The following is a 72,089-nucleotide window of genomic DNA, read 5'->3' as shown; positions in this document are numbered from 1 at the left end:
CATCACGGTCCCTCTAGTGTATCGCATGATGGATTGACTTGACGGCACACAAAGTTCCAATAACAGGTATTGCAAATGATGGAAGGAGAACAGCTGAACCGCCCAGGACTGCAGGGTGAAATCACAGGAAGAAATAGTCCAGAAAAAGATCGCTCAGTGTTGTTAGGATGGGACTCATTCTTAAGTAAAGATTTTGGTGACCCTGGACCAGCTTAAGAGTCCATTTGACTTTGATTAAACATATAATTGTCAACTGGAACACACAATTTTCTGTTCCAGAAATTACATGTGACTCCAGATCAGGTGTTTTCTAAATCCCTAATTAGTATTTTTCAGATTTTCTTTTTCATCCAGATGTTCAAGCATCACTTCTGAGGAGCTGTCATGTCATCCGTCTTTATAACCAGTCTATGGTTAAATAGACAAAAGCCAGATATTTATGGATCTCGTCCAGTAAAATAGGATTCATTTTTCACAATAGTTTAATCAGAAACAGATTTCAGTCCTCAACCTATAGGTCATCTTTTACACTTGAAGTATTCTCCATCATTTAACTCATGATTATCATTTCCAGGAAATGAGATTGGAATTATTCAAGCAGTAAACCAGACTCCAGTGTGCAAGCAGTTAGCACATGACTTAGAAATGGCAGCCACTGTGAGCCACAAATCATGGTGGTTTAACTGGACGCCTGAGTGGATAAATGGACTTGTATTGTTGTGAATATAATCATTCTATTAAGACAACCCCCACCTTTTTTCAAGATATACCTGAGTGTCACATGACATATGTTCTCAATTCACTTCACAACAAAGTAAATTGTGCAGTTTTCTCTCCAGGTCAGGGCAGCTGGCCTGAAGACGTTGATCAGAGCTTGAGAAGATCCACAGCGACAACACATCAGTACCAGCCTCTTCTCTGACATCACCCCTCATTACCACGCTGCCACTTTCTAAATGTGCAGACATGCGTGCAAGTAAACATGCATGTGTGGCCGGAACACGCACGTATGCACACTTAGCGAGCAGTTCTTTATGGAGATTGACTATGTAGGGCAGCCTATTTCACTGCACACAGCGGTGACATTGACACATGGTAACGGAGGAGATTCATTTTCTCACAGGGTTGGTTCAGGGTTTATTTTAAGCCCAGGAGTTTCAGGGAGCAGACCGCCGAGCTACGCACTCCTGAGGTGTGAGTCCGGGGTTTTAGCCTATTGTGTATTTCCTTTTAACTCTAAGCTTGACAGCAAAGATGAAAAAACACGTTTATAACTACAAATAATAAAAGTATACATTAGTAAGAGTAAAGAAAATGTCTGTAATAGTGCTTTTAAGGTAAAATATGTCAGTTTGTTAGTTTTTAGAAATTAAAAACACACAAAACTAACCATGAAAATGATAAAATGAATAAGACAGTTGTAACATACTGTTTTTCAGACATACCAAAATTCTAACTAGTTAGCCACAGTGACATGATTGTCAATATAAAAATCATCTAACAAATAGCATGCTGTTATCTGCAAGACAAGCAATGCAATCTTGGCTTACTGTGGGGGGCCACATCCTCCATTATACTGGTGTAAGAGGAAGCAGAAACATGGAAAGACAAGGAGTCAGAGTGAGTCTAAAAACAAACATTCCGTCGATCCTGCTCTCCATTGTCTGCTCCCTGGATATTTACCTGAATGTCATCGGACTTCAGTAGAGAGTACAAAGATGCAACTTTGTTTTCAGTGACAGAGCAGTGACAGCCATTACTGAGCCTGCCTCACTTCATGCCAATAGAAGTGCAGCTCTGGGAATTGAGGCTCTTCTAGTTACTTTTTATTGCTGGTGAACTCCTGTATCAGCTCTGCACTTAATATTTCCCTTCTGTATCCATATGATGTTTTTATATTTAATAGTTTTTAATAGTGTGCCTGTACCTTGAATTTACCTGTACATCTGTGTTCACTGTTCAAAGAGCAACTGCAAGAATAAGAGTCTTTTTGTGATGCTTTTATGATGTAACTAAAAGTTGGTTAATAAATCATGTAAAACGTTCTGTTGTTTTTTATTATCTACACACAAACAGTCATACTTTTAACTCCCTAATATTTCCCTATCTATCCCATTTCTAAGCCTATTTTAGATACTAACATGAAATACAAGCAGGCAGGCAGTATATTTAAACATAAAAGTAATAAGAACCTGGAAGTTTTGGGGGGTTCAACCAATAAACCCTCTCACTGCATCCAGTCCTAGCAACATCAAAGTTTCAGGATATTCATTAAAGTTAAATTTATTGCTATCTTGGCCTTGCTAGTTTAATTAGCATCCGAGCATTACCGAGTAAACTGCACAAACACAGATGTTGTGTTCATGTGCATGCAAACTGCTGACTAAGGGAACCTTTAATTAAAAGTGGGGCACATTAGTGGGTGAGGTCGGTGAGCTGTTTTTAACAGCGCATCCACATCGGCCAGATTAAAAATATATTGATTAAATACAAAGTAAAACAATAACTAACCATTTAATTGTTAAATGGGCAATTTAAAGACATAAAAGATCAGCATTTGTCCTAAATGCTTTTTTTTGTTGTTGTTGTCGTTTTACTGTGGGAGCTTACTTTAGCTCTGTGTGGGTGGTGGGAAGTGAGTGTGTTCAGAGCAGTGCTTCCGGCAAACAGTAGGCATAAAAAGCCCTACAATGGAGTAGCACATACTAAAAACAGTCAATGCTCTGGATGACGAAAACACAGATAAACAGGGCCCATGGTGAAAATCTCCACAATTATCTTTGAAGACTACAAAACGTTGGATTGGACTGCTGATTACTATTCAAACCTTAGTTGTAGATTCAGTTGTTGGCTGCAATAGTCATAAAATATGTATTTTTTGCAGCTATGCACCTCTTAATAGCACCATGTTCAGCCATCCTCAGAGATTCTCCTGCTGTGCTTCATCAATAAAATTCCCATATAGGCCGAGCCATGAAAAAACAGCAACAAATTAGATTCTTACAAAGCACAGCATAGATCATTAAAGACTTGGCACAGTTAGTGCGGTGTGGCAAATCAATCGGAGGGCTGTTCTATAACCATTTGGCACAAAACAGTTACTTGTTTATATGTAGTTAAAGCTGTCATTTGTGTCTGATTTTAAATGAAAAACTGCTACTAAGATCAAGATGTTTCCAGCTGTTTGCAGTGTACATCGGAGGTGTGATGTGTGTAGAGCTATGGATGTGTGCTGGAAGAAAGAGAGGTGAGGCGGTTAAGGTGGAAGTCCCAGGGTGTTGTTGAGAGGGATATCGCACTCCAGCCTGAATAGCTTTTGCCAGTACTCTGATTGCAGCTGGGAAAAATACTATTAAGGAATCATGCTATCAGCTTATGTGCTCTGTGGCCAGTGGAGTCTGAGCTAGTGTCCAGAGCGTCTCCAGATTGCGTAGTCAGAGGTGTATAACCCAATGAGTGCTGATTTGCCCTTTAACCTGAAGCAGACTAAGTTACTGGGCTGCTCTCCAGCTTTGGCTGTGACATCTATTGGAGCAGCCAAAAACAGGGCATTCATAGGCATAGACTGGAATTATTAAAATGATTAATAAAAAAATGAGATTAACACAAGGGGCTGTCTTTTCCTGCTAGCATGTGCAGCACATAAAATGGTGATTTAAAATTAAGACGAATGAGGCACAAGCCGCACCTGCAACAGAGGGGAAGAGAAAAGACTGGCTGGTAAATAAATGCACCATGTAAAGCCCAACTACAACTAAAAACTCACTAAATCACACTTAGCTAAAATAACTCAGCGTGCAGTTATATGCCTTTAACATCCATATCCATCAAAATATGGGCTAAATCTGCCCATATTATCAGCCAAATGTGGCATTTTTGAAGGACATGTCAGTTATTGTGAGGTGTACATGTCACACTCTTGGTTGCTATAAATTTATTTGCAAAGATTTTGTCATCTGACACGATTACTGGTTCAGTGTTAAAAATGTGTTTTCTCATCACCACAGAGGCAGCTGGTTACACTGACATGGGATTAAAGCAGGAAAGGAAAAAATGGATTTAGAGCACGTAAATTGAAAAGGCAAGTTTTTATAATAGGTATCAAATTCTATTTTTTGTTTTTATGTTTTTTTTTAATTCCCAAAGATTGCATCAACAAGACAGGAGGAGACACAGTGACGTAACACTTCAAGTAACTTATATTATTTAATGGACTTTAGGGCAGAAAAAGGAGTGTTGCAAAAAGTAACAACTCGAGTAAAAGAGCATTCCCAGTTGGGTATAAGGGCACTGGACAGTCATCTTGAGATTTTTCTGCAACATTATAAATGTTTTATGACAAAAGCAGTTAATCCCCATTTTGGAGAAGAGCAGGAAAAAATACTGTTCTATTAAAAGTGTATGTACAGTTCTGAAAAACATGTCATATTTGGCCTAGATTTCATTTAAAGTGCTTGCAAGTAGAATGTTGAAAAGCTATACTGAGGGGAAAAAAGCACCTTAAAGACTGAGCCACAAGCGCTCAGCAGTGTATCAAAGTTTCCATTTACTATGGTAAATTAAACAACCCTCCCTTCTCTGTTGGTGGAATAAAGCCATCAAAACGAATTGGAGGTGGAGGTGGTATCAGACATTGTGTTCAATCTGTTATGGTATCACAAAAACATGTCCCATAAAAAGCTGTTTACTCATTCAAATGAGAAACAAAATTGCAGCAGGAGTAAAGCGGTGCAAAATCATTGTGCAATAAGTAGAACAATTGTCCTTCAATGAGAAAGTCTAAGACTTTCTCATTGAAGGACAATTGTTCTACTCACATAATCCCCAAGATGGCAAACATTCACCAAACTTAAGTGTCCTTGCAGGAAAAACACTGCATCCCAGTAGCCCTGTACTGTAGCAGAATTTGCCTTTGGGGTATTACCAAACTAAATGAATCTGAGCACATCAACAGGGCGGTCTGTTGTGTATTTATGGCCCAATACAAGAACTGTTTTGGTCTCCATTTTGACAGGCTGTACTCCCTGGTTTTGATCTGGACAGAAACAGCAGCATATTTAAATAGATTTCATAAAAATTATTTTAAGCGTAATGTTTAGCATTAAATATTTGAACGGTCGAAAATAATTATCATATCATCAATTATCATATTATTGCGATGACAGGTAAATATTCATCATATCTCTAACAACGTTTCCTTCTTAATTAAGGCTGAGTTTCTTGCATAAGAAAGCATCATATGATGCGTCAAATGTAGAAAGTGTGACTGGGGATGTTTCTTCAATAGTGAAAGGCAGATGAGGATACGGATTTAACATCCATCCATCATCTGAACCTGCTTTGTCCCGTTGTAGTGCAGTGCAGGGCCATGGGAGGCTAGTGCCTATCCCAAACAACCATTCAAATTTGCACCTACAGGCAATTTAGAGTCCCCAATTGACCTAACAAGCACATCTTTAGACTACAAGCACAGCTGTCCGGCTGTGGAAAATAAGTCCACACCAAGATTTCTTACTTGAGTCATGGCGAGAGCTGACATCATTTGTGTCCTAAAACTCAGTCATTCATTCTTGCCATTGTTTAGTTGGAAAAAAGGATCTCAAATAATTAGCTCAAAACAGTGATAGTAGGTGGTGTCATCAGCATAGCAGCGTATTCAGCAAAATAATGTTTTGTTCTATTTGTTGTCATGGAAGGATATAAAGACTGAACATAAGGGGATTCAAGATTAAGGAAGATTTGTCCATTCTAGTTCTCTACACATTAGATATATATAGTATCTGCAATCAAAACACCCATGCAGGAAACTGAGCCTTTGATATATAAAAGCAAAGCCGCAGCTTAGGCTGGTTTGACCCTGAAACACGCAATGAGCAAGGAACACCAGACAGCAGCAACATTCCAGTGAAGCCTTCCAGACAAATACATGGTGTAAATGTTCGAACTAATAACAATTCCCGGCAGTAAACCTGCTTGTCAAGTATAGCATGATGTTAAAACTGCAAATGTATTGTGTTGGGGTGCATATTTCTAATACTCATATTAGACATAGGAAGATCGATCCACATGACCAAAAGCAAGGGTTCAGTCCAATCCAGCTCAGTTTGGATCTATAACGGTGCAACAACTGTGCGGCAGAGTGTAAAGACACAAAAGAAAAGAACAACCTACTCTGCCAACTCTGCAAAAAAGCAATTTTTAAAAAAGTATAATTTCAGCTTATATATGGGCCTATTATTGATAGAGGCAAACCAACAATGAACAAAGTAAAAAAATTACAAAAGACAAAATTGCAAGTGGAGAAACATGCTCCCTGGTGGAAGCTGCAACATGTGCTAGAAAAGCTAAAAGGGGTCAGTGAATGAACAGGGAAAGTCTATTAGAGCAATGTTACAACATGTCAGCAGCACAGTCGTCCATAATACCAAAGTAAAACAACAGTGTCAGCAATGCTTAGAAATATCCAGGCAGGATAATGTCCATAGTGCAGTTCAGGAATTATTTTTAAGTGGGTATATTCTTCAGACCACCAGGGGAAGGGTTTTGGATTAAAAACAGTAACTAACTCCCCCACCAGCCTTATGATAAGTGACTTGATAGCGGGGATCATTATTCAGAGGTCTGTTTAGTACTGCATCATGGGAACATAACAGAAATAGACTTTTGCAGCGATACTCAGAAGCAGTGTGGAGGTACTGTACATCCAGGAGCTGCTGGAGCAGATTTGCAGCCGCATGCTGTGTCCACAAAGGTTTAGCTTAATAAATTACACTGAGCCACAAAGATAGCACCTGAGCGGATAAAAGAGAGAAGGCACTGGTTTCTGATAAGAAACCATAAAAATGAGTTAATATGCCATGAGGGAATGGCTATTGTAGCGTTAGCAAGTAGACATACATCAACTATAGACTCCTATAATAATCATTTGCACAGCTGGGTTTACATATGTGCCAATACAGGGTAGGGTCAATACTTTTAAAGATACTCTTTGCCTTAAATTTATAGTTTGTAAAAAGAAAGTTAGCATTCAGGCTAATTTCTGAACTGTTGATGTTAAAAATGTCAGCACGATGTGATATTTGGCTGTCACACTAAGGGGAAAGTCTCTTGGCCAGACACTAAACATCTGGAATGGACTGCTGGTGCCACACTGAGACTGTATATGGAGATAGATGACTTGACAGCTCTCCAAACGTGAGGCCAAAATATCGGGATTTCCCCCCTGGTGGCTGGCTGCAGTTATAGGTCAGAAACCCTGCCTTCCCCATGTTAGTGGTAATAATTTTGGCTTGCTAGTAGGCTTTTATCATGCTGATCTGCATTTAAATGCTGTGTTTTAAGATGCTTTTATTAAAGGGAACAATTTGCCTGAAAAGACGCCAACTGTAATGTTCTCATTTATAAAGTGGTCTGTGGATTACACTGTGTAAGTGAGATACTCTAAAAGCCATAAAGTAACTAATGGGAATATTGGAAAAGCTGGACAGGCGATGTGGGGTGCTGACCACAAAGCTTTAGTAAGGTTCAATTAAATTTTTAAGTCATATTATTTATCATACATGCTCGCTCACTCTCTCAATTTCCCGCTCTCCTAACCAGCTGATTAGAGGAACTCCTGTGTATCCTACCAGATCCTGCCACAGTCTCATTCAGCCAAGCACCTTCCTGCTGCCCAGCTTAAAATGCTCTTCTTCGACGTCTGCTGCTGCAAACTGTCATTTTAGTGTAACACTACTCCTCCCCACTCGCTCCAGCCTTGATTAGTCTCAGCATGTTATGTTTTTTTTCTTGTGTGTGTATCTGTCTTCTTTGCTTAATTGTTCATTCTGCACATCATAAAAACAATCAAAAATAACAATAATACCTCAAATCTAATCTTAAAAAAACTTAAAGCACAAATTATTAGACATATGGATTTAGAGAACAATTTGTTCCTTTTTAGAATTTTCTTATTTTGTCAAACTTGATTTGCAGGTGGTCTTGAAGATAAGATAAGAGATAAGATAAGATAAAACTTTATTAATCCCGAAGAAAATTCTTGTGCCAGAGGTATCAAGTTACATTAAATGCAGTTAAGTACAGAGTATAAGAGTATAAGTGTCACTATAATCCAAAATAAGTGTACAGTACGCAGTATGAGCACAATATATGATACATGGATACAAATATGGAGATGTAAGGTGCTAAGTAAACATAAATATAGACAAGTGGAGGGAATGACAGTGATGCCTGACATGATTATCTAGCGCTTCTCCCTACAGAAAGGGGAGGAGTTATACAGTGTGATGGCCACTGGCAGGAAGGACCTCCTGTGGCGTTCTGTGCTGCTCCTCGGTAGTCTCAGTCTACCGCTGAATGCGCTCCTGTAGGACAGCAGTGTGTCGTGCAGGGGGTGAGACGTGTTGTTACAAATACTGAGGAGTTTCCTCAGTATCCTCCTCTCTGTCACCTCCACCACAGACTCCAGCTCCACTCCCAGTACCGAGCCAGCCTTCCTAATGAGCTTGTTGAGTCTGTTGGTGTCGGCCGTCTTCATCCTGCTGCCCCAGCACACTACAGCGTAGAAGATGACGCTGGAGACCACCGAGTGGTAAAACATCTGCAGCATGGTCTGGCAGACGTTAAAGGACCTGAGTCTCCTCAGTAGATACAGGCGACTCTGTCCCTTCCTGTATATTGCCTCTGCATTTGTGGACCAGTCCAGTTTGTGGTCAATGTGGACACCCAGGTATTTGTAGCTGTCCACAATGTCCACGTTGGTACCCTTGATGCTGACCGGGTTTGGGAGTGTCTGGTGCTTCCTGAAGTCCACCACCAGCTCTTTTGTCTTTGTGACATTCAGCTGCAGGTGGTTCTGTCCGCACCACTCCACGAAGCTGTCCACCACACTCATATACTCCGCCTCCCGACCTCTGCTGGTACAGCCCACAATGGCAGAGTCATCCGAGAACTTCTGCAGGTGGCAGGACTGTGAGCAGTGTCTGAAGTCCGATGTATAGAGTGTGAACAGGAATGGAGACTGTACTGTGCCCTGGGGTGCCCCCGTGCTGCTCACTATTGTGTCCGAGACGGTGTTCCTCAGCCTCACAAATTGTGGTCGACCTGTAAGATAGTTAGTGATCCAGGTGACCAGTGGGGTCTCTACCTGCATGTCCAGGAGCTTCCTATTCAAAAGCCACTAAAGTAGGGGTATTCAACAACATTTTCTGTTTCTGCTATTTAAAACTGAATTTTAAACAGTCACTTTAACAAACCCTAACCCTAATATCTCATGTACGATGTCAAAAATTTTTTTCCCACCCGAGCGGTCACTCTGACCTTTGCTTTTAACTTTGTCTTACACCTGTGGGATGAGCTGGCACACACACTTTCAGCCAGGTCTTATCGCTCAGTGGCCAACCTCACTAATTCTCATGTGGCAGAGAAGGAAGCAAATCCCTGCTGCCAAAATCTCTCAGAAAGCCTTCTGAAAGCAGTGAAGGCTGAGCACTTGATGTCAGCAGGTTTGGAATAAAAAAAATAAAAGACTACAGATTTTCAACAGTCTACATACTTATTTCCTTGCTGCACTTTGACAGCTTAAAACTCATTGTATTGTTACATAAGAATGCTGGACAAGGGGATTTTGTGTGAGATTTCAGCCTACCGTGCCTCCTTTTTTAAAAACTTGTTCTTTGAGATTTTTCCTTCCTCCTCTCCTCACGTTTAGCCCTGCTATGGGTGCAGGTTCACCACCAACACCAGATTACTCCAATCTTTAGCTACATTAAGCCACGATCTCTACAAAAGCCAATTTCTCCCAATATGCACGCATTCAACCTTTATCACACTACAAAAAGATCAGACCGCAGCAGTAATAAATGTATGAACTCCATCTGCAGCTGTGCAGTGAGGGATAAGGTTAAAGCCTATAAGTGAGGTGTGGTATTTGAACAAAGTAGATTTGCTAAATTGGACGTGATTCTATGAAATTACTTATTCTGCAATGACACCCTCCTCCAGTCATAAACACTCCCAAATGACTTTCAAATCCAATTGGCAATGCGGCATATTATTACCATCTCCACATGAATTTTAATTTTCTTTCACCACTTAAGATATCACACACCAATGAAATGGGCATTACAAAATGATTCTTCTGCCCACACACACACATACACATTCCAGATTTTCAGCTTGTCTTACATAGATAGAAGTGTCTTTATTAATTTCACCTCCCCTGAAATCCAATTACTGACTGTACAGAAGTGTAGAAAACACTGTTGACTGATCGTGGCAGGTAAGAAACCTGCTGATTGCTTTTCATTTCACTGAACAATTTTATTGTCGTTTTTATTCTTGTAAAGCCACCCATTAAAAACGAAGCTGCTTTTCTTTGTGTCAGCTATTTAGACCGCAGAGCCGCAGCAAGGCTTCGGTAAAAATAAAAGCCAGCAAATGCCAGAGCAAACACAAACACAGTGCTGCTGCCAAGAAGCAAGCAAACAAGCGAAACTGGTGTAGTGGTTTTTGCACTGCTATAATCAGGTTGGATTTTTCAGCACTCTGTAAAAGGTGTTTTCAGTGCAGATCGTTTTGTCAAAGAGATAAGAACACTGAAAGCAGTAATAATGATGCAGGATGAAGTGCGTGCTTCATTATAGAGTGGAAAATGGTCATTCTGTGTTTTTTAGACTCAGTGGGTGACAGTTAAGGGTGGGAGCTGGAGATGAAAGTAAGAAATATAAACTTGTGTTAACATCTTTTCTGCCTTTATAAGATAAAGTGAATAGCTGATGCTGGATTTACTCAAAACTGTTGTTACAACCTTCAAAAATGAAAGTGGGAAGCAGCACAGGAGGCAACAGCCTCACAAACCAGCAGGTTTCAACAGTAGTGTTTCACCGGTGTTCTGTGTGCCAGGCAATTCAAAGGGAAATACAGGACATTGAAAATGTGTCCAGAATACTCACAGGATTCAGTATAAAGAATGGTCTAAATCACGTTTCCACAAGAACATCGTGTGATACTGGGTTAAGATGTAAAATGTGTAACGAGAAAACAACATGTACACAAACCACAAGCTGTGCTGAGAGACTGGGGCAAATGTAATGAATCCAAACATCTTAAGCCTTGGTCCCCCCCCCAATGGCTGCGTGCACACAGCGATCCAGCTGTGCTGCAGCCCTCCATGGTGCTCCATTAAAAATATACAGCAAGTCTATTTTGATGCTCAGCCATGTCAGTTACTACCACTCAGATCAAGAATCAGCATAGAGAATCTGATCAATTTTCAAAATAAAACACCACATGCGGACTCTGATTATATGAAATCAACATTGAGTCACAACCAGTGGAGGAAGGTCACAGATAATCCATCTGAGGCACAAAGGGCCTACCCTATTTTGATTAAACTGTTATAATTAAGCCAAAACTGGTTGAGGAATGCCATGAAAAACAACCACTGACATGAAGAGGTTAACTCTCGCGACTCCTGCTCCAATCACCTGGGCAAGGGTTGGATCGCAGCATGCTGTGACTGGACTTTAAAGGGCGAGTAGGTACGTAAGATTTACATTTATCAACCCTCCCTTTAAGCTAGAACCCAATGTAGAACCCCTTTGACCCATAAAATAATGCTGATCCTCTGCTTGATCAAGCAGTCCTGCTTCCTGCTCAACAAAATCTCCACACCCACCACTAACTGAAGCACAAACATGAGTCTAAACCATGTGGCTTTTATCCACTTACGAACATCATGTTGCTCTTGATTACAGGATGATTGTGTTTTGAGGGACATCTCCTGGCAGCTTGCAAACTTACTACACGTACGTCCACCATGCTAACATCTCCTGTCAGACAGCTTAACAAGACAGACAGCAGCGCTGCCAGATGTTCTGCTAACACCAACACTGTGCTTCATATGGCAGGCTTTCAGGTCTGGACCCGTTTCTGCATTCCGAGTTCTTCTAACCAGTCTACAGCTGATCGGTAGATTAGCATCTGTTAGAAATTAGTTGACAGATAATAATTATACAGGGAAAGGACGCTCATAATATGAAGATAACTAAATACAAAATGTTTTTTTAAAGGCAACTTGAATAATTTCCACATTTTTCAAAGAGAAAGTCACCTTCACTTCTACTTTCAGAGAACAAACTCTGTAGGAAGGTGCAGAAATAATGTTAAATTCAGAATTTGTGATGACTATGTGGTTTATACCTGTGTTTTTAAGTCAGAGGGCATCAAAGGACTTTTAAAAATGTGCAGCTTTATGAACTTTAAAACTTTTATGGCAACTGCACCGCTGTCTTACTCAGCAACTTTCTCAAGGACATTTTAGTCAACTTGTCCCTACAAGAACTTTAAACACACTACCACCAACATAAAACATCACTTTGGGGACCTGAAGTGCAGTTGAGGAAGGCTGGTTTATAGACATCAGGATTTATATGACACTGCACAATGCTTTGAATTGCTGGAATGTTCTGAAACATTGCTGCATTTAGCATTTAGCGTTCTGAGGTTTTATTGGCACTGCTTCTTCTCATAACAGAAGTTTTTAATGCTCTCCACATCAGGAGTGAAGCTAGCAGAGCAGAAGTACATTTTCCTGATAAACTGAGAGCTGCTAAAATGATTTTTATTGGAAATGTCTGTTACAAACAACCACCCAATGCTCCAGTAGCAGCCACAGATATTTCATCAGCTTTGTAAATGTGACCATTTCAATTACTTTTCAACCTCTGCTGCTTTCCTGGTGAGGACAGGCTGCTCAAAACAATCAGCTAACCTAAACCATCATGTGAAGATATCTCCAAGAAATCCACTAATTAGGGGCAAACAGTATCAAGTGTCAAAAGGTCAGAACTCCTCTAACTTTTTCTAGTTATTAATGGGTAAGGCTGCATGCAGGGCTTTCAAACCAAATCTATGGTAGCATGAGCTGAAGCTAAAAACAGACCCTGTTTTATTCATCAGGACATGAAAAGGAAGTTTTATCTGCAAACTCTGCGAATGGCATCTGATAAAAGTTTCTATATAAAAAAAAAGAAACTTTAGTCTTTTTAAAACACAAATGCCACAGGTTCATGGTGTCTACTTTTTGACAACATATGTTTTTCTTTATAATTTAAATGGACTTATTTCATTTTTTTAAATCAGCAATTCCCTGTGTTTGATTGTGAAGAGTTCACTTTCAGTCAGAAATGCCCTTCAACCTTATGTCTCTGGATTTTGTACATTCTGTGTCAGCTGCCAGCGAGGAATAAGCACAACAACAACTACATTTGGATGAATCATTACATGCACACAGATTTTAAATGACCTTCTCTAACGTTTCTTTTTTTTCACATTTGTTTGAAAGTCCAAACATCCAGCTTCTCAGCAGTGCATCTTTATTTATTTATTGTTTACTGCAAATCACCTCACCAAGCCAAACATATATCTGGTAGGGAAGTTTATGGGTAAGATTTCCCCCCCCCCGCACAAATAACTTCAGATCATAAATACAGAAGTGCTTTCAGGCCTGTAAATGCTCACAGTAAGTTCATGATTGACCTGTTGTTGCGCGTTTTTCCTTTTTATTTTTAACATGAGGCAAACACTCAGGTCACTGTTGTGACAGGGTACGGGTCGATCTGTAGCACATAGAGCATTTATGAGCACATGAAACTTTAATAATCGCTCTACATTTGCTATACATTCCATCAAGCTACATTTTTTATTCTTACTGTTCTTACTGTATATGTGTGAGGGACACAACTAGAGGCCAGATTGTTGGTGACTTCCCTGTTTTAGTGGTTACTGAGCTGTTTTGAGGTTGTTGTGCAGCACACAGTTATGTCTATTTTATTATTTTTTATGTGTTTTGTTTTTTTAGAGACATTAATGAGAAACCTATACTTTGTTATTGATGTGTTAGCACTCTGATTTCCAAGATTGCCTTGAACTTCTCAGCATGCTGGTTAGAATACTGTTTTTTAATTTTTCTTGCTTAAACACTTGTTTTTCTGCCTTTAATTGAGACACTATTTATTAGAAATCTACCTTAGCTAAACTAAATTTAACACGGACTTTTTCCATACTCAAATTCTCAGATTTTGGAGATCAAACATGTATTCATATTGTGGCATATCATCTAAACACATATCATATTTACCTGGGCCTAACATTTGTATCAGTGCCCTGTCTTTTGTCATAACTCTATACACAATACTCAAAATACATGACCCCACCCTCACACACACACACACACACACTCTCACACAGAGGTTGACTTTAGGACACACTGAAACACAGACGTGTGAAGATGTGAACCACGAATGTTGTGCAAGTGCACACACACACAGGCGTACTGAAGCTTATGTAACATTTGAAAACAGCCATTATAGTATTTTTGTAATGTGTTTTATGAAGGCCCTGTATGAGTTCCGCTGTAGCTCAAATATGTATTCTCTACATGCCAAGAGAGGCTGGAAAGAATTTCTGGGTTATAGAACATTCACCAGTGTGAGCGCATACATTGATATTATATATTAAAGCCTTCATCCCTTCATCTCAGGCTCCTCTTGACTCGCTGCTTTACGTCAGAATTGACGGTTTCAGAACACCGTTTCCCTCACTCCACAGGCATAGCAGCACAGTTCCTTGGCAAAAATCAACGGATTTCGTCTGGGAAGGTCTGGGAACGTCTGGGAACATACGTCCATACTAGGAAACCCTGTAAATTTACCTAGTTACCTAACTTTGTTAATGGACAGCCTTATTAGGGCAACGCTGACAGACAACAACAACAACAACAAAAACAGCGAGATGGCTTCAGGAACACTTATTTAATAGTGTTGCTCCCTTCAGGGGAGAAGCTGTGATTTCCTTTGTATGAATTTGACAGCAATATCTATCTCAAAGTAAAATACATTGCAAATAATGTCATCTGGTATGCATAGTGCCCTACCAAGGGAATAGAGTTGTCTTAATGTGAGAGGAATGCAGCCAAGAAATGAGAAATGGATACGGGCAGTGAAAAATGGTGTAAAAGCTACAAGAGGAGCTCTAATATGCTAATACACCTCGCCTGAAGTGCAGTGTTTGCATTGCACTACATACCGTGCTACTAGGAAGAGAAATGTTGGGAGCATTAAAACACCCTCAACGCACAATGATTTGAGACGGGAACAGAAATGGATACTGACATACTGTGAATGGCAAACAGGTAACTGTACGTGAAATCCTCTAATATTCTACACCAGGCCCTTTTTTTTAGCAGGGGTATTGATTAGGTTGTAGCAGTCTGCGCTCTGTCAGTCATTGTGATTGGGTTGACCCCGGGTTGAGAGGGTTGATTGTAGCAGCTGAGTGAGGTCCTAAATAACAAATGTGTGCCAAAGTTGACAGTCAAATCATGTAGTTGCACTCCATACAATAATGCACAAACATGTGATCTAATTAAATAAGAAAACAACAATCATGACCTGGTGTCAGCAGGAGAAGGCGAAATATGGTTCTATGAATTAATATGCACTCTGTCAAAACATTACAGGAACCAGAGACTAGATGGTACATCCTATAATTGCTATTACTTACTATCAAATTACTATTACTACTTATGGACTGACGATATATATAGTTATCCATTATAATATAATCACTGTTTCATCTTGCTTGTCATGTTTTCTCTGTACTGTGTCATGTTTGCTGCATGTTTGCGCCTCTCGCTCTCTCTCTCTCTCTCTCTCTCTCTTTCATCCTCTCTGTCCTGTCTCCCTCTTCTCCTCCTCTACCCGGCCGACTAGCAGCAGGACTGGTTCCTCCTTAAGTAGACGGGTCCTGCTCAAGGTTTCTTCCTCTTAAAGGGAGTGTTTTCCTTGCCACAGTGCTCTTAGGGGGGTTCAGGCTCTGGGTCTCACGCTCTGAGTTTCTGTGAAGCACTTTGAGACAATTTCTGATTGTAAAATGCACTATATAAATAAAACTGAATTGAATTGAATTAATGTCAAATAGTCACATATACGATGTATTTTTGTGCATACAAGACATAAACTTTCCTGTTTTTGTAGGTGACAGCAGCATGAAGACTGAAAAGAAGTGAACTTTGGGTAAGGGGATGGAGCTCAAGGTCAAAGTATTCCCGACATGCATAACAATCTATTCGGATCATCATGTACAAAATCCTTTTTTTCCTTCTGCACGGAACAAGACCATAAAGAAAGTTTACTAAGGTAAGCCGTCAAGTGAAAAGTGTGTTCAAACCTCTGCATGGCCTTCACTACACAATGCCACAGAAAGAAGTCCTGAAACCCAGAAAAGCATTTCAGCACTTCTGTTTCCTCGCTCCAGAGTCTCTAAGTTGTTTGAATAGGTTTTTAGTAAACAACTTTGACATATGGTCTGTGGCTAAAACAACATTTTCACATTTTATTCTCCGAAATACACAAAACATACCTTAACAAAGACTAATAAATTGAAATAGGACAATAAACATAATCAAGGTGTTTGCACTGTAGAAGATTTTAGAGCAGTACACTGCAAGTGTTACTGTTGCCTATAATATTTAGCCTTCAAAAATCATAAGTAGTATTCATTTTTTCTACATTATATTAAGAATTTTAGTCTTTTTGAACTTTCTTTCTTACAAAATGTCCTTTTTGTGTGTCACTATATTTATAGAAAGACACTTTTTTTTTAAAATAATGGTGAAACTGTGGCACCCAAAAGCCTTTATCTTACATATAATATAACTTGAAAGTCCCTTGCATCAGACATTGTCTGCCTAGTAAACAGTGATACCTTTCAAACTCTGATAACAGTCTAAATCACAAAGGCAAAGGACACATTATAGACATTTGTCCTCCTCCTCTAGCTAATCTGACCTAGATGTGCAGAACACCTAGAGGCAAAGGAATGCATAATATCACTGTGGCACATCATAAGTATTAATATACAAACAAGTGTGTGTGCGCGTGTGGGTGAGAGGTGTCAAGACTGGCCTTGTGAAATGGAGAGTGTTACCGTGTCAAGGTGTTGAAGTACGGAGAGGTTGTCATCTCTCTGATCTAAATTCACAGTGAGTGTGGCAGCATCCTGCAAGCTCCTCACATCCTCACGTCATAAAACAGAACGCTTAGCAGTCAGCAGCACCACACGCAGAGCATAGCGATGCGTGGAAGTGATCATTAACTAAAGTAGTTTGAAACGCCAAATCTGGCACACTCATGCAGAAATGTTTAAATTACACGTTTTGTGACGTAAATGTCTTTACGGTAAAAAATAAGCAGAAGTATCCTGCTGTATATTTTAATGTAACTATTGAAACATTACAGCAAATGTACTTATTTTCCACTTTTTTACTGCCAAATGAAATAATTGTGCACAGGGAATATCATTATGCCCTTCATCGTTCTGCATTGATTGCATAAACGCTCATTAGATTGACAGCATGTATCTCTCACAGCACTATTAGAAAGTACATGGAATGCGCTGTGTTAATGAGGGGCAAGAAACTCTATATTCCACATTATTCAGAGGCTTAATTACATTGTGAGGGAGACTTGTGGACCTTTGGAAAACCTACCGCATTTATTTACATTAAGGCCTTTATTCAGCACTAATGGAGCATAAAAAGACCTTTAATTTCTAGATGTAGGTGTCTTTGAACTTCACTAACAGGGAGTGTTGCCATCAGAGAATCAGATTGGTGACCACTGACCTTCTTTTTCTTCTTCATCATCTTGTGGAAGAGATACTGTAGCAGTCTCCAGAGTGTTGAAATTTGCATTGCCGCAGGACTCCATGAAGAGAGATGATGACTTGGGTGGACCTAATCCAAAACAGAAATATGGCAAAAATGAATAACAGCAAAGTTTGGACACATAGCTTACACATCTTGGTAAAACAAATCATGAATAAAATATTGTTAAAAAAATCTGTCTGTTTGTCTGAATATGTGCAAATATATTACTGCCTGTTTTTTGTTAACTACCCTTGAATGTCAGTCACCTTACACAATAATTGAGTATTTAAACTGAGATCTCTGACAGTAATGCATTCTTATTTGTTTTTTTTTGTTTGTTTTGCTGGAAGTCACTTCTCAAAATCAAATGTCTATATATTTAAAATATAGCATATTTGGCCCATGGCTCTTTGTATCGGCAGAAAGATAATAATGAGAGAATTTACACTAGTTTCAAGCCAAGAATCTACTGTATATTAAATTAACCTTTTTCCTTTGCTAACATTACACCAGTTTTCATTTGCTTCTTGCTTCAGGGCAATCTTCCGGAAAAACTTTTCAGACTAGATTGGACAAGTTAAGACAATACCCTCGCTCAATCAAGCACTAAATGTTCAATTGCACTTCCAGTACCAGGCAGGTAATTGAAAACGCAATAAAGTCGGTCCTGTGGGCGAGCCCGCTGTGTCGCTGGCTTTGAATGTGAATGACTCTTTGTGAGTTCTGTCACGACTCCGAGCCTCTCCTCTAACTTCCTGAGATGTGGGTCAGACTCTACAGGCCATCTGCTGCGGCGCTGTCACTCTGAATCTCAAAAGCATCTGCTGCAGCTGCTGATGAGACGTTCCTACTCATCTGAAGAAGTGAGCTTCCTAGATTTGAAAGTGGAGTAGATTCAGTGTCAACATCCATTAGAGTGCTGGTAATTGAAACTGAGTGCTAATAGACCCTTGGGCAAATTGGAAATACACTCCAGCAGTTAAAAGTATAGAGAAGTAATTCAGAGATAAGATACTTTATAGACACTTGTGCAAGTGCTTGCACATTCAAATGCACGCACATTTTCACTTGGAAGATATTTGATAGCTGCTTCTAATCAGAGTAAACTGGATATTGCCAAACTCCATTTATAAAACTACAACACTTCCAAGAAAATAAGCCTGAACACATAAATGAGAGGTCAACTGAGAATCAATCCTAAAACAGTGTGTAGCATAAAATCTGAGGTAAATTTAAGTCTTAATTTGACGTTTCAATCAAGATCAGGATTTAGGTTAGAAGTGGCTCTTTCACAACATCAAGCACCTTTTAAACATGTCTCCCATCTGCAGCAAGCTTCTCTTCTTCAGTGGTGATGGCTCCCACAGTGATACCTTGGAGTCACAGTCCCTCAGGATCTGACATAAACATCTCACATCAACTCGCTGGTGAAGAAGGCCCGCCAGCGTCTTTTTCACCTCAGGGATGTCTTTTAGACTGAGGGACCTTTACACATGCATCACAGAGGAAACATCACAACCCGCACCAAGCTGGACTTTCTGGCGTTCAAACGGGTGGTCCGCTCGGCTGAGCTTATCATTAGAACCACCCTCCCAAACCTGCAGGACAATCTACAAACAGCGGTGTAGGTCCAAGGCCAGGAAAACCATCATGGAGCCCAGTCACCACAACAATAGACTGTTTTCCCTGCTGCCTTCAGGTAGACACTTCTGCTGCCTGAAGGCCAACACAGAGAGAATGTGGAGGAGCTTCTTCCCCGAGGCCATCTGCATCCTTAAATAAAGACTAATACAACAAGGAAATGATGCACAACCACTGCACATATTTATTTAACTAAATCAGGCAGTAAAATCTCATCCAGCTCACTCTTCTTTTGCCTATTGCAGAGTAATGTTGATGTAGTAGTGCCAGTTTAGCGCCCCCTAGTGCTTACCCATGGTAGAACAGAACACCAACATCTACGTATCTAGGTTTGAGGAGAAGTGTGCTTTGAATGACTGGTAAGAGCTGGAGTGAAGTTGAACAGCTGACAACATTTCTTGCCTCCCACATAAATGGCAAAATATATACAGACTGTAAATCGTATACAATATATAAATCTACAATATAATGGAGCCCCTAGAACTATTAAATAAAATATGAAAAGCATAAAACAAAGTCTCTTCTAAATGCACCCTCTGTCCTTGTGTATATATGTGTTCCAGGGCTCACTTCATGTATTGGATGTACTGCTGCTGCTACCCGGATAGAACTAAATAGCGTGTATGTAAATAAATAGATCAATAGATAAATAAAATATAATAAAATAATATATTTTAACACATTCCATTCCAACATGAATTAAGCATTATTAATTAAGTGTTGTAGCAGCAGCATATATCAAAGAATTAACAATAAACACAACATCATAGTGTAGCCATGAAATGATTAACCTCACTACAGCTGAATGAACTTAGTGTAAACAGAATAACGCGTCGCACCTGAAGTGCGTCACCAAGCTATCAAGTACATTGGGGAAGCTGTTGACAGGTTTAGCAACATGGCGCTAGTTTAGCGATTAGCGATCTTTCTAACATATAAACGCCATGATACAGTTACACCACGGTACGTCATAAACATTAGACAACATTCTCATAACCCCGACTGTTTTTATGGAAAGTATCTCAACGTAAACATGAAGTTTGAAGTACGTTTCTCTTCACAAACGCTAGGGTCCTAGCGTTAGCCGTTAGCATGAGCTACTATCAGTAAATTAAATGGTTGCTCAACTCACCAGAGATTCAGACACTTATAACTCAATCGAAACGGCCCCGGTCACGTTCACAGCTGGGATGCTGGTAAAAGAACACTTTATTAACATCCATCCATGGTAATAATCACAATGTGAGGAGTAGTTTGTGGCGTTTTATACCAAAGTTTGTTTAGTAAGTTGCATCATTTGTAGTAAGAGGCCTCGGGTAAAGGGAAGTAAGGCTTTCCACCATTTTGGATGTACACAAAGCATACGCGCCCCCCTGTGGGAGCAACATGTAACTGCACCTCTAATTGACATGGATTGACAGGGATTAGAGCAGCCCTGTATTTCACATGGGTTACATCAGGTCCACATGTGGTGTTTTATGTTGAAAATTGGCCAGATTTTCTCTGCCTTTCCTGTGTCTGACTTCCTGTCTGCTTGATCTGTTTGTTGCAGGTTGATGCAGTTCACGCCAAAATAGACTCGGCACATGTATCTTTCACAGGGTAGAGTGGAGAGTCACTACTGGGACGAGTAGAAAATGCAGTGACCCTGGCTTAAAAAGGGAAATGAAACACAGTTGGTTTAATTAAAAATTGATTATCCATCTAAAAAATAATGACAGTTTTAACGCTGGCAGTGATGCAGGATTAAATTAATCTCATATTTACCAACATACATAGCACCATCTTGTCCTATAGCGGAGACAGTGACACCACTATACCTCGGCTAGTATGGAAATCTGACAGTAGCTCATATTGGCTAAGCATCAGTGACAGCTTTGACACACCTAAACGTGATACAATGAGGTCATGTTTGTAGCGCCACTGGACATAGTGATGTAAGCAGGGTCAGAGTGTCGGCTTTCATGCTTTGTCTCTAAAGTGGCAGGTGGTTGTTGCCTAGCAGTGCAGAAATAATAGAAGCTACCTGTTAGCCATGTGGCTAACCTTTGTAGTGGCCACTGACAGAATGAGCATAATGTGAAGGGGATGCTTTTTGAAGGCACGCTGCTGACACTGTTGTTGGTTGTCAAAGCTGTCACTGCAAAAGAAGATGATGCTACATGTTGGGCAATGTGAATAGAATCGCAATTATTTTTATTCCTGCTTTACTGACAGCATAATATACATGTACAACAGGTTAAACACTAAGTACAGTCAGTATTTTATTTCCACACTGAGTGAGAAATCTTTTATTGTCAGGGTTTGTGGGGTGGAAGATGGACACAAGTGCAGCAGGCAGTTGAATGACAAACAATGACGCTAGTCTGAACAGGACACAAAAAAACTAACAAGGCAAAGAGTTCACAATGTTTTGTTTGTTTCCAAAAAACAAGGCTTAGCGAAAAGTCTTACTATAAATTCAACAAAATCCAACAATCAAAGTTCACATGGCATAGCATAGGGTTACCAAACATGAATCTTGACCTTCTTGAATTGACCGTCTTGATGAATCAAAGAGTGTAGGCTGGTAAGGCTTGGCCTGGTCGTTTTGTTAACACACAACGATTCCAACAAAACGACCAGACAAGAGCAAAGGGGATCACAGGACTTCAGTAGACACAACAAGACACAGGTGAACACAATCAGGGCAGGGCAGGTAATCCAAACTGGCAGGACACGCAGGGGAAGTGAAACACAAGGGAATACACAAGCAGGACAGGACCTTTAAAGTAAAACAGGAAGCACAAGACACAACAACAAACACAGCAAGGACGGACACCAAACCTACAGCTAAAGATTAGATTAGATTAGATTAGATTCGATTTATTAATCCCCATGGGGAAATTAAGTGAGAACAATAACAGAACACAGGATGAAACCAAACCTAGGAGTACAAAATACAAAAGAAACACTGGATCCCAACAACAAGGTACAAAAGAATCACAAGATCATGACATTTATCAGTTTCTAGTCAGCATTGCAGTTCCTCAAATGACCACTTGAGGGTGGATACAAAACTTATCCCCAACTAATCCCCATAGACTTCCATGTTGAAATGTCCAAATGTAATTTGCACTAATGATGTCCCAGTTCATGCAGTTAATAAATGTATTATGCAAGCTGAAGCATCTAAGGCTGCGTACAGACTCCCTTTGTATTATTGTGTGTTTGTGGAGCATAATTCTTGCTGGTATTATAAATATTTATTGCGCCATTTTAAAACAATGAAGTGTAATTTTTCCAAGTGTTTTTTTTGTGGGTGTTCTTCTTCTTCAAGTGCACCACCAAAACATGACTTGAATTAATCTCTCCAGGACAGGAGAGGAAGCAGCGTCCCAGGGGCGTCTGCTTTAAACTGTGCGTTTATCGTAAAGTGTTGAAAGGGAAACACATTTATTTCTCTTTGTGTTGTAAAACACAACAAGAGACACAACATTAAGAGTGAGCTGTCTCTTTTTACATTGGCCCTCACATCCCAGTGGAATCACAAGGTAATTATGATGATGGTGGTGTATCATCACTTTTTAAATGGTTACTCACATCATCATCAATTATGCAGTGACCATAAAAGCATAATTTTCCTTACACGCAGAGACAGGATTAATGTAAACACTGACTCAGAGTAAGTAAACGAGACCACTGGAGATGACTTTTTTTTTTACTTGAAGCAGGGGCATTAAAAATATGACATAAAACAGCAGAAATAAGTATGTTTACAGCCTGGTAGAAAACAATGGCAAAGGCTAGGCTCTTAGACCCCGTTCACACCGGGGAAATCAGTCCGGCTAGTGCAGGATTCGGGCCATATCTTGATATATCCAGATAGTTTTTTCTGAGTCTGAACAACGCAAATTCGGATATATCCGGATAGATCTTGATCCACCTCTCGAATCGAAAAAAAACGAAAGAACGTGTGACATGGGACAAAAAAAAAAAAACGCACGCACCACGGCCTGAATGGACTCTGTATATTACGAGGCGCCACCTAGCGGTTTGGAGACCAACAAACATGCCGGTTTAAACTGGACTGAGCGCGGACATGCATGTGTGATAGCCAGATTTGAAAATAGGTCTGAACGTATCCAGCTTAAAGACTATCCAGATACAATCCTACTCTAGCTGGACTGACTTCCTCCAGTGTGAACGGGGCCTGAGCTGTCATGCCATGAGCCGTCAGTAGTGACCGAAAGAATCAGATCGCCAAAGCATCTGAAATGAGCTTCCTTAGGGTGGCTGGTCTCTCCCATGGTAGTCGGTTGAGCCGGAGATGTGGAGTTGCTGCTCATTAGGGCTTGGTTTGGGCATCCCTGGGTGCTAAGGTGTTCCAAGCATTTCCTAGGAGGACCTAGATCAAACCCAGGCTGCGGTGGAGACAGTACGTCCCCCAGCTGTGTCTGGGACTGCTTTGGTTTCTCCCCCAGATGAGCTGGAGGAGGTGGCTATAGGGAGAAGGAGGTCTGGGTTTTTCAGCTTAGGCCGCTGCCCCTGGGACCCCACCCCCTGTATAAGCAGAAGAACATAGATGGATAGAAGGATGGATGATGTTAGACAGGACCCGGTTTTAAAAATATGTGAGGCTCTTTCTATTTTAATGATGCATATGAATTTCATCCCTGGTTGAATTATGTCTTTTTATGCAAAGTCCAGTTTGTGATTTGTGTTTTAAAGATATAAAATGATGTTATCACCACTTCTCATTACAGAATAATAAAAGCATTGACTTGTTCACGTTAGTAGGAAAAATGAGTATCCACTTAATGTTACATTCAGACTTACTGAGCTGAGCTGAAATGCCATGACCCCACCAAGACAAAGTACTGATGTAGACACAGTGCTAAGTGCCATCAGCTTAATTGTAAAGACACTTTTCTATACAGTGTAAGGACTGCTATTATTACTGATAAATTCTATCATGAAAAAAAATCTAGATTAGCTTGAGAGAGTCAAATAATGAATGCATGTGAGATGAATTCTGCTCGTACAGAGCATGCGTGAGTCACAATAAAAGCATGTGTGATGTAAAATATGTTGAAGCAGACACTCAGATTGTTTGTTAGCACAAAAATAGTAATCCCTTAGAGAAGAAGATGACTTTCTGACCCTTTTGGAAGGAGACTGAGAGCTTTTGCAAATTATAACAAGCAGGCAGGAGACTGTGTGCTGAGAAAAACAGAAAGCAACGATTCAATTTCACCTACAGAGGGGTGTGAGGGTCAAAGTTCATCCTGCAAAGATGGAAAACAAGCAGGAAAGACTCAATTTACTTAGCTGCCACGCTGTGATATGGCCTCAAATTAAGCTCTGGAATAAAAAAAACACAGAGAAGCCATTGAAAACATACACTTGAAATGCTCTTTGACTCATTAAAAGCCCATTTATGCAGCTAAATCAATATTAACTTTATTCATAAATGATGCTTAAAAAGCTGTTTAGATGCAAACAAGCCAATAAAACAGGACACGGAAGAGATTAAGAACTGCTACTTGATGAAATTTAGCCAACTCTTCAAGCCTCGTGTTAACACTCCGTAAATAAAGGCTTCTCAAGGGAACTTGCTGATGATGTGAAATTGAAGGTAATTGATGCCTTCAAAGGCTATGCAGGTTATAAAAAGAAATCAAAGTGCTCCTAGCCGGCAATTTCCACTGTCTGAAATGTCAAGAGAGAGAGAGAAGTCAAGACAAGATCTGGAAGAACGGAGGAAACTTTCTGATAAGAGCGCACATCTGCCGGGCAGAATGACAAACATATGGCTGCCGAGGAGCTGCAGGAAGGGTGAGCTGACACAGGAGCGGCGGCGCACTCCTTCCTCTGTGCACAAGTATGATCAAACAGGATGAAACCTGAAGTCAGTCACAGAAGTTTTTTGACCAGGGGAGTTAAAGTTGCACTGTCTGTGTGTGTGTGAGACACTGTATGCAGTCGTATATAGATTGTAGACACACAATGTTATTGGTGTTTATTAAACAGCAGAAACCACCCCTAATCAGACTGATTTTGTTTCCATTGCACAAAGGCCTGCATCCCTCAATACACAGGGTAATAAACCAATAAAGTCTGAGCTCATTATGCCTCACCTCATGCTGATTCTTATATTTATTGTTCATTATTTCATTAAAAATGGAGGGTTCCTGTGTAGATTATATGTGTGCTGGTGCGGGCCATTAGTTCCTGCACCTCTTGCAAATCTGGATGTAAGTTCAAAGCGTGGCTCAGGATGTTAAATTTAGGTCAAGCTGTACATTTCTAATACATGCGGAATAACTGACGGAAGCCTTTGTTTAGTTCGAGCGTGAAAATTAGAGGCTGAGGAGCATCCTGTTCATTCATAATCTACAAGGCAATCATGTAATTCACTCCTAATAATTCACTTTATTTTTGAATTACTGAGTCATTTTTGCATTTTGTAGCAAGCTTTTGTGACAGAAAGATTATTTGGAAAATTGAATTCCTGAGGATGATTCTAAAATGAATTTATTCTAAAATGACTCATGTATAAATTCATTTTATTTCCAATAATACAAACTGCCTGAAGGAACGTACTGTTGTGGTGTCAACATTGTTCCTGAAATTAGAGGCTTTGTTTGTTTGTTGTATGGGGTCATTTCACAATATATATATATATATATATATATATATATATATATATATATATATATATATATATTGTGAAATGACCCCATACAACAAACAATATATATATATATATATATATATATATGAAGAAGAAAAAAACACCCTACACTTCCTGGTGTGTGGTGATTTTTTCCACGATGACAGGCTTCCCCACCATGTTTTATATTTTGAACTTTACTGATAATGTTGTTGCATATGTAAATCCAAACAGCAGACATCTGGCTCATTAAAAAAAATAGGGCTTTAAAGACAAATCTCTGTTTTTAAATCCTCCCTTGGGGGGGAGGGGGTTCAAGCAAAAGGTCTGTTTGCTCTAGATGCAGAAATTCTTATTTTCCTTAAACTGGAAGAATTAACATAGTGCTTCTAAAGTCCAGATTAACTAAATGAGCTGGGTTTTTCAGCCCGCCTGGCCTTGTGTAACCCCCCCCCTCAAAGGCACGTTCCTGCACAGTCACAGTTATTTTCATATCGCCTTCAGCCAAAGCTTGGCAACGTGCAAAAGCTTTTGTGGTGTTTGCAGCACTAATCATTGTTTTAAAAATATTGTCTGTATATGGTGAATTTTTGATAGTCACCAAACACTAATTCATCCATTGATTACCTAAATATTCATGAAAAAAAGGATTGTGACGTTTTATTAAAAGCTCTGAAATCTGCAATACAACTAAGAAGTGTGTTCACAAGAGCTTATTAGCGCTAACTTGGCAGCGTGTTAGCAGATGTTTGGCTCTGCGTGTGTCATCTGATAAATCCGCCGCCTCTCTGGCACTGAGGAATGTTGGCTCCTCTCCCTGTTTTATCATGGGGATGCAGCGCCGACACAAAATCTAACACTGAAAATTCTCAAATGTGAAACAGCTTGGCCATAATTAGAATTAATGTGTGGAAGGGAAGTAGGGAAATGAACCTTCACAACACAGATCACTTCTTATTATGGATCACTTATCCACCTTACAGGTCAGGGACTGATGTGCCTGCTTAAAAAAAAAACTTCAAATATTGAGTCTTAGTTATGTGGTGCCTAAGGAAAAGAAAAGAAAGTGTCAGAGTTGGATATTAAAAGTCTGAATCCTCCATGAAAGGCATCCTCTGTTTGCAGTGTCTAAGTTTGCAGTGAGTTTTTGTCTGCGAGGCTGTCAGATGTTGGAACAGAGGAACTGCCACAGTTGTTATGGCCAAAGCAAAGTCTTGTTTTAAACATGACTCCGGTATCACACAGAACATAGCTTCTTCCCTCAGTGGTCAAATGAGTGCTGTATTGCACAGGTGTGATGTAAGATTGCACAAGACTGTGTTGAGGTACGTGGAAATGAGCTCCGTCCTGTTATCTTCTACATAACAGAGCTGCTCATTACTCCGCGGCAGCTGAGCGGAAACAAATGCAATCTGTATGGAAATGCACGCTGCTTAGTCACAACGCTGTCTTTCAGTAATAGTGTACTGTATCTTCTGTGTGCTTGTGCCGTGTTCTCGTCATATCAAAGGGAGTCAGAGAAAAAAAGGGAGGACATCTCATTGCTGCACCTTGGAAGCATTCAGGAGTTCAACATGGAAGGTTTGCACTTCAAATTGAGTCTGCAGACTGAATGTCTGAGCCCGGTTCTGCCAGAGATTTACCTTGAAATGTGCAACTTTTACTTACTTATTCATAATTCATTAAATACATGACTATTTTATGAAACCTGGGCAGAAAGCCTGCACACACACATACTAAGCAGGATGTGAACAGTGAATGTGTGTGTGTCACTGTCCTTCTGGTCTCCAACGTTCAGATAATAGCATCACCTGCTAGCTGCTGCTAGCCCCGACTTGAGTGTTTGGGCTGTGCCATGATCCCCAGCAGCATTCAAACCTGCCTCCTCCACCTCCAGCTAACACCAACCTGCCTGCTGAGATAAAAACAAAAGGACTTCAGAATCAGAATCAGAATCAGAATCAGAATCGTGTTTATCGCCAGTAAGTAAAGAGGATTCACATTACTAGGAATTTGCCTTAGTGACTGGTGCATACATAAAACGTATAGCAATTAACATGAAATAAGATAAAACTAAGATAAAAATAAGGTAAATAGGATAAAATAAGGTCAAGTAAACAAGGTACATCATGGATCGGTGAGGTGGTACTAGTACAAGTAGTGCAAGATGGAAGTAAACAGTGCAAATAGTCATCATTGTGCAGTGACTATACTAAAGTGTCCTTGTGAAGTGACAGTGCAGAGCAGTGTATTAATTACAGTTCAACAGTCCAACAGCAGAGGGGAAGAAGCTGTTCTTGTGGTGTGAGGTTCTGGTCCGAATGGACCGTGACCTGAAGGGAGCGGCTCAAAGTTGTCTGAGTTCACTTAAGATGCATTCTGTGTGTCAAGGTCCCTTAACAGATACCATACTGGGTAGGGATGTCCCGATCAGGTTTTTTTGCCCTCGAGTCCGAGTCTGAGTCATTTGATTTTGAGTATCTGCCGATACCGAGTCCCGATCCAATACTTTCTATAAAGGCACTTGTTGCAGCAAAACGTGTGTGTGTGTGTCCGCGGACCGCACGCAGCACATCAAGATCTCAAACCCAGGACCTGTCGCACCAAAAGCGACTGTCATACCGCAGCGCTACAAGACACAGAGCCACCCTGCACAGAAGGCGTTAACTTTGACAGCCCTAATAAATATATATCCGAGTCCTGATCGGGAGGTAATGTCCGATTCCGATCGAGTCTGACATCACGTAATCGGGCCCGATTTCCGTTCGTGTGATCGGATCGGGACATCCCTAATACTGGGCAATACTGTTGTACTAACACTGTCCTCCTAAACAGTTTAAAGTGTCAGAGAGCACACTGTTAGACTTTAATAACAGGTTGAATTACTTGATAATTACTCATTATTATCTTTGCTAACCAAGTGAGTTAATACTGTAGTTAACTATTTTGCTGCCAAGGCTAATGTTGAGTTCTTTGTGTAATTAATTTGTCAATAATAATTTTGGATAGATAGATAGATAGATAGATAGATAGATAGATAGATAGATAGATAGATAGATAGATAGATAGATAGATAGATAGATAGATAGATAGACTGTCTTGATCTTATGCTTATCATCTTTTCATAATCTCAGGGATTTCTACTTTCAAATGATAATCCTCTCCTGTGAGAGTGTGTGTAAGAGACTGTAGGAGTGGATTTATTAGACAAACAAAACAGCAAACCTCAGGAGAAATAAACATGAAATTGATTTAAATAAATCTTATTATCAAGGAATGCATTCCAGCTCTGAGAAAATGCAGTGGTAGAGGCGATTTAAATCATCTATCAAGTTGCCAGCAGAAATGCAATTTTAGCATAATTTAATAATCAGAATGGAGGCACTTAATAACTGTGCTCTCCAAAAAAAAAAAAATGAACTGACAATCAAATGAATTTAATGTGCAAGGTCAGTAGGAAATAGAATCGTGCACTTGGGATGAAGTTTAGTTCAGGGCCGCCTCTGTCGGGTTTATCACCAAGCAACACACTCACTTTGTGTCTCTGATTTACTCTCATACGTGAAGGTCATACAGTGGGATTACATGCAATTAGCAAACATGATTATTTATTTTTTTGCTGGAACAAAATCAGCTTAAAATAAACCAGTGCATACAGTACAGCACATAGATGGGAATGGAGCTAATTAACAGTAAATTATGAAGGACTTGTGGAGGATTGCTGGTTGTTTGGCTGAATTAAAGCAGCAATGCATACTACCATACACATGCCAGTGGAGAAGGAATGTGTGTATATTTATAGAAGCTATTTTCATCACACAGTACATTCAGTGTATAATGTTCTGTCTCTGGAATCCTTTCTTATTGAGCTATGAACCTGGCATTCAATAACCTATATAGACTCATCAAATCTTACATTAAATTCAGTGTAAGAGCCCCATTATTCATCATAGTTTTAATACTGTACTCATTTCATAATGCGCTGAATCTAAGATGACATTTGTGCCATGGATGTAATAAAGACATTGTAATAATTCTTTAACAGAGAGACAAAAAAACATCTTAGACCCCGTTCACACTGGGGAAATCAATCCGGCTAGAGCGGGAATCGGGCCGTATCTGGATATATCTGGATGGATCTTGATCCGCCTCTCGGAGATTTGTTGTAAGCAACTGTCGAACTACGACGCCCCAAGTTTATTTCTGACAGGGCTAGAAAGGAATAAACTGAAAGAATGGCGAACACGACGCATGCGCAAACACGGTCCTACCTAAATGGACTCTGTAATTTACGAGGCGCCACCTAGCGGTTTGGAGGACAACAAACAAGCCGGATTAAGCCAGATTGATTGCGGACACGTGTGTGTGATTTGAAAATAGGTCTGAACGTATCCAGCTTAAAGGCTATCTGGATTAAATCCTACTCTAGCTGGGTTGACTTCTCCAGTGTGAACGGTGCCTTAGATGTTAAAGGGTTTGGACATGACTGTGTAATCAAAACAAGCTCATCCAACATTTCACTTTTAATGTATCCATTCCCCCAGTATAATGTGCTTTTTGGGTGGGGAGAAAAAAGGTGCAAGCATTAACATTCGGAACCATAACTCATGTGTATGCATGCATGTAAATGTTTAATAGAATATGCAAACATGCAACCTGTGCTGCAGCAGCACGAGGAAACATTAAACAGCATCTTGGAAAGGACACAAACTAGCCTGTCATACAGCAGATTTACCATTCTGGTCATCTGCCTCTGTTTATTGATTCAGTTTGTTCTGCGACAGGCCTGAGATCAAAGCCAATGTAAATGACATGAAGAATTAGGCACATTATGTATTTGCACTATTGATAAAGTGCTGTACCAACTTAATTGTGTGTTTTTCTCAACACAGTTGATGAAAACTAATATGATTAATTAGATGTGGTCCACTCTGATCACAGCATCCAGGAATATACTACTTCAATATGATTTATTTTCCAGACAGGATGAGCCAATAAGAACAAAAAAACAAATAAAAATAAAAAAATAACAGGCAGAAATGTAATGGAGGCGAGACGAGCTCTCAGCGTGAGCATCTTACATCCAAGTGAAGCTTCAGATTCAGTTTGAGACTGAAATGCAGTAGAAATAAAAGACTTGTGAAGAACAAATAGTTTGTATTCCTCTGTTCCTCCCAGCCTCTGATTTTCACTCAGATGTGAATGCTTTTGTTGAGTTAAATGGACCTGCCATATGTATTCATTTCAAAGAAAATTATTTTTGAAGTTTTCTTTCCTGTCTGAACAGCAACCACATTACCATAATGCATCTTGGATGGTTTCCATAGAAACAGTGTTTCTTTGTGGAAGTGAGTTTTCTTACAGAGTTTTGTGATTGGAAAAAAAACAACAACAACACATTTGATGTTAATTTTAGATACCGATACAGGGGTAATTAACTCCTGTGACACATGGTGTAATTGTTTATTTGGTTTGTGGGAACAGTATTAAATTCTTATAAATACAAAAAATAAGCCCACATTATTTTTCAGCATATGGATCACTCAAATAGAACAGAGTGAAGGTTTCCTAGAGATCCAAAGCAAATCTCTTAACCATGACCATGAGAAAACCAAACATAATGAGAAGATCAACATGTAAAGCTGTATGCATGCTTTTAAACATGGTCAATGGTCAAGCAGGACATTCTCCCTGTTACCCTCAAACTATCTAGGTGCACTGACTGGGGGCCAGGCATGGATTTTAATGATGGCGATCAATGGTTTTGCACAGAAACAGCAGGAGGTGGGGTGGGGGGGTGGCGGTGTGATGCTGGTTCTGAGGTAGGAACACCTCATGCTGTTATGGTTAAAAAGCTTTAATGAATTTGTTTTTCAGACTGTTTTTTTTTCCAAGAAAAAAAAAATCTCTTCAGTCTCTGCAGTGATCATCATCATGCATGGTGATGTTTACCCCCCTGCAGCACATCCATCCATGATTATCTGCAGCTTGTAGTGTGCACTGTATCTAATAAGGGCTAAGTAATATTTTAGTAAACATTTTCCTCATGTTTTGCTGCTGTAAAGCTGGGCGATGTGGGGATCTATTCACTTGTGCAGCCACACTCTAGTGGCCATTGGAGGGACTGCACAATCAATGCTGTGTGTTTAAGAGAATGCTACTTACTGGTAGTAAGTAGCGCTCGCACCAGTGTGTTATAAATAATCTGATACCAACATTTTTTTTTTGTCATTAGAAATGCACGACACCCACGGCACCCTCAGGGAGGTCTCCTACTGTCACTGCAAACTTTGTACATTGCTGCTGCTGTAGTTTAAAGATTGTTGGCCCTCAGGGGCCCCTGACTGGCCTGGGGCCCTTAGCAGTTGCCTGTATGCCTGCTGGCAAGCAGTGCCTCTAATAATACTATTATTTATGTCCCATGTTAGAAAACTAAAGGGTTAAAATCTGTATCTCCTGTTTTGTGGTTGGGGTTTAAGATTAATGTAGAGACAGAATAACACACACTGCACTTTTTATGTACACACGTGTATAGGACTTACACTGCAGTCTGCTTTTGGACTTTCTTGGGAGAAATGCAGAGACTGATGTGCAACACCTGCCAGACCAAAACAGCAGCAGAATAGAGTTCCTATCGACTAAATCAAAGTGACTGCTCTCCAATGTGACTGTTGATATACTGACTAAATGAAGCCCTATACATATTTTATACTGCTCAGCGATAAGAACATAAGGTCATGAATAAATCCAACATTTATTTTCCCTTTGGAAATGATTTTGTTGCCTGCGTTTGTATTTTTGCTTGGACCAATCTGTGTTACCAAAAAGCGTTTTGTCCTTGAGAACTTGAAGAAGACTGGAAGCAGGACTTTACCTAACTTGTTGTATAGTATAGTATTCATAACACATAATGGAGATTCAGTGACTATTTAGCATGAGGAAATATGCTTACGTTGAAATATATATTGCTAAAGATCGGACAAATAAGTAGCATTTTCTGTTAAAGAACATCTTAGTATTCTGCATGATAAACTCTATGTGTGATGGCCTCTACTTTACATACCGCACGTTTCGGTAATGCAGTCTGACATGGCAATTACCATTAATACTTCCTAGAGTAAATACCATTTCACTCCATTAAAATGAACGGTGTGCTGCTCGTGGAGAATTTTCTTCATTCAAATATGGAAACGCCGCTGAACATGGACATCCCAGAGACCAACAGACGTGATAGCAGCACATGTTCAACATGTCAGGAAAATGAAATAGAATTCAATTCTTTTTCCAAATTACACTAAATGGAATACATCCAGTTCTCCTGTGCCCTGTTGAAATATCTTATGCAGAGAAAGGCTGGGAATAGGGCGAAGATGTTTAAGAGAAATTCCGTTTGATATGTGCCTCGGAAAAGATAAGACAGTTAATGAAGTTGGAGATAAGTAATTTAATTTCTCTGCCACCTCGGTGGGGAGAGATAAGAGCATAATGGGGAAGTGGAAAATGTTAGCTGAAAGTGAAGGAAAAGGCCAAGCTTTTACCCACATGAAAGGATTTCTGCTGGTCAATAATTAAAACTCATTTCTGAGATGAGACATGCAGTTTCTACTCAGAGTCTGGCATTGCAAATAAGTAGCTTGTACATATCATTATTAGTGTGTATTGTGGCCAAATTTATCAACATCAGCATCGGTAGGCAACTGCCAAAATAATGTTGGACTTCCCAAACATAGGATGCAGATGTCTCCAAATGAATCAGCTAATTATATGCAAGGCAGATAATACCCTGTACACTACATGTATGTTTACTATATGCAAAAAATAGAACTATGCACTATGGACTGTGATATTAATTGCATTTAGACTGTTTTCAAATAGGAATATCTGTGTTCTCTGTCAAAATAATGAGCACATTGCAGTCAGACAGAGAGAAAGTCGGCCTTTCTGGCTCAGTGTAGATGCTGGAGTGCTTTTTCATTCTGTGTGTTTTGGCTATAACCACTCAATAGACAAGTTCCCCAACTGACAACAAGCAGCAACTCGGTGCGACAGTTCAGACAGAAACTTACCGCAAACTCCACTTTTGCTTATTTCCTCCTGTCTCTCCACATTCATGAAGTCATACAACTATAAATCTTCACTCTCGCAACAGAACAGACGTCTGTTTACCTCAGACTGCAGCACAAACAGCAAACCTGATGCCATTTATCTTTTTTGGCATCTTTCCACTGTGTGTGTGTGTGTGTGTGTGTGTGTGTGTGTGTGCACCTCCCAGCCTGTTCTCAGCAGCAAAATGACACATAGTGGCTGGATTTTCAAGGTGATTGGAAAGATTCATGTAGCGCTACTCCTTCCTGTGGCCGTCACCATGGTAACCAAGCATATGGTTCAGAATCCTAAAATATGTTTTTTTTTTTTAAACTTATGTTTGACATTGCAAAAAAGTCTGTTTAACTTGTTTATCTTAAGCTGGGTATTTTAACACTGAGGTCTATGTCTGTGACTTGTATTTCGCCTGAGTCACGTTCAGCTTAATTTATGCTTGTTTTTATTTTCGATGCTTAAAACTAACGTTTAGGGCCAGCACCTAGAGGCTGTTGGTTGAACTACAATTCTTTACACCCATACATGAGCTTCATTTCTAACCCCCACCCCGAGTCAACTCCAGTAGTGATGAAGCTGACCGTTCAGAAACAAGCATTCAACAGAGTGCATAATAATGTAGCTCTTAGCGTAAGTTCAATCAGGAAAACTGTTTCACATCTTTCACCATTTATCCCGATTCGCTTCCTAATCTTTCTCCCTCGATCCCTCACTCCACTGCTCCCCCTCTCTTCCGCTCTCTTAGTTAGGCGCTTAATAGCACCTCCCTCACCAATCAGCTGTCACTTTCCGTCCCTCTCCTGACCAATCACAGCGTAGCACGAAATTTAAAAGTCTCCATCTCCTCTCCAGCTTTCTTCTGAGGGAACCCGGCAACCCTCCTCCACCCCAAGCACCACCAGATCCACGCCAGTTCAGGCCTCCTATCTCCTGCCCTCCAGCTCTCCGCCACCACCAGGTCTAGACCCCGGGGGGATCTTCTGATCCAGCGGCCTCTCCTCTTGCATTTCCCCCGTTTTCAGATGTGGTCTTCACGACGGGTTCTAGGACACCAATGCACATTCAAACTTTGTACTTAATAAATCTTTCTCATTCAGTTCACTGAGTCTCTCGTGATTGAAATGTCTGTTAGTACTTTCCTAGAGTTTTCTTATGTATTCTGAATTATCCTTTGTATTTGTACTGTAGTATAGTCATATATTAAAGTGGTGAAGGCCAATCTTCTTGCATATAATTCCTAAAACATTGGCTGTACTGGCATCAGGGTCTCTAGATTATGACTCAAAGTTGACTCTCACAAACCTTCACAGTGTCGAAGCTATTTAAATGGTTAAAAACAGTAGTGATAATAGTGGTACAAATATAGAAGGGAGGATTAGTCCCTCATTGACATATACAATTATCTGAAGAGTCAGTGGCAGTTCTAAAACCAATCAGTATATCCACAGGTCTGCTACTCGGCCATTTTTTTTTTGTTTTTGTTTCAAAATCATTTTTAAGCTGTCGAACATCGCTGAGGTCTCACATTTCAGGACAGAACAAACCCCTTCTCCATCTCACAGTGATAAATGTTCTACGCTCAAGTGTTGTATAAGCCAGCAACAAACACCTACAGCACAGAATCTATGTAGGAGATGAAAAAAGGTGGATTTAAGAAAGAGGCCAGGTAAAGCGCAGTGTGATTTCCCAGCGGGCCAGAAAGGATAAACTCCATGGGATTTCTCTCCGCATTTTTTCATATTGAAGTTTGCCCAGCAATCGACCCGGTGCCACACAACTTCCTCCCAAGAATGATTACCTGCTAAAAAAAGGGGACCTACTTACATGCACCTTTATTTTTACCTTTTATTCCTTTTTAGTGTGTCCACAGATATCCTAGGGTCATGAGAAGGATATTCAAATGAATGACTGAACAAACTACTATTATTACCTACTAAAACATGATATTTGAGCCTTATTCTTAATGTTTGCATTCATTTTCAGCTGCAGTTATTTTGGAATAGATGATATATGCTGTACAGCAGATGTTCCTGTGAATAAACATCAGCAAGGTCATCTACTTCATGCACTTTTCAGCTGTCCTTCATCTTTCACAGTGAGAGCCAAACTCATATCCTCTCTCCATCAAAAGGTTTTTGACCAAGACAAGCAGTGGGAAGTCATCATAGAAAGAATCAGACATGATGTGGAGGTGAAAGGTAGACAATGAGAGCTACACACGCATTACAAGGCCAACTAATACTGAGTGAAGTTGGTACTTTTTACATTTCCAGGAATTAGCCTATGTAAAAGAAATTAAGTGAACCAGGTGTGGGTTGTGTTAACGTGAGTGCAAATGCTCCATTGTCAATTCATAATGCTATCAAAACGACTAGAACACCTGTAAAATAATAAGAAATGTATGATTTAATCTAGCAATTTTACCACAGCACTGTGGAGCAATGAAAGCGATTTACTGAGCCGATCTCTGCTGCACTGTCGTGCTCAGTTTCCACTTAGAGGATTTTGTTGGACAGGTGTGAACCTGATAACAATTGGATCCTCTGCAACTGCTATTGAGTGATATATACTTTTTTCCACAGCAACCAAGCAGGGTGTGACAGATGGAAATGTGAGGAAAAAGCGAGTTGAAACAGCTTGCAGCCACACACACACACGCACACACACATTCTCCAGTCAGTAGGAAGTCCTGAAACTGTCTGCCGCTAGCCCATGAAATAAGCTGCTCCCACACTGTTCCACCATGTGCTTTAATTTTGGGCTTCAGTGGTCAGAACTTCATCCTCTGACCTGGTTTCTCTGAGCTGAACTTCAGAGGTGTGGCTCCCTGTAAACTCCCTTTACACAGAGTACACAGTGTTTAATAGGTGAATCAACAATCATCAGTACTTAAGCGTGAGATCTGACTACTGTTCCCAGTTGCCATGTTTTAGGTCAAATAACACAGTGCCTGGGGAAACTCTCTGCGTCTTATTCCCTGGTCCTCTTGTGTTTTTGCATCAGCCTCATATTAGGCCACGGATCAGCTGTATCTGGCAACAGATTAAATCCGGCTCTGCTGGAATTTCTCCAGGAACTCTGTCTGCATTGGGCTGGGGCCATTTTTTTTTTTTTTTTTGACATGCTCTGTGCCTCCGCCTGCCAAGACTCTGTCATAAAAATATGCATAGCACGGCTTGTTTGCTTGTTTTTTTGTTCTACATACTGCATGTTGAATTTTGTGGTTAAAGCACACACAGCACTGATAACAAGCCCATCTTCACAAACTACACAGCTGTCATTAGTTCCCACAGTAGTTTATTGGCTCTATTACAGGTCTGATTGTGAATCCAAAACTGCAGCCGTCACAGTTCAGTTTATCAGCAATCCTACTAATGAAATTGCTGAGTAGCTGTACGCTTTGACTCTGCAGACAGTTAGGGAAGTGTAAAATGTCTGGAGGAATAGGAATAGTAGTTCATTATGGCACTTTACTATTGTACAAGGAAATGCACTCATTCATACTCAGCTTTTATTAACCGGAATAAGGTATAACTCTAGTTAATAGAAGCTAATTATTTCACTTATTTAATTAAAAAAAACTAATGGCTTAAGAACAGTAAGTAGATGATGCATCCGGGTAAATTACAAACAACATCATGGATGCAAATTCTGTTCTTCAGGTAATTTGTTATTGCCACTAAAGGAGAGAGGCAACAACATGACCAGAAGATTTTTACATGCACATAATCACACAACCACCGTGTGCGCATATAAACAACTGTAACATTGACATATGAAATACAAACCTTTGATATTTGTTATTATTTTGAGCACATCACACCTACATTCGAATCTCTCTCTCTATGGAATATGTTTTTAGGTGATGGTGTAAAATACATTTTGTCCTGTCTCGCAGCCAAGCCCCTTCATCACTGACTGAATAAAAAAGTGTTTTTGGGCCTCAGTATTTCACCCATATGCCAAGCCTTCAAGACAAATGCCTTCGCATTTATTTGACTCAGTACTATACTTAACCTTTCACTCCCATCAGAAAGAACAGCGTTGTGTACAGTATTATGAGTGATGTCAGAAAATTCACTCTTCACAGTTCTGCTGACGTACAAAATCCAATGCGATCTGTGACAGAATTGATTGTGGATTTGCAATGGTGTTCAAAGCTGCTGGCTCTGGTTAAAATTAAATTAGTCTTGCAGTGCAGAATCCCCCACCCCCTCTGCTTTCAGTCAAGAACCCATTAGTAAACCAGTGACAGACTCCATTCTGCTCCAGAAATATATGGCCCTTCACTGGCCCTTGTTTGATTACATCGCTGCTCACCATTTCTCTTTTGTGTGTCCAAGAAAGGACCTCCTTAGTCAAGTTACTTACCTAAGTATCAGTTCCTGGATTGATGTGTGGGTTGCTTCCTATCATTAGCATTGAGGGTAAAAGAAAAAAGCCATGAAAAGAGATAGGAGCCTTTGCATTTTCTAGCTGTTTTAACAGGATAATAAAGAAGGTTTTTACAGCAAAATGAGTGTCAGGATACAGCCCATGCCACTGAAAATCCCACCTGAGGTGTAAGCCTGTGACTCCTGTGGGGAAAATATTGCAGTATAAACATACTATAGCTTTAATATCTGTTGATGTACACACAGAGACAACCCCTTGTTGTCTCAGTCTGTGTTTACATGTGACTTCAGTGTGACAAGATGTGTGCACTGATTTCTTTGTGACACATCCTGAATGGTGAAGTCAGTGGGAATAAAAACACAGATAAAAGATGAGAGTGTGATATCCAGCCCTCCCTGCTCAGTCATCAGTGTCACATTTCACCGGGCAACAAAAGAGCTTCTCGAATGTTCATTTGTGGCAGCGCCCCAAGCTTTCTGCGTCCTCACCGATGATAACAAAGAGGAGAGTGAAGTGGTCATTTTGTCAGAGATCGGTAAAGCTGAGTGGCTGATGTTTGACACATTTTCGTGTTTGGGTTGGTGCTGAGAGCACACAAATCAGCGCAGCTCTCAGTACCCTTTTGTCACTCATACATGCCCTTCATCAGACATTACAAATGCTTAATGGGCTGAATAGAGAAACAGAAAAATGGAGGCCGGCAAACACATATGATGGCTGTCCATACAGTGATTAGTGCAGCTGCACAAATTATCATCATGCAAATATCTACACAACTTTCCAATTTACATGAATACTGACTCTGTTGTTGGCTTATGAATATTTAAGAGGGGAAAAAAAACAGGCTTTGTAATCATCTACCGGACAGAAAACAAACATAATCTTCTAGGAAATGTTGGCTGTTGTATCTTCCAGGCTAAATTCTACAGTATATAAGAGCCTGAATCCTTCAACTGCATGAATGACTGAAGCAATTTTTTGGCCTTGAATTACATGCACAGCTGTGGAAAACTTGTTAAAAAGGGTCGTCCACTTACATTGTTGAACTCCTGAGGTAATGACCTCTTACTGCAAACAGACTGATCCCAATGACAAACAAACACTGCCATGTTTGCCATGCAAGCTGAGCAGCAGTGATAATTCTCCCCTCTCAGCTTGTTATCTAAACAGGTAGCATCATATGCATGCATTACCAGTTTACAGCTCTGAAGTGAATGGCTGACGCCACTGCGACAATAGCAGTGTGATACACAGTTTATTTATCCTTGTGGTGTAAACATGCTGCCTTTTAGTCTTTTGAAAGGAATTCAGCTGCTTCAGGTTAAAGGGGCAAATCTATTCAAATAATATAACATGATATAATCATGGTCACAGCTATATATGAACTTATTCTTTATTCACTGCATTCACATCAAATTTGGTGTTAATAATGCTGTTTTATGAACATTATGAGTTTTGTCACACTGCATCACACAAGATACTTTTGTCTGCCACCATAGTCTGTGGCAGACTATGGTGTCACATTTGTCACAAGTATGATGTTTGGCAAGAAAATGTAACACTCCAAGTCAAAAAAGTCTCATGGACCAATACTGTACAGCCAATAGGAAGACATATTGTTTCTCTGTGTGGCCCTGCTGGCCACCTGTTGCTTCCTGCCAGCTGACAACTGCAGCTCTGTAAAGCATAAAAGCGGTAAGAGGATGTAAAGATGGATGCCAAACATTTGAGCCATTTTGCCGCTTTTCCTGAATATTGGCTGCACTCTGCCCCTATCTTGTGCTTGCAGGAAGAACTGCAAGACATTTCCGCATGTCTCTCTGGGAATAGGCCCTAGGGCAGATCGAGGACACCCTGGAGGAACTATATCTCTCATCTGACCTTGGTATCGACCAAATGAGCTGGAGGAAGTGGCCAGGGAAAAGAAGGTTTCCCTGCTTTAGGGTGCTGCTGCTGCAACCCGACTCTGTACAAGTGGAAGAAAATGGATGGATAGATGGATGGATGGATGGATGGATGAATCAGTGTCTCACCCCCAAATATCTATGTGGCAACCCGTGGTGCCTCCACTACCACCAAAAAAACAATAAAAATGCATGACACTTGCACAAGTGAGTGGAGTCAGGTGAGGCCCCCTGCAGGAGGTCTCCTACACCTAATCGATTATGGTGATCCCTGCCAACCACAAAGGGGCGTCAGGGCTTGACCATTATGTCATCATGCAGTAAAGGCAACTGGAAACATGTGCAACATTGCAAGAGAAAAGTCATCTCCGTTTCGGACTGTGACACATCATCCACAGATCAAAGAAAGCTGTTGGATAGAAAGCTTGTGCTGTTCAAAGTTATTAGGCCACAGTGCAGTATTTATGCGTTACTGAAACTGACCTTGCCTAGTCATCGTCTCACTGCACCCACACATTCCCACGGAGCTGGAGTCTAATGCTGGTAAATACATCACTCAGTCCCTACAATAACGGTGGTCATTAAATATAGATACAGTAGACAGAGCTTCTGTTACGTCACCTATTGTTTCCAGGAGAGCGGTTCTGAAGCTCAGCAAGAGTGGCTCCAACTGTAGCGCTCTTATCAGAGCCCGAGTCTGCCTAAATCCTGGTTAATCCAAATATGTGCAGTGTGGGAGAAGTAGTGCACTCAAAGCCCTTAATTATTTATAAACCTTGATTCACTTTTGGAGCCAGCTACTGTGCAAGGATTTGCAAATGTTGGCACCCTGTTGGGTAAATTCAGGCTTGGCAGCTACAGATTCCACAGTGTTTTTCCATAATAACAGCAAGGCAACACACTGAACATCCTCTGATCGACACTGGTTAGCCTTCACTGATTGTTGTTGCACCATTTTTTAAACTGTAGCTACTCATTACTGCTAGGAACATACCACAGCACATGCTGTGTTTTCTTTCAGAAGCTTTAAATCAATCATCTATCCATCATAGTTTGGTCCTTCTACAAGTTGCTCCTGACCCCTTCCTATTGTTTCACACTAACTTTTAGGACTTCTCTTTATACCCAACACTGTACCGTCCCACCAATATACAAGTATCTGTATCCACCAAAGTAGTGGAGATGTTAGCATGCAGAGAAAGTAAATAAGCAATCACATGTATCAGCAATCACATGTATCAGCATTCATTCTTGTTTCCACAAGAATGAATGCAGTTTGTTCTTCACCTCCCCTAGTTTGGTTTTCAGACTGACCTTTTCCTCATTCATCAGTTGGCAATGAAAAAAATAACCAAATGGAATAACAATAATAATCCCACCCATGCTGCGTCCTCAGCAGGCTTCACATTATATTCAAATGTTGAACAGTGGCAGGCAAAAAATGATTTTCCAGAGAGGGATGTCAATCATGCTCGGTGGGAAAAATGGTTATAAAATCATTTAAAAATGCACCAGCATCTGAAATGTCACACAAACTGAATAAATGAACACCTGACAACCTTATCAAGCACTGCAAACAGATAAGCTCTTATTGTAGGGGGGAAATACAGAAGTTCCCATACATCCACTGATAATGTGAGACCGTCATCAGTATGCATCTACATCTTCAACAGTACGTAAGTCCAAACTCATAAATCGTACCGCTGACTGCTCTGCCATCTTTATTTCCTCCATCCCACTCATCACTGATGGACTGATGACAGCAGGGCAGATTGTTTTTTGACCATCTCATCAATCAAATTCACAAACGCCCAGTGAGCCTTTATGAGTTTGCACATTAGGGGATGTGCAGACCTTTGGGTAATGTTAATGTGCAATATGATTCACAAGTAGCCGGTGTTATCTAAGAGGATGCCTTGAAGTTATTATCGCTGGGAGGCAAAGTAATTTTACATCGAGCCATGCTTCGATGACCCTGTCTACTCATTTATGTCTGTTTTGTGTTCTTTTGTCTCAATAATCCATCCATCCATAATGGTTGCTGTTATAATTATGAAATACAAAGACATTTCTTCTCTTTATCTCGCTGTAAATGCAGAGATTTTCATGAAATGTGCAACAGCAGGTGTTACAATGAACACTGATGAACTGGTTATAGATTGACACCTGTCGTTTACTCTCAGCTGCACATTCAGTCTCCAGAGAGAAGTAGAGACGGGCTGATCAAATCACCGAGCAATATTGCTAGTTTGATGGGCTGAGAGGAATTAGCTCCGCTTGAGCTGCTCAGCGTAGAGAAAATATGTTTTTGAGAGTTTGTTGATGCACTTTGCTGCGCTTTACAGACTTATGCTTGAACTCTGGCAATTATTTTAGGCCCTGTTCATGTACACCAGAGAATTTTCAAAATATAGCTCCTTCTGTGTGGTTTCTGAAAGTTTTAGCCAATTTTACTTCAAATGAAAAACTCCTGCTGTGTCCACAACACCTGATCAAGTGGATCCCCTCTGGCAGGGTTGGTAAAATGCTCAATCCTTCAGAGTAAGTTGTGGGTTTTAATTAGTTTTATTAAACTTGTGGAAACTGATATTTGACTATTTTTTTTACAAAATTGCCATCAGACAGAGTTGCTCCATCACTAAGTGCAGGTCAACAAAAATAAGTGTTTTCCACTGTTTAATAGCATATTATTGAACATGTTTAAGTCTTTCAAGGTCTCAGCTTTAGCAGGTTTTATATTTTTTCCTTTTATATTGTCACTCAGCACTTGGCAAAGACTGGCAAAATAAAACCAACTAACACCCTAGTTTCCAACCAAACTAGCATTTTTTCTTTTTATCCTCTTAGCCTCTGTTGTACAGGGTGATTAAGTTTTAACGACAGACATCTCAACAACACATGGTTACAATGTATGCTAACAGAACATGTAATGGTGTTGCCCAATCATGGGACCAATAAAGCCTCAACCGTCTGTGTTAGGAGGCAGGTTGGGGATGGTAGAGGCATAAGTATAGCAAAGCAAACCTTCCTCCTGACATCACAGCCGCTTTGTTTTTACTCGTGGTTGGGATTAAGCATTAAAAACTACGGGTTAAGGTTGTCTTAGAACACACAAATACATGACACTAAACAGATTTTACAAGGAAAACCATTCTCTTCCATTTTAAAAGGCTGAAATGTCAGCCTAATATTCCTTTTTCCTGGTGAGGATGGGCTGTTAAAATCACCAATTTAGGCCTTTGTTAAACTGCATCAGAATGCTTGTATGAGATCTCTAGAGGCAGAAACAACAACTTAAACAATCCCATGAGACAGAAGCTCGTTTGCACGTGTCTCAGATGTGGTTTAGGTTGCCATGAAACGTGTCAGAGACATTTATCCTTCCCCAGGGTTCACTTTGGTAGTTGCTTTTCATCTATGACATTTTTTTTTTGTGACTGTGCCGTTTCTATGTCCTGGATGTATTATGTATCTGCATGGAGGCTTTGTGTGTGTTATAGCACTCCAAATCATATTGTCCCTTATCTCTTTAGCTCTTTCATTTCATTTGATTAATGTGAAAGAGCTTCATTTCATTTATTACTGTAACATTTATTCATATTCAATAGCCACGCACCCTGCTGTGGCCGCGTTAATAAATGCATGTAAAAATATTTATTCAGCCAAAAACATTTTTTTTTGCCTGTGCAAGTGACTAGAAAATAAATATAAAACACATGAGCTGCATGAATATTTCCAGCAGCAATAATCTAATTCCAATTTCTCACAAATCACTTTTCTGGGTAACATGACAGATATACTATTTAAAATACCGTGCCATTACAATTATCCCATAATGCCTGGCTCTATTACGCAATTTGCCCTCCGTCACCAAAAAAACCTCATTTTTGACTGAGGATTCTAACAAAAGTAGTTCATATTTATAAGCCTGTGAACCGCGGCACATCTGAGGGAGCCGCCATATGGCTCGGATCAAACCCTCCCTTCCCACTGAAAAGAAAACTCTGCTAATTAAACGCTTCCCGATTAATTCAGCCACTCTAATTAGATGGGAATTTATTCCACATCAATATTTCACCGTGTCAGCAGAAATGCTGCCTGGGCCACGGGAGAATGGAGACTATTCAGCTTCTTTTTCATACCACAGCCAGCTTCCACAGAGTGAGTGCCCACAGATGCACGCCTGCCCCACTTCTTATATAATCATTTGTCTTTTAGCACTGATGAGCTGTTTTTTCCTCGCTGACGGGGTTTTGAGGGACGGGGTGATGCGAGAGATGAAAAGTCAAAAGTTGAAGACTGAACTACAGCTGAAGAGCTTTCAAAACGACATGTTCTGTTATCTCCGTCTTATAATTAAAGGACTATATAGAACTATATAACAATGCTCAGAGTCATTTTTAGGTATTCAGCCCTGTGCATACTCTTGCTGCTTCTCAGATTAAATGTGCTTTTGGTTAAATGCCAGAAACATGAACTGTGGTTTATCTTATTTTAATGTTTTATTCTGACACAAAGACTGCTAGTAAATACACCACTGAGGATTCTTTTACATTATCACATGTCTTAAGAAAGGCAGTTACTAAACACAGTAGAGGCCGTTGTCAGTGTCTTGCGACCAAAGACAAGCTGAGATAAAATTCTAGCGGTGTCAGAAATTTAGGATGACTGTCTCACAGTGGGACTGCTGCTACGACCTGTCATTCCGCATCCACGTCTTCCTCCTCCTCGCATGTCGATGTACGTCATAACCTGCGATCGCCTGCGATTCTGTAATTGGTCATCGTACAATCCGTACGCATCAAACTTGACGTCGTAGCAAAGTTTATTAGATTCACGTCGCATAGTGTGTCATGCAGTGGTCTTATAAGATCCCTAAAAATCGCACAGTGTAAACCGGGCATTACACTGGGTGGTGGTGATGTTGTTATGTGAATGGGGAGGAGTTCCTTGAACAAAAACATGTTCATTTATTTTCAGCAATAATCCAAAAGTTCCTTTTTTTTGTAGAGGGAACAAGTGATGCTAACCTGATTACTAGCAAAACACACAAAGTCTGAGGGTAGCAGGACAATGTGCACATAATCTGGAGAATCAGAGAAGGTGATTGTTTTGTTCTGGTTTACATTTCTAACACAATATTTTAATTTACAGCATTTTTTTAATATCTCTTTTTAATGTCTTTTATACATCTCTCTTTATATATTTCTTTTTTGCACCGAAACTGGATGACGGCTTTAATCTCATTGTACTTGGGTATAGTGACAATAAAAGGCATTCTATTCTATTCTATTCTATTCTATTCTATTCTATTCTATTCTATTCTATGTTTCTTTCTGTAGCTTTATTTGCTTACTTTAGAATTATTTCAGAAGAAGTAGAATCATTACTGTAAACCTTGGAATGGCAACATGTGGGAGTTGCACCTGTCCAGGTGTGCAAAACTTTCTGTTCTTGGATTTCTTGAAAAATGTAAACTGCATTTGTATCAAAACAGACAATTTCAAAAAGGAAACGCAGCTATCACTCTGCACCAACCATCAACAGCCAACCACCTACACACCTTCATTTGTTTGGACACTTTGTGTTAGTTTTAATTAACATGATTTGACTTAAAACTCTTGTGAGAGCCTTTGTCTTTTTCAGCCAGATTTTGATGGCAGTAAATGTGGTGTCCCACTCTGATGTGTGTGTGTGTGTGTGTGAACCTTATCAAGTCACACTTGTGTTTTAGTTTCTCTTTTTGCCAGTCCACACAACAAAAAACTTGCCTTTGTAGGAGGCTCGAGTCAGAAAGGCAATAAAACACACAAGTGTGGTAATGAGCAAAAGTCTCGCTCGGTGACAGAAATCCATTTTATTCCATGGCTGAGGTATTGTGTTTATTTCTGTCTGACAATTGATGAATTCAAAGTTCTAAAAAATGTTCTTTTCCTTCTTCTTCAGTGCACTTAAGAGTTTTTTTTTTTAATGCAGTGATGCCTTGTCAAAATCCAACAGTCACGTCGTGTAGCCAACACGAAGCGTCCACTTATTTTCTTAAAGTGTCACTTTTTTTTCATGCACCCACATGAATCAGCCCATTCAGACGTCTGCTAGGCAGGATGGGCTGTGAATGGCTCCATCTGTTGGATGCTAAACCTCCTGGGTTTACATCCAACCTATTGCTTTACTGTAGTGCTTCATGACTCGTGCAAACGTCACTTTCATTCTGTTTTGCCCCTCATGATTGGGGTCAGGCATTAAAACTCACTGAGTAAGATTTGGGCATTAATGAACAGGCTAAGCTTGTCACTAGGGCTGCAACGATTATTCGAGTATTCGATTTAGTATTCGATGTGTCGTTAGTGACCTCATCGAGAGTGATTGTCTGGCTCGCGGGATGATCAGCGTTTTAGGTGCAAGAGGCCCTGGGTTCGAAACCCGGGTGAGCTGTTTGTAGGTCAGTGGGGGACACACACACACAGTTTTGGCTCCGAGCATGAAGGCGGGCACAGAGTGAAGCAATGACAAAGCAGCGGTCCAAAGTAGGCGTCCATTTATGGGAAAACTATGACATTTATGTGTGATCCGATTACTCGAATAATCGCAAAAATAATCAGCGAGTATTCGAGTATCTAAATAGTCGTTTGTTGTAGCCCTACTTTTCATGCTAAAACCACTCATGTCAGTCTATATAAAACAATACATTACATTTAGTCAGTATTTCACTGGAAAAACACACGACATTGTATGCAATTAATTCTAAATTACATGACATATTTTTCAGTTATGGTATAAGAGGGTTGCAAAATCAATTGGAGCCTGTTGTTTAGATGTGTTAGCTTTATGTTAAGTTTATAGTACACTCTCTACATGTGTGAATTTCTACAAAACAAAGACTCCCCCCTGCCATCAAAATACTAAACTAATTAAAACTATATTCATAAGTAAAATTAGCACTGCAACAATATGGCTTGGCTAATTAATGTAGAAAAAACAAATGGCATAAACAAGCATTAGGATTTAAGATAGTAAAGTATAAATAAATATAAAGACCAAATCAAAAGTACGATTGCTGCATAGGAGTTCTTTTATGGACCTTTTAAGCAGTAGTCACTCAGTCATCCCACTAAGAGCACATTTTGGACCGGTGTGAGAACAATTTTAGACAAAGGAGATAATTAACCAAGCCCTCAGGCAGGAGTGCAGAGGAGTGGAAATACAAGTGTGCAGTGCTCAACCACTTTAGCTTCATTAGCAATGTAGTAAGGAGTGAGTCACTCAGAGAAGTAGTCTGCTTTTGACCTTTTGTAGTATGCACATTATGTGCTGTGTGCTTGTTCTCAGGGAGGAGGTAGTTTAACTTAATTCACTAGAAGTAATTAGCTGAGACCAGAATGAAACATTCAGTTATTATTTTTCTTCCACTGTGTCCTTGACACGAATGTAAATCTTCCTTTAATCTACAAACCTGTGAGGGTTTCATATTTTCCACATGATCAACTAACTGTTTATTTAAAAGAAAAAAAAAGGTTTCACTACAAGGTCAAGGATGTTTATTGGTGAAAGTTTATCAGATTTTGCTGTCAATCTCTGAAAATACTGTCTTATTTAACAGTAACTCCATCTGTCTAGATGCTGGTTGATTAGGAAAAAATAAAACATATTATGTCTGATGATCTAAAAGTTATTTTTAAAAATAAAGAAAACTGCAGTTAAGGAATAAGACTATTAATACATTTCTAATATTTCTATTCTGACATCAAATTTACAAAGACTGCAGACCGGAGCATCACATAAGCCACATCATTATAAAGTTGTTTGTATGGACTGTGATGCTAGTTAGGGGGGTGCTAAAGCTAACTAGCCAGATAATGTAAAAATGTGTCAATGCATTTACATAGTGGTCGCCACAAACATTAGCATTGCAGCTAACAGCCGTGTTTAGCACCACTAGCTAACGAACCTCTCTCCACATAAGACAAGGGTCTGGTGAATACAAGGGTGACCAAGCCTGACACCAGCAGGACTTCTGTGATTGGGCGATCAGAAACATATAGAATAACCTATTGATTGTTATCAATGAATAAACTGGGTCTTCTGTTTTGTTTGTGTCACCAATTTCTAACAAAATCCTTGAAAACTTTGACAAAAATCGATCTCCAGTCTGGCAACACAGTTTGATCATATAGCGCCATTATTACTTCAGCTACTCCAGGGTCCCATGCTAGCTTACATCATGTACAATAAAGACGGATCAATTTCTAATCAGACCAGAAGGGAGCACAACGAGAGAAATATGCAGCTGTAGTTTAAAATGAAGACGACACAGAGGGAGCAGTAAAAGGAAAAGCAGGGAGGAACGTTTGTTCAGCATTATCCATACATACACATGAAGTTTAAATTGTCTGGTATGTGCACATAACAGGTACACACACAAATATTTCACTATGCACAACTGTGTATGTGACAAATTAAAGTTGATATGGTTTGATTTAAATTTTTAAAAGCTAGTGAACAGAAATGAAATAAAAGAATATACAATGAGCACGGCCTTTTCGTGTCCTGCCCCCTCTTTGTACCTGTGGCTTTGCTTCACTTCTCTCTCAAGGACATGCAGTCCAGGTGAAAATGAAACCGTAAATTGCCTTTAGGAGTTAATGTGTCTGTGCTGACTCTTTGTGCCGTTTGATTGCTTGACCTGTCTGGGATTTTTTTTTCTTCACTGTCCTCCTCTTGAATTATGTGGAAAAAAAATGAACAGGAAGCTTCACTGAACAAAATAGCAACAGCATTGTTATAATCCAGCTCCGCTGTATGACTGTCCTTTTCCTCTACAGCATGAGTCATCAGACTCATCCTGGTCTCGGATGAGAGGGGTCCAGACTCTGCCAGACAACGGAGCAAAACCACATATATCAGCCTGACAGTGATAAATAGGACATCTGCATGTATGCTGCAGCTGTATTTCACGCAGCCAAGCTAAGAGGACGACGGACAGGTTACAGTATACTGAATAGTTAAAAGGATTCATAACAGCTCGATGGTGCTATTTAATTCTGAGAGCACAGCTCATTCATGTTTTATGGTCTTCAGGACGATGTCCTCCTTCTCAGGCTCTAAAAGTCTTACAAGGTTGGGATGTTTTATGTGCCGTAATGACCAAAGAAGTGTCCCATCAATTAAATACATCCCACTTCCATTCGCACCACGAGGAGGATTTAAAACGGCTTCAGCAGCTCAAACAGGTCGAATGAAATTTTAGCTTCCACTTAAACCAAACCACAATAATTCTGGACAGAGTAATGCCTCAATCTAAAACTAGTAAATCAAGCTTTCTTTTAACCCATTAATGGTACACCATAGACTATATACAGATGGATGATGTGGTTCTTAGGCAGAGGAGTACTTGTTCCAGCCAGCCACCAGGGGTCAGAACAGGTGTTTTGGCCTTACTTTTGTCTGTCATGCCATCCATCTTTATACAAGTCAATGCTGTGTGCAAGTACAGGACACCTACATCTACCTATGGTTGGAGAAGACGTGTGCCTTGATTGACTCTCGCAAGAGCTGCAGTGAAGTTGACAGTTGACCTCATTTATTGCTTCACATGTAAAGGGGGTAAAATATAAACGGACTAAAGTTTGTATAAAATAAAATAAAATGAATCAGAGCTCCTCAAAATCCCAAATAAAATATTTAAAAAAGAATTAAACAAAGTCTCTTCCAAATCCAATCTGTTCTCCACCTTCTGTGTTCTTGTTTGTGTGTGTGTTTCAGTGTGTTTGTGTGTCCGAGCGTACTGGCTGCACTCCTGTAATCCTGCTGCTGCTGCCCGGGTAGAGCTAACATGGTGTAGGTTCGTGTGCTTATCTGGAATCCAGAAGGAATGAATCAAGCTGGTCCGATGTCCTCTGTAGACCGCTTCCATGACTGTCCACAGTCCCACCGGGCTGTTCTTCTTTTCTGTTTAACATCAGACCTCATGAACGTCTCCTCATCATTTTTGTTTTTAGAACATCTTGTAATGTATAACCATTAATTAAGGAACTACATGGTTAATCAGATTTCCCTTTTTAACCAAATTTACATAATTAAATGAATTATCATGACAAGTATTTTTGCATTAGTAAATAAACCTTTACACCCATTTTAATATGTCCCATTAAAACATGAATTAAGTTATCATGTCTAAATTAACGTATACTTTTAGCAAACAAAATCACTTAATCATAGTGTAGTCATAGTGCAAACCATCAAATTATTATCCTCAATAAAACTGAATGACTTAATTGCCGATAAAATAAATGCATTGCACCTGAAGTGCTACAACCAGCTAAGCTGTTTTAGCAACCAGGCGCTAGCTTAGCGTCAATTAGCGATCTTTCACCATGATAGAGTTACACCACAGTACATTATAAACATCAGACAATATTCTCATTACCTAGACAGTTTTTTATGTAAAGTATCTCAACAGAAACATAAGGTTTGAAGCAAGTTTCTCTTCACAAAAGCTAGCGTCTTGGCGTTAGCCGTTAGCATTAGCTACTATGTAAAACAAAGACACATTATTAACATTCATGGATAATAATAATCAGAATGTGAGGGAGATTTTGTGGCGTTTCATTTCATTCATCATAAGTTGTTCGTAAATTCATAGGGAGAGACCTCCAGTAGAAAGGAAGTGAAGCATTCCACCATTTTGGATGTACACAAAGCACATGCGCCCCCCTGTGGGAGCAACATGCAAATACACATATAAATCAGTTACACAAGTATAATGGATGAACCTTCTATGATGTTTCTGATAGTGGGGTTTTTAAAATTACATTTACATAACACGTTTAATCTTTTTCTTTTACATAAGAATAACTAAATGAGTTTTAAACCAAAAGAAAAGACACATTTATTGATGTTATTTTTGCTAAGAAAGATGTGAAATCAATCACCTTTGATGTGTTGGGGTTCTTCAAGTAAAAAAAAAAAGAAAGATTTTGGAATCACTGACAGACAGCTCATAGAGTACGAGTACATTAATAACTTACTATAACTCTCCAATTGTGAGGAAAGACTTGTTAGAGGAGACCTGCTGCTCCTCTTTTCCTCCAGACAGTAAGAGAGTGGAGGTTGTTACAGCCATGGGGAGATCAAAGCAGTGTAGCTGGGAAGCCAAGTTGGGTCAACAAGAGAGGATTATATATACTTGAAATTAAGCTGCCCTGTGGACTGTAGCTCACAGCTCACCCTCACTGGCCTGCTATCTATTAACCCTGCGAGCTGCAGGATTCATTACAGACCGAAATTACCGATAAACCAGCACAAAAACACCTCTGTCAACAGCCTCATTCCTTCTAACACCAGCGTGAGAAAATGCCATAAAGTTACATTTGGCTGACATTTTCAAACAAGTTTGATAGAGCAGCATCTCGTGAGCGTTTTAAGACTAAAATGGAGTCTGTAGCTTGAAATTTTTAGGTGGAGATACATTTGGCAGATGCCCCTCGTTGAAGGGCTCACTCATAGACTCCCATGTGAAAAATGACGCAGAAATTGCTAAATATTTGAAAAACTATAATTTTTTGAATATTTGGACTGGAATGTCCTCTGTGAGATGAACATTTTGATGGTTGAATGGCTGAAATCGGTCAATGTATGCTGAAGATACGCTGCGCCAAATAACGTACGGAAGAAGAAGAAGAAGAAGGAGGGTGAAGAACAATAGTTTGATTGCCTAGCAACGGAAATCAAACTAAAAAAAAACCTATATATCATGCCCTTGATGCTAAATATTTCAGTCGCTGCGTATTAACAGTGTCACTGTGGCACCATCCAGTTCATTCAAGCTGACAGGGTGGTAGCATCCTAACAGAACGAGGGATTTACTGAAAGAGACTTATACTATAGGCCTTATATAAACAGGGGAAACTTATCTTGTTTAAAAAGAAACATTTGTATTGTTGATATTGTCTTGTTTCTTAGGGCAAATCTTAGAGGGCAAACAAAATGAATATTAATTCACTACACATGCTTCTTGTTTAGAAGAATAATTGCAGATCACTTCCTGTGGTAAAAGGTGCCACCTGGAGGATATGTGAAATGTCTGTTTATTATTTTGTCTATTAATTATGAAGAATGTTCAAAGTTTGAAGGCAGTTTATTTTGTGATTTATGTCTTTAGACGTATAAAAACGTAAAAAAGTTACTGAATTAATGAGTGAATTTATCATCATTTTTATCATATTTCTTTAGATACATTCATGGAAGCACACTATTCTGTGTTAAAAACAGTGTTGCATCCCATCTGTTTATCTCTATTTTTTCCTGCCATATTGAAATTGGGTGGAGATGCTCCAGAGAATCTCTGATCCAAGGCACCACCTGCAGCATATTCTACTGTTTCTGTGCTTGCTAATAAAAGTGTGGAAAGCTTCCCGGCTGGCAGGGGTCAGGAAGGCAGACTGTGAATATTGTATCAGCTACAGCTAGACACCCCCCCTCCCCTCTCTAAAACATGAGCAAATGGAGCACAATGAGGGGTCGGACACCCACTGATGGATGTGCTGTTGGCCGTAGGCATGACTCAGGCTACACAAATACTACCTCTCGGAGGAAGATGGAGTTCTATCATTGCCGAGTGTATGGGTCCAGCGGTGTAAGCTTGCCAGCTCAGCTGCAAACACAGGGTACACCAGCAAAGTGACTTGCTGTGTAGTGTAGCTGAAAATATAACAGCGACAAACGACACTCACTTACAGCAATTTTCCAGCAACTGAGCAAGCTTGCAAACTGTGGAACAAGAGAACAATGACAGTGGGAAAACACAGGGTTTGACAGGAAGTTTGGACAGAAGAGTAAAAGCTAAACTTTCTTTTCCAATTTCTGTTTTTATTGAGGGTGTGCAGGTCTATGTTAAGAACAGGACGTGTAGCTGTAGATGCTCAGAAAGAAAAGGGGGCATGTTAGGCTACTTACAGTAAAATACATATAAGTAGTCATGTGTAATCATCTCTGAACACCCACATACAGATGCAGCCAGCCAACAGATCAAGTAGTGATAATATCCACTGAAGATTTGATTTCTTATACAGAGCTGCAGCACTTTATTAACCATGTTGTGACAGATCAAATGCTGCTTTAATGAACACCATTAACATAGTGTATGAATTCATTAGGAAGGCCATATATGACAAACAGACAGCTGCTGTCACGATGGCACAGTATTCCCCGCTATATATAGCATCATTTTAATATAATTATGCTAATCATCAACTACATACTGCTCTAATTGCGTGTCAGTTTGAATTCATGATGCTGCAGAAAGCAGCAAAATAAAATAAGTATTTGCTGCCCCCTACTGTCTTGAGGTAGAATTGGTAGAAACAGCACATAAAACAATAATAAATAAAATATGTTCCTTCCTCTTATTGACACACAGAGTGTGGTGAAAATATCCTCAGGCTGGATTCTACTGCAACAGCAAAGGATGCACTTGTTATCATGTAAATATAAACCACTTTTTAGCATTCCCTGGTGGTATCATGTTATCTGTGCAGGAAACAGGATAAAAGTAGTATATCAGGAGAAATTGTATTGTAATAGAGGTGGGACTAACAACTCATAAAGCCTATAACACAAAAAAGTCAATAAATAAAAACATAAAAACATAGTTTCTTAGATAAAATGATGCCAGTGACTATAAAACTCTCCAACATTAATACGTACTGTGTCTTTAAATAAAAAAGAGGTCGAACATGAGGAAGTGCCAACCGACTTCCGGATTAGGCGAATACCTTCAAAATAAAAGTGTGAAATTTGAACAACAAATCGTGTTCCTAATTTAAATATCTTCTTAGACGAAGAAAATAATTTGTTTTGTAAAAAAATTAAACGTTAGTAAATGGTTGTTTAGTTTTCAAGCTACAACAGACAGAAGACAGGCAATTGACCAAAACAAAGACGTGAAAATGCTGCACAGCAAATAGCAGCACAACAGCTAAACGTGTATAAATCAAAAACATTTTTTGTAATAACTTACAGGTGAAATAGCTTCATTTGTTTGTTGCAATCAGTGAAAATTTGCTTTGCCGCGGATGTCGCTTTTATTCTGAAAGGGTTAGCCCGGAAGTGTGTCTGTTGTTGTTGCCGTTGGCGGAAGTCGGCAGTCATGTTTGCATCCTGTAGTCAAATTGTTAGTCTGTAGCTTCATTCTAGCTCATGTAAATGCCCCAGTATCCACCCAGGCCGCCGTTTATTGATGAACACCATGAACAGGACCCCGCTGAGGCGGTCCAACATCTTATCGATGGCTCTGAGCGGCTCGGCGGACCCGGACGGCTACGGAGAGACTTTCATACTCCGAGCAGCCAGGATAGCTGCTGTTGTTGCACTCTACTGGTTTGTGTCAATAACAATGGTCTTCCTCAACAACCATCTGCTGGACAACCGAGACCTTGACGCGCCGATATTCGTGACTTTTTACCAGTGCGTGGTGACCGTGGGGCTGTGCTGGCTCATGCAGCTGCTGTCCAGAGTCTGTCCGGGGCTCGTTGATTTCCCGTCGTTTAGATTCGACGTGAAGGTCTCCCGTGAAGTCCTGCCGCTGTCCATTGTCTTCATCGGCATGATCACCTTCAACAACCTGTGCCTGAAACATGTCGGAGTGGCTTTCTACACGGTCGGCCGCTCTCTCAGCACTGTTTTCAACGTGCTGCTGTCCTACGTTATCCTGAAACAAACCACGTCTTTCCAGGCTCTGCTCTGCTGTGGCATCATCCTGGGTAGGTTGAATGATGGTTTGCATCTTGACATTTTAGAATAAAGCTGCATGATTTATTCTATCATAGTAGCTGGTTGGCTATGAGCTCCTCCTCCCAGACATTAATGTCCTGGTCCTTCATGTATTTTTGCTTCTCAGGTGGATTCTGGCTTGGCGTGGACCAGGAAGGCATGACAGGGTCCCTCTCCTGGTCAGGCGTATTCTTCGGGGTGATAGCTAGTGCCTGCGTCTCTCTCAATGCCATCTACACAAAGAAGGTGATGCCAGCAGTGGATGGCAACATCTGGAAACTGTCCTACTACAACAACATTAACGCCTGCGTCCTCTTCCTCCCGCTCATCATCATATTCGGAGAGGTGGGCCAAATCGCAGCCTTCAGCCGCCTCACCGACCTCGGCTTCTGGGGGATGATGACACTTGGAGGAGTGTTCGGTTTTGCCATCGGCTATGTCACAGGTCTTCAGATTAAATACACCAGCCCGCTCACGCACAACGTCTCAGGGACAGCGAAGGCCTGTGCACAGACCGTCATAGCGGTGGTGTACAACTCTTCCATTAAAAGCCTGCTCTGGTGGACCAGTAACATGTTGGTTCTTGGAGGCTCGTCAGCCTACACTTGGGTCAAAAGTCGAGAAATGCAGAAGACTCCACACAAAGACCTGCAGAACTCAGCCAGGGAAAAACTCCTGCAAGGGGGGAAAGGCAACATGGGAGTGTAACTAGTCGTATCTCACAGAGGAACCTTCAACTTTTGTGGCGTGAGAATGTAAAATGATGTACTTAGAATATGACTAATTAGTAATTAAATTCCTAAGTGAGTCTGATTTGGCGTTTTAAAGCTATTTACACACTTTTTGAGGCCTTTTTTTAAAAAGTTATCTTAAAATGTCTTCTGGTATCATGAAGGAAAATGTTTTTAGAACATATTAATCCAATCAGAAAGTTTTCTACACCTGTAATATTTTTATTAAAGGGCATTTCAATTTGCTGCCATTCGATAGATGTAGGTCACTGTCATTGTTGTCACTGTAGCCTTTGGCTGATATCTCAACAATGAAGAAAGTCAGGACAACAGGATGACTGTAATATCCTGAGGACAAGGTAATAGGAAGCCTCATGTCAGTAGGACTGACGAACAGCGGGCCTTTCATCCTCAGTGAATACACTCCTTCAGCATTTCAGACTGCACTCAAACACTTTTTGAGTCTAATTATAGTAAGATATCAGAATAATATTTGTATTTTAAAACAAGAAGGAAGAGTGCACTCTTAAAAATATGAATGTACAAGTCCCATGTTTCACATTATGTTCATAATACTGAACTGTTTTTATACACTGACTGAGCCATAACATTAGGAGCACTGACAGGTGATGTGATGATTATCAGGTTATCGTGGCACCTGTCAGCAGGTTAGAAGCAAAATCTGTGTTAGAAGAAGCAGGAAAAATAGGCAAGCAGAGGGATTTAAGTGACTATGTTGTAATGGCTAGGTGACAGGGTGAGAACATCCCCAAATCTGCAGCTCTTATGGGATCCAGATCAATCAAAACTGGTCCAAAGAGGGTAGAGACTCCCTGATGCTTTATAGAGCAAAGTCTGGCCTGTAACCTCCGATCCAACAGAGGAAGGAAAAAATGTATGCTAGTTCTGATTGTAAGGTGTCACAGAGGATCACAGTTTATCGTGTATAGTGCTGCGTAGATGCAGACAGTCAGGGTGCTTGTGCTGAGTGTAATGTTCTTGGCTGGTTGGTGCAGCTGTCATGAGGGATGGGAACTGAGAACTTAGTCTGTCCTTCTCCTCCATTATTGTTTTTCTTTATGTAAACCTTGTGCGTCTGCACTCCTGAATGGCATCACGGCAGAGAGGACTAAATGATCTAACACAACACTTTGTTTCAGAAAGGAAGGAGACGTCAGTGCCTGTTGTTTTATTTTAAATTTGGAGAGGAAATATCTGTAACCTTCTTTCTGCAAAACATTTTATATATTAAACATATTCTGCTTCTTAACTGAAGGAGTTAAATATGTGCTATATATTATAGCAATAGTGTGTGTGTGTGTGTGTAGGCGATGGATGCCAGACAGTAGCTCCATCCAGCTATCAGCTCACCAGCCAGGTACCCTGTTCACACCCGCTGCACAAGCAGGAAAAATAATAAGCGAGGATCAGACCAGGTCCAAATTAAACTGTGGGACTTTTCCCACACTTGAGCTTCTATTATTCTGTTTACCATTATGTTTCTATGCCTGCTGTTTCACACACACACACACAAAAACATCTGTACAGTGATCAATAAAGATCTGGACCAATACAAAGAATCAATAATATCACTATAAATCAGTTCCCATCCCTATATGGCAATGTGATATATACTGTAACAGAGTTTATGGGTAAAATGTATTCAAAGCTGGCTTTTGTAGAAATGTCATTGTCATCATCACTGCAACATTTCAGTTTCACAAAATATCTCATTTATAAAGGTCATATTTTGTCATTCCTGTCAAATAAAACGCTTATTTTCTGTCAAAACACACAGTCAAACAGCGGCTGTGTAATCAATTATAAACACGATGTCACAACACTTCATACTCAAAACACGAGCTCACATTTAAGTTTTAAAATCATTATATAATATGTTGATGAAGATTCTCAGTCATCCAGGTCATCATACATCAATCTTCTCTACATTATATAATATATGGGACAAAAAGAAATATTTTTACGTCACTTTCAATTTACTGAGACCGCAGTTTCATTTTTGGCAGCAAATATTATTAGAATTATGTAAAAAGTGCAGCTGAAAGCTCCTAAAAGTAGGAGAAACTGCTCGTCTAAGTGCTTGGAGTTGTAATTCAGTTTCTGGGCTCCAAATGGAATATTCTTCTTATTCTTCTGGGCAACAGGGTCGCTAAAAATAGCCGGCAGCACACTGTGGATAATTACACGAACCAAAAAAAAACACACTGGTCTCTGATGTCAAGAACTCGTTTCAACAGTGTGTTTGGCCTTGTGGCTCCAATGAAAGTTTCATATCTGTGTCATTATGTCACATACATAATCCCACGACCCCTCGTCTTCATCTCTGGGCCACGTTCAACATGATGGGATGAGCCAGAACCAGGCGTCCTGATTGACAGTTCAAAGGGAGCGAGGCTCATGAAGAGTCACTCATGTTTTTCTGATGTCTGTCAGCTCAAAGCAGTGGGATGAATGTGATTGTCGCCTCATTGATGGGGGAGTTAATTACTGCGCTGATGCTTACAGTGAAGAATCGTGACTTGCTGCATGTTAGAGACTTGGTATGAAGGTCTAAACCAGTTTGCATGTCCTCAGCCTCCCCATCAAAGGTGCCTTAAAGTCACATGACAGTATCCTTTTCCCATGTTCTGTTTGATAGAGCAGAACAAAAAAAAGAAAAGTTATAACTTAAAAATAAGAAGTTAAAAATGTTCACTGTGTTCTGCTGGAGGCAGTTCTTCACAAGATTTGTTGTCTTGTTGGAAGAGAAACCCACGACCCAGTCTGACTGCAGGCGGCTTCAGGTTTCCTTCCAAAATATTCAGACAGTCTTCTTTCATGATTCCTGACGAGATCCACAGTTCTTTACAGACTGAATCCTCCTCACAGCATCATACTGCCACCACCATGTTTGACTGTATGAACCTGATCCTCTCCTTTCTTTCTCTTTTTGACCAAAGGACACATTTCCACTGTGTGATCATTCTTCAGGTTGTCTCTAGCATCTGCTCCAGTCTGGCTTAGAAGCAGGTGTCTTTTTCTTTGTCTGCAGCCTGGCAGTCCATTCCTGTGCAGGACTCTACTGGCTCTGACACTTCAGCTCCAGACTTGGCTAAATCATTCACTGGTGTCTTAGTAGTAGTTCTCGGCCCTTTGTTCCTCTTCATACCTCTCCCAGTCTTGTTCTGCACTCTCTTTGAACTTCTTGATAAAACCTCTCACACCACCTCTTGAAACTAAGAAGCACTCTATCCTTCTCCTGCTTTGTAGGTATAACATTGACCCCATTAGTTTTTGGTTTGTGTAAAAAAGTCTGTTACTCTGAGCCGATTAAATTAGTGTCTTTACTTGAAGACATCATAGTAACTTTATTCTGGTTTTCTGTCACAAATTCAATTATGTAAAGACATTGCTTTGATTTTAGAGACTTTTTGAAGAACAAAACATAAGTAATGAGAACTTCTTAAATTGGTGGTGTTCTCTTCAGCCACACTGCACTCTTTGGTTCAATTTTAGCAACACAATAAGCAACTGTATACCACAGTGACACCCTCAACACAGGATGTGATAATTATGTCTAAATTTAGTTTAAAATACAGATAATGTGCTTAAATCTCTGTACTCTGTGAGAGCACCTTTGGCACTAATTACAGCTCTCAGTTTCTTTGACACATCTGTAATTTTCAAATATTTTTCAGCCTGTTCCTCCTACACACTGCAGGCAGATTTTCACACCAGCTTCACAGCAACGAAAGCACATAGATGGAGAAACATTTACATACGGATAAAAAAAAATTCTGAAAATATCCAAATTAATTATATAAGTTTAACAACACTAAATCATCAAGCATTTATCAGCCTTAAACTGTCTGCGTACAACCTGCTGCAAGATAAGAGCGGGTAGGGAAACATGGAGCCACCTGAGTAATAAAGGCTTAGGTCATGGAAAAGAAACGAGCTGTGACGAGCCGCCAGCCTCGCCGCTCCTGGCGTGCCTATAGAGACTGACATCATAAACATTTCAAAGCGTCATTAGAGAGGACATCTGTTATCTGTCTTCCAAGATGCCGTGGATTTGTCATGTCCGCTGTGACAGATGGTGCGTGATGAAGTATCAGTAAACACATTTGGCTTGCGTGCAGACTTTTTTTGAAGTCTTCACAAGAAAGAATGATTTTAAATATATACTGCTCGTATAGCACCGAAACCTCTCTCTGAACTGACAGATGGATTTTTTCCCCCCTCTCATCACTCCTCTCTGTTTTTCTCATTAGCATGTCTTCATTTCCTTCAAATGCATTTTCCACTTCCTTTGCCAGTATTTTCCCCCTCGTTACCATTCAGCGCTCAGAGAGCAGAGACACAGGAACCAGTTGCAGACCTAGGACTCATTCACAACTTTCTACACAACAGATGGAAGGAAAGGGTTAAGGACTACTGTGCATTATGCTAAGTTGGGAAACAATAGTCATCCATACCTACAGTATGTTCTATTTTGAGCAGACAGGGAGGATCTAGATAAGTGAACCAACATGCTCTCTTTCCTGAAGAGGAACGAGGACCCTGAACTCCTCTTCCTCCTCCTAAATCTCAGTCTCTGTGTAGCAGGATGGGCACATGGTAAGTTAACTGCATTGTTTGCACTTTTTTTTGCTCCTTACTGGACAGTCTTTACATGATTTGGTTGAGTCTATGTGAAAACTTTGAACAAGAAGTAAGTCTGGAAGTCAGCACTCAGTTGCTGACTAACTGTGGAGTTATTCAGTGCTGATGAGTCACTTCTTCTGCTCGTCTGAGACGTGTCTCAGTTTGTGCTACTCAAAACAAATTTAACAGGACAACACAGAATCTGTGTTGTGTTGTGGTGGCATCTAGTGAAGTTTTGGGACACATTTGAACCCCTCTTTATGAGTCCTCATTGTAGGGCAAAGTACAGTCATGTTTAAAAGTTGTATGTAAAAAGAGCATCCACAGATATACATTAGTATTATCATAGTAGGTCTGGGTATTAGGCCAGCATGCCTTTTAGACAAACAACAACATATCACTTTTTCCCCCCACTGTTTAATTGTTTATTGAGCAAAGTCGAAGCCAAAAAGAAAATAACATGCTCAACACCAGGTCCCCGCTTACTGCTTCTATAGGATTTAAGAAGGTGAGCTGCAGCAGGTGCTGCTGATGATCAGCCCTTGATCCAATCCAATCTAACTTTATTTATAGAGCACTTTTAAAAACAACAATGTCAGCCAAACTGCTGTACACAGCCTATCAAATGTAGAATAAATTACTAATAAAATAAAATAAAATTAAATAAAATAAATATAAATTTGATAAAGCACAGGAATATAAAACAATAAAAACACCAGTCAGGAGTAAGAACAATAAAACAAAAGTCAACAACTCAAACAGAGTTAAAAGCCAGAGTAAAAAGATGTGTTTTAAGTGATGACTTAAAAACCATAAAAGGCAGTTCGTTCCACAGTTTAGGACCCGCGACAGAGAAGGAACGGTCCCCCCTGAGTTTTCTCTGCGTTTTTGGGACGACCAAGAGAGACTGGTCACCTGACCTGAGAGAGCGAGCAGGGCAGTAGAGCTGGAGCATGTCTGTCATGTACTGAGGGACGAGACCATGAAGGGATTTAAAAACAAATAAGAGAATTTGAAAAGAAAACGAATCAGGAGTCAGTGCAATGACTTTAAAATTGGAGTAATGTGCTCTCGTTTCTTAGTATCAGTTAAAAGCCGTGCAGCAGCATTCTGTACAAGCTGCAGTCGTGCAAGTGAAGCCTGGCTGAGCCCAAAATAAAGATTCATAATAAAAGCATGAATTAAAATCTCAAAGTGATGCAGAGAAAGGAACAGTTTGGCTTTGGCCAGTTGTCTCAATTGAAAAAAGCTCGCTTTGACAACTGCACTGACCTGAGCATCAAGTTTCAGGTTGGAATCCAATTTTACGCCAAGATTTGTTACAGTGGACTTTTGATATTGTGTCAGGACACCCAAATCTGCATGAGCAGCAGAGGCATCACTGGGCCCAAACAGTATGACCTCTGTCTTAGAGTCATTCAAATGTAGCAGATTTGCTGACAGCCAGGATTTAATTTCCTCAACACAGTCTAACACAGGCCTCACTGAGCGTGTGGTTGACAGCACAACACATCTGATGAAAACCACGCACAGCATGTTAGCACAAACTCGTCACAGCCACAGTAAAGCAGGGTGGTGGAAGGCCAATGATTTGGGCTTAGTTTGCAGCCACATAACCTGGCAGTGACGTGCGGTGAGGGTCATGGCTGCTCAGGCCCTGACTCCATCAGAATCAGATTTACTTGAACCCAACACATTATTCACCATTTGACTGGCAGCAGTTAACAGGTTATGTTTCATATCAGCAAACTGTAGCCCACAGGATGCACATTTCATTTAAATAATACATTTTTATGGTCTTACCTTTAATCATAAATAAAGTCCATGCGCCGAACCTTCTTGACAGAAGTGTTGTTTTTTAGTAGAAGTCTTCTTTGAGTTTTAAAAAAGTATCACTGCAAGCCTTACAGCTCCAGTCTTGGTCTTCCTTTAATTATTACTTCCTGCCTTGAGGCGGGCCGGAGGGGGCAAATGGTTCACTGCACTTGCGTCATAACCACCTGTAACCACGGTGGACTGTTGCTCGCTGTCACTTAATCTGCAGCTGCGGAGTAGCTGGGCTCAGGAGCGCCCCTACCGGCAGGAGAAATGCCTGCCGCACCTAGTGCCTCTTCGCTGCCGTTGTAAACTCTCACTGCGGGGATGTCGGCGCAGTTTGGGAAGGGTTGCGCATTTTAAGGGGAGGCTCAGCATGCTGCTGCCGCACTGTGCGCCTTTTCTCGGTATTTGAACGGGAAATGCGAAAATTCATTTTTAATAAATTAAAAAACAATCAAAAGGAAGATGGGTTTATAATTCAACTTAATGAATAAATATAACCTTCTAATGTATGTGTGAGGTGAGGTTCTGCCTCCTCTGCCTCTCCTGACCGCACATCACTGCAACCTGGGCACCTTGGAGCCATTGAGTCAACCCTAAACTCCCCCTAGAGGCAAATATAAAGCACAGCAGCAACTCTACATCAGAATGTCTGAAAAAAAATAAAAATAAAGGCCAATTTTTCTCTACAACAATGTCAAAGACTGACGAAATCATACAGAAAACCATTATATCAAGTTACTGCTACTGAAGGTATTGAATCTTGAGGGGTATTCGGTATTTTAACATAAGCACTAAGATTTACAAAGAGTGGACAGTGGAGCTTTGAGTAGCTTCACCTCAGCAGCTTGACGTGTATGAGAGGGACAGATTTAGAGAGGACAAAGATGTGTCTTGTTCTGCTTCCAGGAGACGACTGTCCGAGCTCCAAGTGGAACGCCATGTGTCGTCCGTGTTGTGAGTACCAGCTCATCCAGTGTCGCTGTCCCTCAGGAGGGTCAAAGGTGGGCTACACTGTTCCGTGCTGCCGCAACGCCCTGGATCAGTGTGACCCCTGCATCATTCACCCAGGTGTGCGGCTGCCATCTTCTTCTCACGCTACCCATCGAATTCTTCTGCTTATTGTAAACAAGGAGCAGAGAGATGATAGCATAAAATCCTACCAGACATCAATATTCAGTATCAGCTGAATGACGTTACAAATGACTGAGAGTTGCAAATGGTCTTAGGAGCGTTTCAGATTGTTGCTCTTACGTGACTCTACTTTCAACATTGTTCCGTCTTTTGTCCTTGGCAGGCTGCAGTCTGTTTGAGAATTGTAAAATCTGCCATAATGGGACTTGGAGAGCTAACGACGACTTCTTTGTCAATGGAAAGTATTGCACAGAGTGTCGTCAGGGCTGGAGTGGAGGGGACTGTAAAAGTGAGTAAGAGTTGATTCAATGTGGTGAGTAAGGCCAGATGTGTCGCTAATGATGGAACCATTTTCGCCATGGCCCTTTTATTATCAAGGACAAACCAACATGTGTCTGATGAAGTTGGTTTGTTTATACATAGACAATTATTTTCATAATCTGATAGAGGAGAATGTTCAGAACCTGGAAACATCAGATTGTGGGACATTCTGTAAGGCAAAACAGGCAGTAAATGTTTGTAAAGTATGAGAATACTTGTTGTGATTGAGGCTGATGCATTTTAACCACCACCACCACTTTCTTGGTAGTGTTATTATATCAAATCAAATCAAACTTTATTTACATAGCACCTTTCATATAGTATACTATAACACAAAGTGCTTTACAAAAATAAAATAAGACCCCCAGACACACACACCCAAAATATATACCAAGCACACACACACACACACACACGCACCCATACACACTTCTACTTAAATTAAAAACAGGATAAAAGGATAAAAAGATATGGACCAAGGAAACACTGAGGAAATGGAGATACACACAAGAGAAATCCATAAAATCAAACAGTCAAACAATAAAACCATACAACTTAAAATGAGCTAAAAGTACTAACAGACCTATGCATAAAATACATATGATAAAAATAAATAAATAAAAACCTTCATAAAATCTGATGAGTTTAAACCACAACAAATAATCAGAACTCTAGCCAACAGTTTGGCTAGAGCTAAATAATTAAGAATGTATCATAATTAAGTAAAAAGCCTGGGTAAAAAGGTAGGTCTTAAGTTTCCTTTTAAAAATGTCCACACTAGTTGCTTTGTCTGTACTATTGGAATAGTTAAAAGGCCAGTGCCAGAGGACCTGAGGGGTCTAGAGGGTTCATATGTTAAAAGCAAATCAGATAAATAAGATGGGCTAAGACCATGAAGAGATTTATAAACTAGTAAAAGGATCTATATATTAAACATTTGAACCACCTCGCTGTGATGAATACTTCCAAAGATATTAGACAGAGAAGAGATGAGCTGTAATTATATATGTACATTAATAAGGAGCATAAGTGTTATTTAACATCGTGTTAAATAACTATCTAAATAACTATCTATCTGAGAAAATAGACTAGGGTTTTAATCTACCAAAAGATATTAGGCTATAAATATAATCATTTATGAGCAATTTGATTGCAACCTCCTCAAGTGTAATACACCAGAAGGACACTTGGGGGCGACAATGCTTTTGTAGTTGTGTGTGTCTGTGTGTGGCCTGCAGCTGCAGACTAAAAACACTCATTAAGCACAGAATATTCCATTTTAAATGATTTAAAATCACATGCATAGTGTTAAGTGTAGCTTCTGGAACGTAAAACTATTAAAGGAGGAAAGCACACAAATTTTCCTGTTCTTCACTGCCATAGTATTTTTCCATTCTGCACTGTTCCTGAGGGAAAATGCCCCTTTGATGCTGTGCTGTCATGTAACATCAGTTTAAAGTACACAACACAAAGCAGTGTGTAACTGCTCTTGTTCTATAAAAGTGTGCAATAGACAAAATGACCAAGCACTTATATTAAATGGGCTGTATTATATTAAAAGCTCTCAGCCCTGGTCTCATTTTTGAACAGAGAATTTTGTTTTTCTTATTCTTCATTTTTTTGATCAGCACACACGACTAACAGTTAATAATCCTGTTTATTGAAGTGGCTGGTTGGATCCCATCATCTCCTAATAATTCTCTATGAATATTATCTGGCCTCTCTCCACACAGCATGTCACTCGTGCTTGTGTTGCCTTCACCAGTGAATGTTCAGTGCCACTGAGATAAACACACATTTGATGGGAATGCACATCCATGAAGTGAAAGTAATTACAAATCTTCTGTGGGCAGCGTGCGGAGGCGTCATTCAGCGAGCTCAGGGTCACATAGCCCTGGAGAGTTACCCAACAATCGCCCGATGTGAATGGACAGTGCAAGTGGAGCGAGGCAGCAGCATTGAGCTCAGGTAGGTGTTTTTTTCCACGAAGATTGTTGGCTTTATTTTTTTTCTACCAGCATCCATCAAGATAATATTGTAGTGGCTATAAGAATGTAGGTGTTGATGGAGCTGGGGTTTCACAGAGGTCCTCACGCCATCAAGGCAAGGATTACAAAAAGAAAACTCTATTGTCTTGCTACAGGTTTACACAACTCAGCCTGGAGTCTGACCCTAACTGTCGTTATGACTACATCGAGCTGCGTGACGGCGATGATATGCGCTCCCCTGTGATTGGCCGGTTTTGTGGGGATCAGCTTCCTCCTCCAATGAAAAGCTCCGGGAACCTCCTTCACATTCTGTTCACCTCTGATGGCTACAACAACTTTGATGGATTTGTTCTGACTTTTCAGGAGAGTCCAGGCAGGGTATAGTCTTTGTTAGTAATGTAAAATGCTATTTATATACATTCTGTGTGCGCGGTGTGGGAAAAAAATACCCAACAGTATAATGTGATCTATTACAAACGCCTGCAGGTAAATACTCCTGTTTGTGAGTCAGCCTGTGATTCAACTGGTGTTCTGTATAAAGTGGAGTTTTCTCGGTGGAATTCGTATACAAAGAACCACAAAGTGTCAGTCTGAAAATATTAATATTCATGATATTCTCTAGCAATGTATTCCAGATATCATGAATACATAATACAGATGACACCCCCGCTGTCCCCGTTCATACATAGTGCATCACTTCTCACTGTTTGCATGCAGCACATTTGCTCCCTGGACAGTTTTTTCTTCCATTCGTCTGTGTCTGTGCGGCCTCCAGCGCCGGGGCAGTGATGTGAGACGGACAGTCAATGACACAGATTTATCACACCCGCTTCTCTCCTCCCCATTTGATGTCTACGAAGCAAATCATGCATCCCATTTTATCCCATCTTTTTACCCTAAACTCTTGCTCGCTAACCTGAACACATCAAAGTGGTGGAGCATGGATGTGTGTAAGCGCACATACTCAGCAATATTTCTGTAACCATTGCCTCAGTAGTTCTGGTGTTCCCCAAGGCAGTATGCTGGAGCCATTAATCATTTCACCTCATACTGAAAGATATTCTCCATTTATGCAGATGATACTGTGTTATCAGAGTCTCCATCTAGTAAAGTTTCCTTCATCATGGGTCATCTGAATTAAGAATATGATCAGTATTTTAAACCTTGATTAAGTTTGAGTATTAGCTTTTTGTCTTTCATTTATAACAGTTGGAACATTTCTCTACAGATTTAACTGTCAAGAACGTAGCATGTGCACCCCCAGAGGAGCCACAGAATGGATATCTCCGGCCTGTATATGGCCCAGAGGAGGAGCTTGCATTTGTAACCTACTGGTGCCATCCACCATTCATCCTGATTGGCGCCCAGCAGAGGACCTGTCTGCCTAATGGCACATGGAGCGGCTCAGTTCCCTCATGTATAAAAGGTACCAGCTGGCTTCCCGGTGTTCTTTCTGGTGTTTGTTTCATATACAAGCCACGTAAATAGGAATTTGTTATTGCTTCTCTTCTTTTCTTTTCACATGCAGGCCCAAGGAGCCCGGCCCGGTGCACCTCTCCTCCTAAATTGCTCCATGGCTACCACAGACAAGCTCCTGGAGGAGCAGCTGGAGGTGCAGAGACGATTGAGTTTTTCTGCAAAAACTCCTACATTTTAAGCGGGAAGCACAAGAGCACATGCCTCTCTAATGGATCCTGGAGTAGCAGGCCGCCAAAGTGTGTGAGAGGTAGCTGCCTTCAAAACACACTAGTGTTGGGAACACACTATTCTGCTAGTTTGTTAGAGCACAAAATGTTTTTAACAAGAATCTGTTTATAGGAAACCAAGTTTTAACAGGTTTAGTTGACTACAATGACTGTGCAGTGGACAAGGTCGTTAATTTTAGATGAGTAATCCTCATGAAATTGTTCTTATAAGGCATGTTTTTTGTAGATGAATTCATATTTTCTTACCCAGAATAACTCAACCCACCTTTACTTGTCACCTGCTTTTTTTTGTTTTTGCTCATACAGCCTGTCGGGAACCCAAAGTGTCAGAACTTGTGCAGCAAAGTGTTGTGAAGCCACGTCTGTCATCAAGGTATCCCTTCTAACACTGTGCAGTGTAGATGTGCATCATTTTAGTGCAGTGGAAGGTTTTAAGGTGCAGTGTTGATGATTCAAGCCTGTGGAGATGTCCATGTATTTATATAAAGACAAAGACTTCTGAGCAGAACCTCCTCGTCTCATCCAGATTCAACCTACACGATTTGTTGTCAGCTGGCTTTATTCCATTTACGGCGGACAGACGGTCCAACGAAGACAGAGATGACACCATCTTGGAGGAGATTCCTCGTGGTTTTCATCCGGTCTACACCAGCATTGAATACAAGTGTGCCTCACCCTTCTACAGCAACACAGGAAGCGCTCGGCGCACCTGTCTGAAGACCGGCAGGTGGAGTGGGCACCACGTTTCCTGCTCACCAGGTGAGATCAGCAGCTTGCTCAATGAAATATGGAGTATCAATACCATTTCTATACCCTGTCCTTTCTCCTCTTTGTTCCTACAGTTTGTGGAAAATTAGACACTTTCAGCAGACACAACCTCTCAGACACTCGGTGGCCGTGGCATGCAGCCATCTACATCCGCTCGCCTCCTGATCACGCTGCGAGCACGCACACAAGGATCATGCTGCACCAGCAGGGGGCCTCAGAGGAGTCCACATTCTGGCACCTGGCTTGCAGCGGGGCTTTGGTGGCTCAGCGTAGGGTCCTGGTGGCAGCTCAGTGTGTGGCTGACAAGGACAAGCATCAGCCCCTTCACCCCGCACATGTGAGGGTTGTCATAGGGACACAAGTCCAGACATCCAGGGATCGATGGAAAAGCCAGAACCACCTCCAGGTACAACATAACCAAAGTTCAGCATCACATATAGAATCACATCAGTCTAGATTTGACATTAAACCAGGTTAAAGAGAATTCTGTAGAACTGCAAAACCTATGAGAAGTGCACCGATAAAATAAAAAGCAAGGAAATGAATGCAATCTTCTGGATAAGTTGCTGTTTGTAAATGGCACAATATAAAATCCTTTGGCATTCAGATAAGCACCTGAAGCTTAAACAGGATACAGCTATATTTGATTTGGATTTGAAATATTTGCGCATCTTGCCGCATATTATCTGATCTTAAACAACAAAACTTGGCATATTCTTAGTGCAGTCTGTCTCTGTCAGGTGTTCTGACGCCCACCTTTCTTCTCCTAACAGGTTTCAGACATTTTAATCCACCCAAATTTTAACTCTTCGCTGGACTCAGATGTGGCTATGCTAAAGCTAAAAGACAAGGCCAAGGTCAGTGCGAGTGTGCTGCCAGTGTGTCTGCCCAAAACACAAGGTGGAGAGGTGACGGCTTCAGAAGCCTACACCGCCAGGTGGATTTTACCACTCCATCACCAGCACCCCCTGAGCCGCTACACCCCCTCCAGCCAGACGAAGCTCGTCCAGCTGAGCGATGCTGCTCGGTGCGAACGAGAATTTGCTCACGGAGGAGCACGCACCACCACAACAATCAGTGACAATATGCTGTGTGTGGTTGCTAAGCAGTCCAGTTCTCAAAGCCCTTGTCCCGGTGTTATTCCAGGCATCACAGTCGTGCCAGCTGTGCTTTCATCCACAAGTGGTGTCTCGTCAGGTCATGAGGAGACTCAGGGAGCCTCTAGTGCCGGCTGGCAGCTGCTCGGCTTAGAGAGTTTCATCTTCAAGGAAAACAACTGTCACCAACAGGTTTATACAGCTCAGACACGCATAGCGAACTTTAAAAATTGGATACAAGAGAACTTGAAGTAGATCATTTTCTGAAAAGTTCTGTTAGGTTTCAGAGTTGGTGGAAATGGTGCAGCATTGTATGATGTGTACATGTTATTGCTGATACTTACATGTCACCATTAGATGGATAACTTGTTTATTTGTAATTAGTTTTTTAGAATAAAGGGGGTTGTACACATTTATTATTAAACTGTTGAGTGAAATCCGCTTGTTTGTTTTTTTATTTTACTAAAAAAGACTTAAACCATCCATCCTCTCTGTCCCTGTCTCTATTTTTCAGTGCCAGTTTATCTTATCGATAAACATTCGCCAAGAAAATAATGAATCATCTGCAAAGTCAGGCACAGATAAGTGCAAATCATGCACTTTTTTCCCATTTGCATGCACGTTTTCACAGTTTTTGGATGGAAAATCTTTTCCATTTCACCAACACTGAATGCATTCTCCCCCAGCTGTTGATGCAGGTGCAGGTGCATGGCTCTCCCAGTGTACAGAGTGTGTCCCCGGACTGACTGTTCGTCTGTCACAGTGAATATGTAGCCTACAGTGTGCCTGCAGTGCGCATGTGAGGTTATGTGTTCGTGAGTTTGCCTGCAGACAGTCCAACATGTGCTGTCATTGAGAAACACACTGAGAGGATTTGCTAAACTTAGCTCTTACTCCTGAGACACAGACACCCGCTGTGTTCTCCGCGGCTTTGTGCAGGACACCTTTAAAGCCCAGCCAGTTAACCAGTGAGTAGCTCAGCAGTCGGTCTCTGCAACTTGCAAACTGAATAGCGGGGGGGGGGGGGGGGAACAACAGATGACTGGCAGCTCACTGTTTGTATTTTCGATATAACAACAACTCAACAAAGCAAGTGCAGAGGTCAAAAAAAATCATCACGCTGCAACAAATGAAAGCTAATCTGTTGTGAATTTGAAAACATCTTGCACAAGCATGCATACAAATGCACATACATTCAAAACCTGATGGCCTTGAGCTTCTATACTGCAGAAGCAGCAGAGCGTTCCACCTCACTGTATGATGTCATGATGCTAAAAAGGGGGTGAAAGTCTGCTAATCTATTACTCTTTAACTGAGAGAACACCCCACCCACACCTGAGAGGAGGTACTGACCTCTCATCTCAAATCCTCTGTGTGTGCATCACTAAGCTCGCTGTGCATGTGCAGGGTGCAGCTTGCTTAGAATCTACACATTAGAGTAGGAGGAACCTGCTGCAAGGCATAATTTATCTCCAAAAACTCTGCAGAACTGTGTGTGCTGCTGCTATAATTCTGCAAACACTGACAAGGGAATTAATCAGGAAAATCCACACAGTGTTGAAGAGGAGAGGACTTCCACAGGTGAGCGCTCTTCGTAGGAGAGTAGTGTGACATTGAGAATTTGATCCTGGTTGGCGGTTAAGACGGCTGCTGGACATGTACTGCTCACATGTAGCCATTAAGAGTGAACAATGCTGTTAGCGCTGTTAGTGACCCACTTCTCTAAGCATACCTGAATGTAACGGTTGATGCTTAGTTTCATTCCCACTCCCACTCCCGAGTGAATGGCTCATTGTAGGTCAGCTCAGGATACTGACAGAATGCCTTCCGGGGACAATCATCAGTGCAATGAGCATAGTTTATGTCCTTATCCATCTCAAATGCTAGAAACACACAAAGTGTGAATTAAAAGATTAATGATTTTACATCTCCAGACAGGAACGTGTCAACGAAGGCATTTTATGGAAGTGACAGTTTCTTAAAGCAATGCAAAACTCCTTGCCGTGGGCCACATGTGCATCATTAAAGATATGGTGCTCTGTGCCATCGACTCCCACCACACTCTGCAACTCAAGACAAGGCTGCAAGAGGATGAGTTCAAAAGAATAGCTCAGAGGGTTACGCTGTAAATCCTCCCTAAATTAACTAGATGGGTTTCACATCAGACAGATTCCTTCTCTGTGCTTCTTCTAAGGGAAGGTAACCAGTAGGTGGTGCTGGAGTGACACCCTCCCTTTAATATATTGTTATGTTTTTTTTCCTTATTAGCAGTGTAGTGTCTTCATTTATTAGCTGTAGATAGCAGGTAAATTTAGCCACTTAGCATCCTTTAATTCAATGACATTGCCAGTGTATATAATAATCAAGGTTGCTTACATTTTGCATGTTGACTAGAGGATTAAAAGCTAACAGCAGTTGGTGAGAACCACTGGGTGCCATGTGCAAAGCCAGCACAAAAAAAATCCCATTTGGTGCCCATCAGAGTGCTTTCTAGCTGCAGCTGACCACTTGGTTTACACCTGCTAGCCAGGCTAGAGCCTGCTGTCCTTCTGTCTGCATGTCAAACCAGGTGAGTGTGACTGGCAACTCCAAATGACCAGAGTCAGTGTGACCGCTAACATGAGTGGTTGTCTGTCTTCTGGTGTCAACCTAGTGAGCGGGCTGTCCTGGAAGTGTATGCTGGGGTTGGCTTCACTGAATTTAAT

General features: G+C 40.6%; 2 protein-coding genes across 3 annotated transcripts; both read left to right on the top strand.

The window, feature by feature from the left end:
• The first annotated feature begins 54,534 nt into the window (after positions 1–54,534).
• On the top strand, positions 54,535–57,175 carry slc35c1 (solute carrier family 35 member C1). 2 transcript variants are annotated; one of them, XR_003670428.1, is made up of 3 exons: positions 54,535–55,164; positions 55,302–56,824; positions 56,856–57,175. XR_003670428.1 is itself a non-coding variant. In XM_028402812.1 (2 exons), the coding sequence occupies exons 1-2, from the start codon at positions 54,642–54,644 to the stop codon at positions 55,880–55,882; spliced, it is 1,104 nt and encodes a 367-aa protein (XP_028258613.1). In that variant the 5' UTR covers positions 54,535–54,641; the 3' UTR covers positions 55,883–57,175. The 2 variants fall into 2 exon arrangements, 1 of the variants encoding a protein (XP_028258613.1); XM_028402812.1 differs by having other exon boundaries at positions 55,302–57,175.
• Positions 57,176–60,262: 3,087 nt separating this feature from the next.
• On the top strand, positions 60,263–69,821 carry pamr1a (peptidase domain containing associated with muscle regeneration 1a). Its single transcript, XM_028402823.1, has 11 exons — positions 60,263–60,525; positions 63,280–63,441; positions 63,668–63,793; positions 65,679–65,793; positions 65,969–66,186; positions 67,042–67,239; positions 67,342–67,539; positions 67,826–67,892; positions 68,046–68,278; positions 68,362–68,693; positions 69,061–69,821. The coding sequence occupies exons 1-11, from the start codon at positions 60,438–60,440 to the stop codon at positions 69,637–69,639; spliced, it is 2,316 nt and encodes a 771-aa protein (XP_028258624.1). The 5' UTR covers positions 60,263–60,437; the 3' UTR covers positions 69,640–69,821.
• The last annotated feature ends 2,268 nt before the right edge of the window (positions 69,822–72,089 follow it).

Source organism: Parambassis ranga, chromosome 3 (assembly GCF_900634625.1).
Source record: "Parambassis ranga chromosome 3, fParRan2.1, whole genome shotgun sequence".
NCBI classification, from domain to species: Eukaryota; Metazoa; Chordata; class Actinopteri; family Ambassidae; genus Parambassis; species Parambassis ranga.
Note: the sequence above shows the minus strand (reverse complement) of the source record. Positions and strands in the feature narration are given on the sequence as shown.

Excerpts from the sequence above, each read along its gene's own strand:
- pamr1a (XM_028402823.1), top strand. The coding sequence starts at position 60,438 with ATGCTCTCTTTCCTGAAGAGGAACGAGGACCCTGAACTCCTCTTCCTC. Across the intron at positions 63,442-63,667 it reads CCCCTGCATCATTCACCCAG|GCTGCAGTCTGTTTGAGAAT; the intron begins GTGTGCGGCTGC and ends TGTCCTTGGCAG. Across the intron at positions 67,540-67,825 it reads GCCGCCAAAGTGTGTGAGAG|CCTGTCGGGAACCCAAAGTG; the intron begins GTAGCTGCCTTC and ends TTGCTCATACAG.
- slc35c1 (XM_028402812.1), top strand. The coding sequence starts at position 54,642 with ATGAACACCATGAACAGGACCCCGCTGAGGCGGTCCAACATCTTATCG. Across the intron at positions 55,165-55,301 it reads CTGCTGTGGCATCATCCTGG|GTGGATTCTGGCTTGGCGTG; the intron begins GTAGGTTGAATG and ends TTTGCTTCTCAG.